Below are 55,453 nucleotides of genomic sequence, written 5' to 3' on the forward strand. Positions count from 1 at the left end.
ATTTTCTAGTAGAACCTTAATTACATCCTGCAGTGTCTCGTCCTCAGCAAACCACCAGCAATAAAATTCTGCATTTCATTTTAAAACCGACAAGGCTGGGTTTTTCTATTTTGTTTTCCCCAATTGACATATCCATAATCTAGCTTGGGACTTTGTTCCACAGAATTTTTGTCAAAGGCTCTAGAGAGTGTGCCTGCAACTACTAAATCTTTCTCAGGTTCGCATTCAATTTGCAAGTTATACAACTGTAGCTAAAGAAAGAGACGTACTGTTTGCAGAAAGGTGTTTGCCAGATCCCCAGTGACAATGGCAAAAAGTGATTTATGATCAGTTGTAGTTAACATGGCCTCTCAAACAGATTTTTAGAAGTCTTTACAGCCATGGCCTAATGCCAATATTTTTTCTATAGAATGTGCTCAATTTCAGCTTGTGGTGATGTCCTGTGACTCAAATGCAAAAGCAAATGGGTACAAATATTGAATACATCCTCTTGATGAGACAAATGGCTTTTTACTTTCCAAATATCCCCCCATGCTCCACTATTACAAATTTGCCTTTCCCAGTTTTTGGTTTGTGCAGGGGTGCTGGTGACTTTAGTCCCTCAGTTCACAAGATGCTCACAATTACAGTTCCATGCTTTGATAATTTAACAACTCCAGTGACTTGATGTTTATGGGGTCACAAACATCTAGGAATTCTCCAGTGATGGTGGCCTTCAGGAAAAATAGTAGCTGCAGCAATGACAGAGGTAGTGACAAGTGCTGTGTCTTTAGGAGGAACCAGAACTCAGTTCATCCTTCTGTGCAGGAGTCCTAGGTTTCCTTAACTTCTCCAAGAAAGATAGATTTATCTGTACTGTTTTTAAGGGGTACAAATAAAAAGCCTTAGATATATTTCTGGCCCAATGTTTATAAGTGTATTTACATACTCAATTCACACTAAATAGGTGTTTTTCTTTCTCTTTGGGGCTGCCAATATGAAAAAAAAAATTAAGACACTGTCATGAGCACTGGAATCCTCTGACACATACAAATCCCTCAAGGGATGAAACCAGTGCAGTTCTTGCATCTTCTCCCAAGCACCAGATGTAGTTGGTTTGTGTTGCTCACACACAGCATGCACAACTACTTAAACTGTGACCTTGAGCTTGAGCTACAGATGCCTTTCCCACTGTTTCTTGGAAGCTCCATTGTTTCCTTTGCCTTGACAAATCCTCAGGCTGGGTTGAGGGCTGGGTTACTGATTTCCTTCACTGGTACATTCTGATGGGATTTCGTCAAAACTCAACTCTGCGGTCTCCAGCATTGTTTTGCCCAGTCCAAACCCAAGGTTCTGCAGACCCTGCAGAGTCTTAGTCTGAGCCTTCATTCATAACCCCAACCCTTACTGGGTGTCCTGTTCTGGCACTACACTTCTCTGCCATGCTCCAGTTGCTGTAATGCTTTTATAATTCCCCTCCTTTGCATAAAATAATTGAATATTCAATACCAAACATCCCCAAGCCATGTACTGCAGCTGTGGCCAGCCCTGAATCCTGACAGCCACAGTCCAACACCTCCACAGGAATGCATGTTATGAGACACAGTTCAGAGCCAGGGGAAAAGAAGCTGCACAAGGATCTCACCAACAGGAAACAATATTGACTCTCCAGAAGCTGTGTGGCTTCTTATGAGAAAGACTGGACCCATCCCCAGAAGCCTTGGTAATGTCAATCACAGGTTTTGAAGCTCAACAGCCTGTACATTTTCCTTATTCCCTCTGCTGAGATGGCCATTCTCCACAGGAAATATTCCCCATTATTTGAGGAATTCAAGAAGCATAGGACTTCCATTTGTCTCAAAAGGATGAATTAAAGGGGAGCAGCCCCCACTGCCACTCCTGCTCAAGCAGATAGCAGCAAAGAAAAGCCAGACCACAGCTCTGAGAGAAACTCAACATGTAGGAAGAATGTTTTCTTCAACTCAATCTTAAAAGCAGCTTGGAGAACCAAAGTCTTTCCTGAGCACTCTTCTAACCTATGTTGAATATGTAAAGCAAGGACAACAGATTTACAGTGAAGAGATTTTCCACTCCGGGCACATGGAACAGGATGAAAGTAAATTTGTGGGTGTTTATGCTTGATTTGGCAGAGAAAAAAAAATGAGGGAGGGGCTGTGTTTGAGGGAGGGTATCAAAGATCAGAGCCAGATGCTCCTGCACGGAGCTCTGGATTTACAGGAAATTAAGAAGGTAGAGAAGGTGAGGCAAAGGCTGTGTTTGAAGTGAGAGTCAAGGGGTTCTGAGGCTTACAACCATCCAAGGTGCTTGGGGGGAACTACAGCACATGCCAAAACCACACCACAGTGGCCTGGGGTGCTTTCATTATACAAAGCCTGGGAGAGCAGAGCCCGTAAATGTAGCTTCAAAAGAAGCTTCATCTTAAAGTCTTAGCTCTCAGGGTCTATTAAACATTTATGCTGACTACCACTCCTACTATTTGCTTCAGAGAAAGTACCCGAAATAACCTTTGCTACAGAGTGAACTACTACAGCTCTACTGGCTGAGTAGGAGACTTAGCAGAGAGCTGTGAGAAACAAACAGAAATGGTGTTGGAAGAGTGTGCTGATGTCTCTATTCAGTCAGCCAGGAAAGCAGCAGGAAAATATGGTCTGGAACCTGAGAGGGAAGACAGAAAACTTTGCTAGAACTAATGGGTGGAATGTAGAAATGTAGAAATGGCTAAGGCTGAGTGAGGCCAGTGGAGGCAAATATAGATATTTAAAAGTGTTGGCAATTTTTTGTTTTTACCTTACTAAGGTTGACACTTCTGGGGGAGTCTTCAGACCAGCCTCTAGTTGGGTCTGTGGCCACTGCAGTTCTAAGAACTATAGAAGAGAAGAAAGAAAGCAGACCCCTATGCAGGAATCAAAAGGAAGACAGAGGATCTTGAGGAGAAGATGAAAAGAAGGGATTAATTTTCCTGATTTGCTTAAAAAATGTTTGGCCATGCAACAAGGATTTAGGATGAGACAGCCAGAAGTACTCAAGGCTTTCACTCTAGGAAGTTGTTACTATTAATAGCAGATAATACACAAAGATTCACTTATTCCCTCACAGGGACAACCCTGGTAGAGGGCTGTGCTGGCACTAGCACCTTCCAAGCAGGTGTTCAGCAAGTCCCTCAAAGTGACTTATTTCAATGGGTGCACACAGGATCCCGCAGACTTTGCCTGTAGCAGCTGCTGCCCTCCGGTCACACAGGCAGGGCTTGATCCCAGTATTCACTTGGGGCCTTGCACAGAGTGAGCAGACTTGGTGCCTGGATTTTATCAGCTCTTGCAAATTCAGTAGAACTACTGGTCTCTGGAATTTAGCAGTCCTTGAGAAACCTTCACTCTCCTTGTCAGCACATGTTTTTCCTCTTTGGTCTATTTTCTGGTAATCATTTCTCCACCCAAACCTACAAATACTTACAGGACCAACTCAGTTTCACACAAAAGAGGCCTTTATGACTTTGGAGTTGGAGTCTGTTGTGGCTAGAGTTCACTCTATAGAAACTTAGTGTAAACGTGGCTCCTTCCTATTAATGAGCAACCACAGCTCTTCTTCCTGAAATCCAAACCCATCAAGCCAGGAAAAATGAATGTTTAGTGTTCACATTTGAATATTGACTGGTCTGGATTCATGTTTGGATGGTATCTGCTTATCCCCAACCCCTCTGACCTACGTTCATTTGGGTGGCTTATCAGCCTGGGTATTGCATCTAGCACCCAGCTGATAAGCCTGTTTCTTGAAGGATGGCCAAATATGACCGAGCTGACCTAAACTCAACTACCAGACACTAAGAAGAGGGTAGCTTTGAATACTGCATTCTTACAAACCATTTTGCAAAGTAAAAGTCCTATGCATTATGTTGATGGTGCTCAACCACCGATTCTCAGTTCTCTTCTTTCATAGAGCCATGAAATAGCTTGAGTTGGAAGGGATCTTTAAAGATCATCTCAGCCTTGAAGGACATCAACGTGTTGCAATGAGTCCAAAGGAGGGCCACCAAGATGACTATGGGGATGGAGTAGCTCCCCTACAAGGAAAGGCTGAGAGAATTTGGTTTGTCCAGCCTGGAAAAAAAACAGCTTAGGTGTGACCTAATTGCAGCCCTCCAGTACCTGAAGATGGAGGGGGACTTTTTACAAGAACATGTAGAGACAGGACAAGGAGGAATGGATTAAAACCAAAAGAGCATGGGTTTAGATTAGCTATTAGGTAAAAAATTCTTTACTATGAGGGTGGTGAGCCACTGGTACAAATTGCCTAAAGTTGTGGATGCCCCATCCCTGGAAGTGTTCAAGGCCAGGTTGGATGGAGCTCTGAGCAGCCTGGTCTAGTGAAAAACATCAGGAACTAAACAACGCTTAAAGTCCCTTTCAACCCAAACCATCCGATGATTCCATGACTCCTTGCAGTCCACAGCCCTAAGTTGCAAGGAAATGTATACAAATCAGTCTGAACCTTTACATAGTAACGATGAGATTTGTGACTTTACTCTAGATGTTCAAATTGAATCAGGCCTTGGCAACAGCGAGTGGCGGGCCAGGAGAAAGAGCCTCTTACAGGCTGGGCCGGCTGCGTGACGAATCCGGGCGCTCTGGGGCAATTCTCCCCCAAAAACGCCCGAAGGCAGCGAGGGCCGGCAGCCAGAGCCGTGCGGGGCTGGCGGGACTCCTGAGGGCGGAGCTCGGAGGACGCTTGGAGGGGCCATCCCAGCTGCACACCCAGAGCTCCTCTGGGCAGCGGCTGCCTGTGCGGCACTGCCCCATCTGACCCCGCCATCGCGGCGCGGCGATGCCCGCCCGCCCGCCGGCACTCCGCCATCGCTGCGCGGCGATGCCCGCCCGCCCGCCGGCACTCCGCCATCGCGGCGCGGCGATGCCCGCCCGCCCGCCGGCACTCCGCCATCGCTGCGCGGCGATGCCCGCCCGCCCGCCGGCACTCCGCCATCGCGGCGCGGCGATGCCCGCCCGCCCGCCGGCACTCCGCCATCGCTGCGCGGCGATGCCCGCCCGCCCGCCGGCACTCCGCCATCGCGGCGCGGCGATGCTCGCCCGCCCGCCCCTCAGCGCTCGGGCGGGAACTACAGCTCCCGTGGCCGCGCGGGGCGGGCGCGCCGCCATCTTGGGCCGGGCGGCGGCGGCCATGGCCGCGGGGCGGGCGGCGCTGGCGCTGTGGGCCGTGGCGGCCGCGCTGTGCCGCCCGCAGCCCGCCCTGGCGGCAGGTGAGCGGCGGCCCGGGGCCGGGGCCGGGGCCGGGGCCGGGGCCGGGGCCGGGGCCGGGGCCGGCGGGCCGGGCGGCTCCCGCAGTGCCCCGCGGCGGAACGCGCGCTGGAAGGCGCGCCCGACCCGCTGCCCGTGCCCGCCTCCCCAGCGCGCCGCTTGTTCTGCTGGCGGATGGAGCGAACCTTTGGCTTTTCCTCCCCGTGTGTTTTAGATGCCAAGTGGAAAACGATAGCTGGCCAAATTAAGAGAGCTGTGGAAGCCTATGAGCCGTGTGTAAAGGAAAATTGCAGCTGCCACCAAAGGTGAGACTAGTTTCCTTTCGACTGCGCAGGTGTCCGGACATAGGAGGGGATGCTTTTGGCATCGGAGTGGGATAAGCCAGGGAATATTTTGGCCCAGAGGTGTCACAGCTGCAGCTCTGGGCTGGGCCGCACACCTTGTTACCCTCTGCAGCTGAGCACACTGTGTGGTGGCGTTTCATGCATGACCACACAGTAAAGCATACACATAGCTGGTGACACTTCTCTTAACAACCCACTTCTGCCCTCTCACTCAGTAGGGCTGGGGAGGGTTGATACGTTTAATCAGCATTTTTATTTAAAGGAGGAAAACGAATTTAGAAGTTACCGTATCCTTCTGCCTTTAGGATTAGGATTTCAGATGCAGAAACAGAGATGCCCAACTTCAAGCCTCCTATTTAAAAGTATCAGATGTGCTCACTCATTTTGGGGTTTGAGTGCTATATTGACTTTTAAAATCAGATGAGTCATATTGAGCTACTGTTTGTACACTCTGTTTGGAGTTTTTGATACTCATTCCTCTTGAAATATTGATGAGGGAAAGTCTCTTCTAGCTGAGCTTTCCAGTCTTTCCTAAGTTCCAATCCAGATACAACCTAAAGACATATCCTAATCTTTAAACACACCAGCTCCTGCCCACCTTTAGGCCAGACACTTTCCCAAGTGATTACAACCTCCAAAAATCTGCTGCAGATCATGACAGGCAATAGTAACATGAAGTTAGGCTGTGAATGTGCCATGGCACTGCATCTCTCTTCCTGTCCTCAAGCTCATCCTGTTTGCATCCCTACCACACTGCTCATGCTGTTGTTGTCAGACTGTCTCCACAATGGCAATTCCTGACATAGTTTTACTGCTCTCTATCCAATTAAGAAATAACAGAATTCTGGAGGTTGAAGGGGACCTCTTGAGATCATCAAGTCCAACCGCTCTGCTCAAGTAGGGTTGCCAGGACTGTGACTGGTCAGGTTTTGAATAGCTCAACATTAATATACCAAAGAAACTCTACAGCCTCTCTCTGCAGCCTGTACCAGTGTTTGGCCACTCACACAATGGGATCACCCTGACAGTGTTTTCTTAAACTGAAACATTGATGAAATGTCTACCTAAAAGCAAAGAATGTTTCCTTGGCTGTTACAGTCTGACACTGTTTAACATGCTCCAAGCAGTTAGATCACAGGACTTTTAGACTAATTTTATATAAGTTGCATCTTCCTCCTGTGTTTTCTTATATTTATTAGGTTTGTGCTTCCATGCTGTATTCCTGGAGCTCGCTGGTGGTGTGCAGAAGTCACAGGACGTGCTGCATAGGCCTGTCCTCCTGTGTCAGCTTTCACTCAGCCAGTGTTCCTGGGTGATGGTATTTCATGCAACTAGACTGTTACCTACATTTAATATCTACATGGCATGACATTGTGTGAGGAATTTAGTCTTGGTGTGCCCCATCATTTTTGGAGAGCCAGAGCACAAGGGTGAAGTGAGCTGGTGGGTTTTACCCAAAACATGGCAGGGTAGGTCAGGTACTTTTGTGAGAGAGCGACTAGAGTTGTCCTATGCTGAGCTTTGTGTTCAGGCAAACGGCACCTAGGTAAAAGTGTGAAACTTGGACCTATGAGTCTCTGAGTAACTTCCAAGTGACTTAAAGTGTCACACCAGAGCTCCTAGAAGCTATATGGAGCTTCTTTTAGCTAGAAGTTTGTTCTGCACACTGCAGTATTTAATGCACAGTATCCTCCCTGTGGTACATAATAATGGCTGATGGTTTTGTTTCAGTGTCTGGAAGCAGGACCTGGCTCCTTTTCGAGGTGGCATTTCCAAGGAGACAATGTCAGACGTGGTGAGCCGGAAGCTCGGGACCCACTACCAAATAATTAAAAACAAACTGTATCGTGAGCAGGACTGCATGTTCCCTGCAAGGTAAGAGCTGTGCAGAGGATCTGCTCTCCCTAACTGGGACAGAAGAGTACTTCCAACACTGCCAAGTTGGCAGTTATTGGGTACAATGATATTTCAGAGGTCTGAATTCCTCATCAGAGCAGGAGCCTGGGAAATAAACTACTAGGCTTATATGCATCAGTGGGAAAGTGTCACTGTTGCACTACACAGTGCACAAAGGGTTGGTTGGTTGTGGAATCCCAGAGAAATTCAGATCAGGCCAGATTTAATAGGATGTGTTGCCTCACTGGTGCCCATACTGCAGTGGGACTTGGAGGCTGCTGTAGGCAGTTCCCAGTTTGCACCATAGTATGGCTTAGGCTTGCCATCTCTTCTGCCTCTGTGCAGAGGAAGGCCTACAAGAGACTGCAGGAATCTGCCTCCTTATAGCTCATTTGACATGTGTTATTTCTCCACAGATGCAGTGGAGTTGAGCACTTCATTCTGGGGATCATCCACCGCCTCCCTGACATGGAAATGGTAATCAATGTGCGAGACTACCCTCAGGTTCCCAAGTGGATGAAACCCATTATCCCAGTCTTCTCCTTTAGCAAGGTAAACACACTTATAAAAGCCAAGCATTTCCAAGATGTGCATGTCCTTTTTTATCTTGGGAACATATTTTTGAGGATAGTTCTCTGCAGATTTTGTGTGCATCAAAATTGCTTGCTCTTTCTTGCCCTTTGTTTCCTTTTGCTTCCAGTTTTCTGACAGACAGACTTACAAATCAATTTGATAGATCAGCTTTTCCCCTCTTCCAGGTCAAAAAGTGTACCTCTGCTGCAGTGGAATGATACACATCTGGGTGGGATATGTGCCAGCATCCCTCCCATTTGCTACAATACCTCTGTTAAAATTGTAGCCATAGTTTATCAGCAATATTAAGGATTTTTGATCATGTCAGTGGTCATACAGTTATCTCATTTAATGTGAATATATTAGTCCTTTTTATGTGGTGCCACAGATGGGTGTTTTTATAATCTTGTCACCTTCTGTGAACCCTTTTCTCCTGGATTCCCTTTTCCACCTGCAAATGTGCACACATATGCAGAGGTGCACACATGCATGGAGACAATCATTCTTTGCTTCTCCATTCCCAGACTCAAGAGCCCTCCTCCATGTTTTCCTACCTTTCCCGCTCTTAAACCTGACTGTAGCACAGGGCCTCATCCTTTTCAACAAAATGTTCTTACACCTCAGGATTTGGCTAATCTTGCTTTGCCTTAGGATATCCCTGTATGCTCAAATCCTGCACTTCCATGACTATTTCCTATTCTTGGCTGAAGTCCAGCAGACAATAAGATGCAAGGAGAAGCAATGAACTCTTTGGTGTTGCTAGTTCAAACCCAGCTCTGTTTCTGCTAACTTGCAGCATCTTACTCTGAACATCTTCAGCTCATGCAATCTGAACCATAATATGATTCATAACTATTGCCTACTCTACAGCAATCCTAAAATTCTCTCTAGATTTTCAGTACAGGCAGTAACCATGTTCACTGCTGGATGCAGCAGCAAAGCCAAACTGTCTTGCTCCTTGACCACTGAACAACCTTAACTCTAGCCAGCAGAACACAAGTTTTTGCAAAGCAGGTTGCAGGAGTTTAATCTTCGCAGCTGTGTTCATCATTCTGCCCCTGAGTGCCTTGCTAGAAACTGAGCTCTGCACTCACTGTTGTCCAGTACATGAACTGTAACCTCATCCCTATCTTAACTGAAACCCAGTGACCCAGGCACAGCTCACATTTCAGCAGCCAGTGTCAGGAAGACTTCAGGGTGCTGATCCCACGAGCTTTCTAAACCTGAAAGTATAAGGGATTGAAGTATTGTCCTGTTCTGCATCTCAGAAAGCTGATCATGGAGCTGTCATGGTCTCTAACCAGTGCCTGGTAGCAGGACTGGGAAGGTAGAGAAGCACACACTCATTCAAGTTGGAAGGGACCACACATGGTCACCCAGTCTAGCACCTTTGCTCAGAGTAGAACAGCTCTGGGCTGCATCCTGTTCAGATCTGAGCATCCCTGGGGACAGGGCATTCACAGACTTTGACCTGTTGTCAGAATGAAAATGCACTTCCCACTATTTAACTGGAATTTCTCCTCTTGTAATCAAAGCCTGCTGCCATTCATTCTGGCTCTGCACTACAGAAAAGTGTGCCTCCTCCTGAACTCTCCCATTAGGCAGTAGGGGATGGCATTTACATTCACCCAAGCCCCTTCTTCCTGTGCATGGACGAACCCATTCCTCAGCCCCTGTTCATAAGTCATGTGCACTAACTTCCTAACTACCTCAGTGGCCTTGGACTCTCCAGTATCTCCAGGTGACAGATAGATGGATAATTATTTAGGAAGTTTACTACTAGGGCAAGGAAGTTGCCTAAAGTCTGATTTCATGGAAGGGTTTAGTCTTTAAGTGCTGGTCTTCCCTCTGATAATATATGGGGACTTAAGCAACCAGACAGGAGTGAAGAACTGGAATTCTTACATGACCTGGATATTTGTTACAGTGAATTGTTAAGTGATCTCTGGGAAGTCTGGAATGAAATGAAGTGTTGGAAACCTTAATGTGAAAGTGTCTCTAAGTGCCTCTATCTCTGAGGAGGTAATAATGCCTCTTGACTTATCATCAGAAGAAAATATTTGTAGCTACACATAGGCACAAGCCTTTAGAAAGGTGAGTTGAGCTCAGGTCTTCTGCTATTTACTAATCAACTGCATCATGGATCTCTTTTGCTGTTTTCTACATAAAAGTCCTGTGTCATCACACAGCAAGACAAAGCCTTTTTAAAGTCATTGAAGCATTTCAGCATCAAGCTGTCTTCATATGAGCCCTGCCCAGGGAGGTTGTGGAGCCTCCCTGTCTGGAGACATTCTGAACCCCCCCTGGACGTGTTTCTGTGTAACCTGCTCCAGGTGACCTGCCATGGCAGGGGGGTTGGACTGACTGATCTCCACAGGTCCCTTCCAACCCTAATAATTCTGTGATTCTGTAAGCCCAGCAAATGGTGTCTCCAAAGCTCTTTTGACCTCTTTTGGACACATAATGGAGAAAGCTAACAGAACTCCCAGAAGGAACATTTACTGGTGGGCTCAGTTAGTAAACCAAAGTAGATATTACTCTCATTCTTGCATAACTCTGCTTTTTCTCAAGACTTCTGAATACAATGATATCATGTATCCTGCCTGGACATTTTGGGAAGGAGGACCAGCTGTTTGGCCAATTTACCCAACAGGTTTAGGGCGCTGGGACCTCATGAGAGAGGACCTCAGAAGGTATGTTTTGGAAATGGTTATGTGTGGGGGGAGGTGTCATGGAAGACAAAATTCCATCTTGCACTGGGCCACTGTTGATGTCTAAGACCATAAGTCTGTTGGGCTGTGATCTGTCCTGCTGCCTCACATTAACTACCTACAGCCTAACTGCTGTATGGGAATTCTCCATGGAAACCTTGCATGATGTCACTGGAAGTTATAATTAGCTCCTCTGTTTGCAACCCTTTAGTAAGGAATGCAGAGGACAAACTGTGCACATCCTTCATGCTGTCAGGGCCAGATTACTATCAGGTTTGGGGAGAGCAGGTTTGTCAATAAAGTAGCAGTTATCTTTTGCCTGCAGAAATCTCCCCTGACATACAGAAATATTTTTCTTTCTTTTCAACTACTTCTCTAGGAGCTGTGGTTTTTTTACTGCAGGGATGATCCAGGATGTTTGTATAAGCTATTGGAAGGCTAAAGGAAAGCCTTCTTTAGATCTGCTTTTACTTTAGTGTCATTGTGCAATACAAAAACCCGGAATCATTCCTAGGAATCAAAAGTCACCACTGGGCTAAACAGAAGACATATCTGGCTGGAGGTCTTCCTTTTGGCAGGATGTTTTGATTTATTAGCAGAGTAAGGGGCTGATTCCCATGGAAAGTGACAAAGCAAGTATGCAACAGTGAGTGAACACAGAAACAAAATATCAATAAAATACTTCTATGTAATTGACGTCCAAATGCAAGGTTGAATCTTTCATTCTTCAAAATCTGAAGATCCACATGATTATTCATAGCTAAAGCTTAATGTGTTGTAGTGTAATGGAGGTGCAAAGCTTGTGTTTTCACTATAAGGAAAAGCAAAACTTGACCTGCACAGGCAGATCAGCTTGAGGGTAAGGACCTGCATGTTCCACCAGGTGCAGTAGAAAAATATGGCAGAGTTCCCCTGAGAAGTGGTGAGGCAGGTGACTGCACTGGCAGAAAAAAACCCTAGGTGAACAGCTATCTTGAAGGACTTGATTTGATTTAAAATGAAAGTGAATAATAAAAACAATGAACTCTTGTGCTTTAAGTGCAAAACACTACGTGTGTTTTTTGTTTCTTGATTGGTAGTTTTTGTTTTGTAGTGGGAAATGACTGATTAGAAACTCTGTAGTCATTTTTTCACTATCCATATTCAGTGAACTATAGCAAAATAAAGCCACAGCACAAGAAGTGGATTAGGTAAACTTTTAATACTCTTCAAGGTTTGGTAGGGAGCTGTGTGTAATACATTGTTTTGCCTGAAAGGTGTTCTGGAAAGTAGTCTGTATTAGGTTGCCTGAAACACAATATTTACAGGAAAACCTGTTTCATTGGACCTGGCTGAGAGTTTTTGTGTGCTATAATGAAGAAAGTTATTTCCATCAAAAATGAAGAATAGAAGAAGACATCATGCTGTGAAAGCTGATGAGAGTGTTGTTTCATGGTTATATTAAATAATTTATTACCATGTATAAAAAATATTTTCAGATCTGCAGAAAAATGGCCATGGAAGAAAAAAATCTCTAAGGGATATTTCCGAGGATCCAGGTGAGCATTTTTTTCCTGCAACAGAAGATTCTACCAACAGGGGCTGTGACAGCTCTCTATATGTAGAAATTTCCATGTCTCCTAGACCTAAACTCTAATTAAGTGCACCTCACAGTGTATTTTCCAAAAGTAAGGAAAGTGAGACATGTTATACAGTATTGCACTATTAGTTATTCTCCAGAAGAACTGCCATTTGCAACTAGTTTATTTTAATCACCTAATACTGGAAACAGAAGTTGTGATAGATTTGCCACATTATTTCTTAATGACTAAAACTGTCACCTCAGGAGCCCACTTGTTTTGTTCTGTGAAGGGAACTGCAGGTGCTTGATACAAATTTAAAGATTTAGTATTGCTATTCATGCATCCTGCCAATATGAATGCTTTATTTGCTCTGCCAGTGCTCCACACTGAATGAAAAGTATTCTGGCCCTAAGTTACCCAAGTAGTGGGAGATAAGAGAATATTTTTTTTGACCTTTCTCCAGTGGTAGTTTGAAACAATGCTAAGCTCCACACTTTGTTTCTTCCCCTTCCCCAATAGGGAAGGATTTGGTGGCTTTCCAGGTAGGCTCAGCAGGTGATGGGGAATGTCTCACAAGGATGTAATAACCTTGTTTATCAGCAGTGTTTTAAAGTCCTGTTAGAGGGATCACTGCTGAAGATACTGAGCATCTCTTAACTCTCTCTGACTTAGGTGGGAGTCAGAGTATTTGGCACCCTTCAGGATAAAGGAAGCAGGATTTGTCTTGGGAATTGTTTAAATAATACTGTTAAATATGTAGTCAGTCAAATACTTCTGGTACCCATAACTCATTTTCTTCTGTTAATATACCCTTGGGCAGAAATACACTGTGGTACACACTTCATAGTGTTTTGGGGGCACACAGGGAGGTCAGCCTCAGAAAGAAGCAGTGCCTCAAGTCCTGTAGTCTGTTAGCTGTGTTGAGTCATGGGGATTAGCAAGTAGTGATAACGTTTCTTTTTCAGAACAAGCCCTGAGAGAGATCCCCTCATCCTGCTGTCCCGAGAAAACCCAGAACTTGTTGATGCTGAGTACACTAAAAACCAGGCTTGGAAATCTGAAAAGGTGTGTGGGTGTTAGTCTGTCTTCTGAGTGTGAAGGCCAGAAAAGGTGGCATTGCAAGATGGCTTTGATGGGAGACAAACATCTTGTTGGAGAGTTGTGGGTGATCCTTTAGAGTGGGGGAGGTTTGTAGTTCCTTGATGGCTGCACCTCTAACAGATGAAAGAAAAGAGTCTCTAGAGCCTGGCAGGCCAAACACTTCCTTCCATGCTTGTTGTTCAAGGAAAGGAAAACACATAAGAAAATGAATCTCTGCCAATCTCCTCCTCTCCCACAACAACAAAATTGGCCAACCCTTCCCCTTCTGTCTCTGAGCCGCCTCTCTGGTGTTGTCAGTCTTCAAGCCTTTTTCTGTTTTCTCCATTTCTTGATCTCATTGTGGATAACTTTGTGATAACTGTTGCTGATAACTTTTTCGTTTCTTACTTAGTCTACAGTCCAGCTCTCTCCAGACAGTCTTGGCTAATCCAGTTACACTTGGCTTCACACAGTTCATTGTCCCAAGCTGTTTTCCACTCTGTAGCTGCCAACAAAACATTATCATTTAATGTGTTTGTGCTGGCATTCACTTACAGGCAGTGTGTAATTTACTGAGCTTTTTTTCATGTTTGAAGGGCTGGGAATTCTTTATAATCCTTCTAACAGCCCACCAGAGAAGGTTTTCTCAGAAGTGGGAATGGAAGGTTTTGACACATCACCTTTGTTTCTAACTGAGAAGGAAAACAAGTTAAATCATTATTTGAAGCTTACTGTTTTGTTTTGGTTTTAATTTCTCTTTATTTTAAGGATACCTTAGGAAAGCCTCCTGCAAAGGAAATTCCACTGGTTGATCACTGCAAATACAAGTAAGAGTTTTGATTAGTAAAGCTTTTCAAGGGCTGTGGGTTAGTCTTTCCTTGCATGGTATAGGGTCTCATTTTATTTTAAGGTCTAATTCAACAACCAGCTTCATGTAGATATGAAAGCTTGTGAGCAGATATAAGACAGTTGAAAATTTGTGAGTTTAGCATGACAAGTGCTGCCACTGGGTGTATATAGTAAAAGAGAGAACCTGAAATCTGATTGAGCACACCTAGTATTAATTCATACTTTTTATGTTGTTTAGGAGAATGTGGTTTTGATTTACAAAGGTTTTTATTCTTTAACTACTTAATGAGGGTTTTTTGGTGTAACACTTACAGGTTTCCATTTACAATATAAACTCTTAGTGTGTGTGCACTTGTGTATAAGATGTTTTGCTTTTTCTTCTGCTAGTTGTCATTCAGCCAGCCAGGATCTGCTGATATAAGAGCTCAGTCATTTGGCTGAATCTGTGTTTTTGTGCAAATGTGATTGACTTGTCTTATTTTGTATTTCACTAGACTGTAGCACAGATTTCTCCCTTCTGTTACACGTACACCGCCCAACTCTGTCGCTCCCCAGCCCATCATATGGTGTAGGCTGAGACCTTCTCACACACTTTTGTTGTAGCTCAGGGAGGTAGGGTCAACACCAACTTTTGTCTGCTGCTTTCAGTGTAGGTGTTACAGCAGGCTGGCTTGGCTGAGGTCATGGATGGTGGGAGCTGTGTCTGGAATTGGGCAAAGGTAATTGCTTGCTTCCAGGCCATCATTCTTGTTGCATCTCTACATGTATTTGTTGAGTTCCTAATACAGTGTGCTCCTTGTCCTTGTTTTGAAATCCTAGGTAGTACAAAGGATGCAAAGTAATTTCAGATTTACTCCTTGTTATTTACTGCTGTGCTAAGTTTAGCTGTAATTCCCATCTTGCCCTAAATATATCTAATATATAAGCTCCACCCAAAATAGCTTCATTAAAGGAAGAACTCTCTTCCCCCGGCTCAAAATGTTTAACTTCAAAGATCAGTATATGTTCTGGGGAGGTTTACCCGTAGGAAAAACAGCTTTCTATATAATAGAAGAAATGTGGGTTTGATCAAGAAAACAAGTAAGCAAAGAAACATCCCTATGAGATACAGTTTGCTAAGAGAAATACCCCCTTGCCACAGTCAAGCCCACTTTTCTAACTTGGCAGAAAATACTGAAAACAAACTTTTGGATTCTTCGTTATCTGCAAAGTCCATCTGTTGTATGCTGGCCCATTTAACCTCCTATGGTTGCATTCCCAAGTTACTATGAAACAATTACATTCAGATTAAAGCAGAATCCCAGAGGAAAAAATAACCTGAGATAGATGTGGCAAAGCACAATGATGAACAGAAAAACTTCACTGAAAGGCAAGAGAGAATTGGAAAGAATTTCCTTGTGGTTGATAAAGCCTCTGAGTGACCCCATAGGGTCACGGAATCCATATTGTGATCTTCCATGCTTTGCTGGCAATTGTCCACAAGGCCTCATTGGTTTGTCACAGACAGTGCCTTTATCAGAGGTAAAGCCTCACACCTTGAATTTCTCAGTGAGTTTTGACAGCAGAAACTCACCCAGCACACCCTTAACTTCAGCTCACCTTTCCTGTGAGCAGCTTCAAATAAATGCCTTTCCTCTGTTTTAGTGACTGGTGTGCTGCTCAGCTGCTGCCTGTCAGGGAAGGTTCACCGCTCCTTGGAGACCAGCACACCTTAGTGCATTTCCTCACACAGGATGTGTGATCAGGTCCCTCTCTTTGCTCTTCCTTTCAAAGGTACCTGTTTAATTTCCGGGGAGTGGCGGCCAGTTTCCGCTTGAAGCACCTTTTCCTGTGCGGCTCACTCGTCTTCCATGTCGGAGAGGAGTGGTTGGAGTTCTTCTACCCCCAGCTGAAGCCTTGGCTCCACTACATCCCGGTGCGGTCAGACCTCTCTGACGTCAGGTGTGGGGCCTGAGGCCACTGCATGGAGCATTGCATACCATGGGGAAGCCTTTGGGAAGGTGGGATGGTTTGTGTTAGGCCATGAAGTGCCTCCACTCTGAGGCATCAGGCAAAGATTTTTGGAGGTCATGGTCTTTTCATCACTACCCCCAGAGAATCCTTTGCTGATTTGGGGAGTGCAGTTACACTGGAGTAAGATTCTCACTCTCACTGAAATCAGCAGGCACTAGACACTTAAATTTGCAAGTGGGCAACAGTGATAAGGGGGGAGAAGAACTTAACCAGTGGGCCAAAAATGTGTTAGCTCCCAGATTTCAGGAAGTTGTCCAGAAGTGATGTGAAACAATCAAGCAGAGAAGTTGCTTCTGTGCTGAGGTGAGCAGCTCTTTCACTCACTTGTAGACTCTTAACCTCACCCTCCCCAACAATTTAGCTAAGGGATTATGTTCTCCACTGAGCCAGTTGTTTCATAGCTTTTTTTTTTTTTTCTGTGTATGTGTCTTCATTTTAGGGAGCTCTTGCAGTTTGTAAAGGAAAACGATGCCATAGCACAAGAAATTTCAGAGAGGTAAGCAGTATGTGCTTCCTGGCTATTAGGCAGTCTTCTTCTAAAACATTGTCTTACACTGCTTTTGAAGGGGTTGCCCATCAAAGACAACCAGTATTAGTAGGGTGCAGTATAACTGATCTTCTGCAATAAGAGTAGGAGGGCTGGAGCAGTGATAGCAAGCAGAGGGAAGCAGAGAGCAGGATGCTGTGCTTAGCTCTTCAGTTCACATGTGACCCATGTCAGGAACCCCATGGAAAGCTGGCAGAGGTTGGGAGCTTTCATCTCAGTATGACACAAGCTGGCTCCTGGGAGCTGTGTCTGCGCTGTAAACATTATCTATCCAGGCTGCTCTGAAGCAGCATGCATCAGGGCTGCTCTAGTTGCATGTGATAAGTGGAATCTGATATTTATTATCCCAGATAGCAAATACCGTCCTGAGGATAGCAAAAGCACTGCAGCCGTCAGAGCTGTGAGCATGAATGAAAATTGTAAAATTAAAACAGACAGTACAGAGCAGTGTGTGTTGTTTCTCATTTGAAACAAGGAAATGCGAAAGTTGATATACATCCAAACCAAAACTAATGACTCTTGTAGGAACTGGAAAACAGTCCTGACTGTGACTTGTGTGTCTCTAGGGGACGTCAGTTCATCACTGAGCACTTGGAGATGGAGGACATCTCTTGCTACTGGGAGCATCTGCTGTCTGAATATTCCCAGATCTTGACTTACAAAGTGAAAAGGAGGAAAAGCTACAGCGAGATCACTTCTGGACAGCTGAAAACAGAACTGTAGAGACTTCTCTGTTTTTCTCTCTGGCTCAAACTGGTCACTGTGGAAATCTGAAGATCAGTATTATTTCTTGCTCTCTCAGACTTACCTTTCACAGTAGAACTGCACTGGGACCTGGTTATATTGTCACCTCAAGAATGTTAAGCAGCATATTGGATTAAGACTAATGGGGTGGTCAGTCATGCCTAGAGGAGGGATGTTAGCATTTAGGACTTAGTTACTACCTGTCTCAAAATGATCCTAAATCCCATTCAGTCGATGAGAAGCCTTAGTGGACTTATTACCAAAGGTCATGGCAAAGGACACAGGCTGAGCTGCACTCAGCTAGTAAATACTTGCCCCTTTGTTTGGCAAATGTTTTCTCAGCTGGGTGATAGCACTTGGGGTATTAGGTGTTCTCTGACAAACGCAGGTACTGGGATTTGGGGCTATATAACTTTCTGGGTAGCTTAGGGTTTATGTTGGGTTTTAGAGGTCGATGGTAAGGTTTTGACATGCCCTTGGAGGATAACTGATCCTTGCAGAGTTACCCTACCTACCTCACAGGGGATCAGCATACGGTGGTGATGGGGCCATCACCAGTGATGTGCTTGGCAACTGAGACAGAGATTCTTCCTCCAGCAGATGAGCTGGGTGCCTGCACAGCCCTGCACAACTGAGCCCCTGTTAATTATCTCTCACCAGCTGCCTGGCCAGACATCCTGGGATGTCATCCTTAGGAACCCAGAGAAAGTATTCACTGAGGTAGATTCAGCACTTCCTTTTTCCAGAAGTGCAGAGTCTGCTCTGATCCCCTTCTGTAATCTTTCCAGGATTATTTTAAGTGTTTGTTTTTTTTTTTTTGGTTTGGTTTTTTTTTTTTGTTTTTGTTTTTTTTTTGGGGGGGGGGTGGCCTTTTTTTTTTTGAGACTGGTAATACATCTGCTCACTTTACTACTTGCTTTTCTTCCCCACATCTGTGCCACTTCTTTTTTCATCTCCTTCAGCCTGGTTGAGGGAATGTCTTCAGTCACACAGTAGCAGCTACTGCTCACATTACCCATTTTGAGTTGCTCACAGGCTGATTGTGCTCGCTGTGTTTATGCCCACCACAGCCTCTTGGCTAAGGACTGCAATTCCTGAAATGCTCTGTGCCCCCTAAGATAAGAGGCTGGAGGCAGCAGCATCTTCTCTGGCACCCAGACAGGAAGAGTGTGGGGTGCCAGGAGGGACACAGGAGCCTCCCAGGGGAGCCTCCTTGTTGGTAAAGCAGCCTCAAGGCTGAGAGAGCAGCACATTATAATGGAAGAGGATGATAGCAACAGCTCTCAGGCCCTCTGCAGTCAGTGTGTATCAGGGAAGAAGGAAATTGCATGGAACAATAACATTTAATGTGTGCCCTCGCAGAGGCCTTGCAGCCCTGGCACAGGGACATAGCAGCTGCACTATTGATCAAGTGCTGGTTGCTGGGGCAGTGTGTTGGTTTTGGGACCAGTGCTGGGGTTATTTCATCCAGCAAAGGAAACAGAATGGGGCATTAACCTGGTTTCCCAGGAAAGTTGTGCCAGAGTGGAAGGGGTTTTCTGGTTTTCTATTTTTAGCCAACAGAGAGACAGCACTCCAAGAAACCGAACATCTCTGTATGATATTTTAAAACCATTTGTAATGAAGGGCTTTTTGGAATAAAACAAAAAATGAAGTTTTGTTGGATGCATTTTCTTCATCAGAAGAGTGATAGGAGGTCTGCAGAGCCCCAGCTTTTCCACCCATAGATCTTGCGATGACACTTGATTGTTGCAGCTTAGGTGGCCCTTGGCCAAAGTGATGATTCTTCAGGAGTGGGGGAAGAATCCCGGGAATTCAAGAATCATGGGTTAAAATATGCACAAGCCCGGTGGGAAGGCCCAGGCACCTCTCCTGGTGGGGAGCTTTCACTTCTTTGGTGAAAGGAAGAATTCACAACAGAGGTGTTTCAGGAAAGGCAGTGAGCCCCATGAGTGGCGCCATCTCTCCACGCAGGCTTTGCCCGGGGGTTGCTCCCCCTCTGTCCTATGCAAACCGGGCACCACAGCCCCCAGAACTCAGCTCCTCTCTCGCTGTGGGGAACAAACCCGGCCCTGCACAAAGGGGCAAACACTCGGAGTTGTTCATCAGTGACTAACGCAGAGCCGAGCCGTTCCGAGCGGTCCCGAGCTGTTCCGAGCCGTTCCGAGCGGTTCCGAGCGGTCCCGAGCCGTCCTCGCAGTGCCCCGCCGGGGCGCAGGGGGCGCTGCCGCCGCCGCCGCGGGCTCGGCCATGGCGGATCTGCCCGGAGCCCGGGCGGGCTTCGGCCCCGCGCCGCTGCCGCAGACGGGCTGGGAGCGGCTCCGCGAGCTCTGGCGGCGAGAGTGAGCGCCGGGCCGGGCTCGGGCGGGACGGGGCGGGACGGGCGGGGCTGGGTGGTGGCGGTCCCGCCGTGCCCACCCCGCGCCCATCGCCGCCCTTGCCTTGCAGCGAGCGGCAGCAGTTGCCGGAGGAGACGGTGAACATCGCCAAGGCGGCGTTCACGGCGGGCGTGGTGGGCTGGCTGTACGGGGGGCTGCCCGCCTTCGTCAGCGCCCGCAAGGCCTTCATCGAGAGCAGCCACGGCGAGATGTTCCAGAACCGCGCCGATGCCGTGGTACGGGCCCGGGGCTGCGGCCGGGGCGCACGGCGGTGCCGGGCTCGGGCGGGGCCGGGGCCGGGCTCGGGCCGGGGGGACGCGTGTGCGGGTCTGGCACAGAAAGTTTGCTGGGAGTGTGTGAGTCCGTGCAGGTCATCCGCTGCGGGAATTAGCAGGAATTAGGGTTCCCCGTTAGCCAAATTGCAAATTAGCTTCAGAAAAGCGTCGTTCATCACAGGGAAGGTTGGTAACAAAGTTTACCATTCTCTTAAGTGGCTGATTAATACGTCTCGAAATGGCTTTCTGCTTTTGCGTTTTAGTCTGCTGACAGGAGACTTCACAGTATCAAACTGGGATTGTACTCTTGTCTTATTAATGTGAGTCATTTTTAGACCATTTAAAATTCTTTTAGAAGAACAGCACAACAAAGAACACTTGTGACATTTTGTAGATGTATTTGAACTTCTAGGTGTTTGTTATTCAATTAAAGTGTTGGTTACGTGGAATATGAGGAAGAAAACCTTTTTAAAAATCTGCCTGATGTTAATTTTGTATTACTTACAAAATTTGGCCTCTGATGTGGTGACCTGCAAATTGCCACTGCCTGGCTCCGCTCTGGTGACTGGTATATCTGACCCAGGCTAAGAACCTACACCACAAACACTGGAAGAGAAAATTTATTTACTTTCATGGTATTCAGTGCAACATTTTTAAATTTTATGAAGCCTCTGTTTACCACTTATTTTAAAAAAAACTCTTCTTTCCAAACTTTTAAGTGCCAGTGTTAAACTGCAGAGCTTGATGATACCTTAATATTTAACGCAGATGGTTATTATTTACTTACTACTATTGTAGAAACTACTTTCTATATGAAGTAGTTTCTAGTTTTTCTCTTTCTCCTCTGCTGCTGTCCTGTCCTTGAAGAGCCCTCCCAGTCCACCCAGACGTGTTTCAGCAGCAGGATTAGAAAGACCAGTTGACATTCCAAACTGGAACTGATTCTTGGTTTTCCCGTTGGTGGCTGGGAGCAGCTTTTCCTCCAAAGGTGGCTGACTTGATCGGAGCTGGGGTACCAGCGGCAGGAGACATTGGTCCCCTGGGCTGGCCTGCAGGGTGCTGGCAGGAGGAGGGGCTGTTAGCTGTGACATGTCCTCTCTGTCCCCTCAGCAATCTGCACACCGCGCTGGTCTCCGCAGCTTCATCCGCTACGGCTGGCGCTGGAGCTGGAGGGTCGCGGCTTTCGCCACCATGTTCAAGTGAGTGTTCCCTGATGTGGGGCAGCAGAGCTGCCCTGTGCTGGTGCTTGTCCTTGTCCTTGTCCTTGTCCCTGCCAGCAGTGCCCACAGCTCTGGCCTTTGATTGAGGCTCCTGCTGTTACCTTGACCTGAGTCTGGTTGATCAGGCAGGAGCATGAAGAGAGTTTAACCTTTTAGAATTGCCTCAGAATTCTCATCTTCTAATGAATCAACACAAATCTGAAATGTGGAAAAGCCCTTTTTGTACATCTGTTACTGAGTTGCATGCTTTTCTTTCTTGACAGCTGCTTTCTGCTTTTCCTTCATCTCTTTATGTGCTTTTAATCTGAGGGAGTGTTAAAGTGTGTTGGCAGTTTTTGGAAGTGCTTTCTAACCCACACTGATTTTTGTCCTTCCTACAATGTCTCATTGCTCCTGGTTTGTATACGCTGGTGGTACTCACAATTGTCACTACTACTACTTTGTATACACTGGTGTTACAATTCTTTGTTCTTGTCCTCAGGCATTTGCAGGGGATTGTCTTGTTCTTGAGCAGTTGCTGAATATCAGATCTACTGCTTCTATGTACCTGTTAGGCCTTCAGGATTTTTCTACACACACAAAGCCAATGCAGAGAGTGTTCTGCTTCCCTGATTTTCTTCCTTGGATGTTGCAGTGCATTTCTGGCAGTAGAACATCAAACTAAGTGTCGTCTTCTGAGCAAAGCCCTTTTAAACTAGAAATATCTCCTTCCCTGTTGTTCAGACTACTAAATTTGTAAATTTAAACCTGCATTGACTCTCTCTGCAGATATGTTCTGTTTAAGTTCTCCTTCTGCTTTTAAGATCCCACAATATTGACTGGCATGATTTTATATTTCTATCTCCCTAATTTTTTTTTGTTCCTTTCTGAATTTCTTCCTCACTGTCTCTTGATGTCTGTGGCTCCTTTTAGTTTAGTATCTGTTTTTAGGCTTAGTTAGTGTGCTGTTTGCTTTCTCTCCTGGAGCTCTTGATTTCTTTGGGTTTTCTGGATTTCTTTGGGTTTGACATGTTACCTTGTTGTCTTCCACCAGGTGTCTCCTCTGCAGTCAGATCAGCCCCTTTGGAAAGGTTCTGAACAAAGCTATTTGCTGCTCAGCATCATTTCTGTAAAGCCCAAGTTGCAAATTCCATCCTGCAGTTGTGAAAACTTTAAGTTTCACAATTAAAACCCAAAATGTTTGGGTTTATCTGTGTTGGGAAGGAGAGGAGGATTGCTGCTGGCTTGTCAATGTCACACAGGAGGCTGGGGAGTATGTGGCTGCTGAACTGAGAGCAGACTGTTTTGAGGCTTAGCTGATGTTTAGGAGGAGTTGGTTTACCTACCCCAGAGGGAAATCTGATGCCACAAGAGTAGGTGACCCTGCTGATGTCATGAGTGTGACATAGGCTGTTGTATTGGGGACTGTTTACAGGGCAGGATCTTACTGACACATGGAGCAGCTTCTGGGGTAAATGTCCTACATCAGGACTGGCTGACTGATGGGACCTTTTCATTGCTCAAATTCTTTTCTCCTTGACTGTATTACATGGTCCTAGGCAGTAGAACAGGTAGTTCAGAGAAGCTGTGGATGCCCCATCCCTGGAGGTATTCAAGGCCAGGCTGAATGGAGCTCTGGGCAACCTGCTCCAGGTGGAAGGTGCCCCTGCCTGCAGTGAGGGCTTGGAACTGGATGATCTTTAACATCATGTCCAAACTAAACCATTCTGATTCTTTGATTCTATATGATAGGAAAGAAAAATCTTTGATTAAAAAAAAGAAAGAGTATCTCAGATCCAGTTCAGGAACTCTGATATTCCCTGACCTGTGTCTGTGCAGCTGCCCACAGTAAAGTCAGAGAAGTCATGGCTGGAGTGGGGTGCCCTGAACAGATGGGCAACCTGAGGGCTGGCTTAACGAAATCCAGCTTTATTTCAGGCTGTGTTTTGCTACCTCTCTTTTTCCATGTGCACTGCTGACTTCTGTGCCTTGCCTTTGCAGCGTGGTGAGCACGGGCCTGTCTGCGTACCGCGATAAAACCACCATCAGTAATTTTGCTGCAGCAGGAGGTAAGAGTGCTGTAACCTTGTGTGCTCCTGTTTGTTAGCAAGGGTTGTAGCAGAAAAGCATAAGCAAGTATCCACATCCCTTGGGATTGAGCAGCTTCTGTGCTCTTGGGTTTTGCTGCTTGTTCCACTGACTTTGCTCTGTTGTTTGCCTGCTGCGTGCCTTTATTTGTAACACAGATACCGATGCACTGCTGAAACCATTGGGGAGTTTTGTGGTTCTTAGTTCATCTTCAAGATACTTGCTGGAGTATTTTGGGTGAAAAATGCTTCTGTGGGGTAAAGGCAACACTTGGTGCATAACCTGTTCACATAAGCACCTATTTAACAGGGAAAGCCTTTTTTATTTCCACTCTTGGTAACAATCCAGCACACTGTTTATAGGCTGCCCTTTCTATGCTAAGTTTTGCATGCCCACTTTTGGCAACAGGGTAAGTGATCTGCTTGTTAAGTTTTACAGGCTTTATTGCCTGTACAGCTGGATACACTTTTTACTGATCCTTTCTGCCTTACATGGCAGCTGCTATTATTAGCTGTTGTTGAACAGAAAAAAGGGTGAGGGAGATCATGCTCCAGCCTACAGAGAGCTTGGTTTCACTTTCATAGATACATCTATGATATGGGAAAAAGTTTGGCAGTTTTTCTGAAGCAGAAGGAGCTTTGTGCAGTTTCAGTGCAGAGACCATGGTGACTGTGTGGTGAAGGTCTGTCCCACTGGCCATGGCACTTGGTTTCTGCTCTGTTAAAAGCAGCTGTCAGCTCGTGGAGAAGAGAAATGCAACAAAGCAACTTCCTATGTTGGTTTGAATGTCTGTGGCAAGGCTGTTTCTAGTTTCAGTGGGTTTGTTCTTCTTTTAGGCTTCACAGGAGCCCTGTTCAGGATGCACTTGGGCCTGCAGGGCCTGGTGGGTGGCATCGTGTTTGGAACAGCATTTGGGTGAGTTGTGACTGCTGCACACACTGAGCCTGGAGTCACAGAGGGGCTACAGGAGCTTCCCTTCTTCTCTTGCCTTGAGGGATTTTCTGTATCCCTCATGGTGATCACTTTTCTCCCAACCTTTTAATTGTTCTTCTTTTCTTCTATGTTTCTTGTTTTGTGTTTTGCTGCTCTCTCAGTAGTGAGAGCTCAGTCCTTTCAGCAGACCATCTTATTTGCTGCTGTTTGCTTATTAGAGGGAACAACATAAGCTCCACCAAAGCTCAAATGGGAAGTAGCAGCCATTAGGAAACAGGGAGTAGGGATGGAGTAGATGCATGGCTGGGCTGTAAGGTGACACGTGTCTCTGTGTGTGTCTTCATGTGTGTCTTGCAGTCATGAATCTCCTGAAGTTCCTGGGGCATGGAGGATCCCAAGGTTCTGTTTCAGAGGCTCTGTGCTTCTAGACCTCTAACTCAGAAGAAATCTGACTTTTCAAGCAGGACTGGGATTTCTTCTCAAAGTTCTGACCTGTAAATATCCTCACAAGTAAATCTGAGGATCCTACCTGAAAAAGAGAATGAGTTATTTGTGCTGCTTGGCACCATCAGGATGGTGTCAGCTGTGAGCATGCCAGAAAGCAGCCTAGGGAGCTTTACCAGTGAGAACACAAGTACTTCCAGAACTGGATGGAAGCTGAGCAGGGGTGTCACTGTCTGAGATATGGTTTAGGTGTTCTACAGGGTCTGCACTGGGAACCATAAATCCTTCCACTCCTTTGTCCTGTGTGTGCCTGTCAATGAGTAAATTCAAAATATGCTATCAGCAGGGCTCTGGTGGGTCACAGCTGAAGAAAGGCTGTTCTTGGTGGGTGACAGGAGAACAGGAGTACCTTAGTTTGTGGTGTGATGTGAGTTTTAGGCCCCTGCTTGCTCTTTCTGCTGATGCCAGTAAGTTATTGCTGTTGTGTGTCCCCTGGGTGACTGGTGATTTCTCTGCTTCCTCCTTCAGGGTTCCTGCAGGAGGCCTCCTCATGGCCATGTATGGCTTGGCTGGTGAGACCTTGCAGGAGAAGAGGAGTCGTGAGCGCAGGGAGCTGCATGAGCAGAAGCTGGCAGAGTGGTGAGGAGCAGCTCTGTCCCTTCAGTCGTGGACTGCGAGGGTATCTGGGCCTGTGGGTTCAAACATTTAGAGAAACCATGACACACTAGGTTTTCTAAACCTCAGTTCTTCTCTTGGTTGTTGGTGTTGTTCACATACCAGTCTTAGAAATGCTGATTTAGTCTTCCCGGTCTTTTCCTTTATTGCTGCCTTCTTTCCATCCCTATTAAAGTGAGGAAAGGAGGATAGCTGAAGGCTTGTGGGAAAAAAGGTCATGACACTGGTCATGTGAATTACTGAAACTCACTAGTTCTAGAAGAAATTTTCAAGAGCTTGGATTCTGCACTCATGTCTCTGTCAGGAGAATGCAGGCATTAAATTGCTTTTCACTCTCTCTTCTCTCCTTAGGCAATCCAGGCTCAGTATGACTGAAATCTTAGGCCAAACAGAAAGCAATGCCCAGGGAAGACCAGAGATGGAGAGAGCAAGAGAATTGAAGAGCTACTGAGTCTTCCCCAGATTTCAGTTGTAAGAAGTTACGTAGAATTTTGATCCAGCTTGTAAAAGCCTTCAGTTGAGGGATCATGGGAGTTGTCTGTGGATGCAGTGAAAACGTGTTTGGCTGAAAACATTGTTCAGGGGTGGGTATCACTGCACAAAGAGCTTGGAAGGGCCAAACCTGTTCCACCTGAGAAGATGGAAATGCAAACTTTACAGACCAGGAAGTGTCATGTAGCTTTGGGAAGATGTGAGGGTTCCAGAGCCTCATCTAGAACCCATTTCACTGCTGAAAATGTCCAAACCACCAGTGATGTAGAAATATTCGAGGTAAAGGAGCCTACCAATGGTTTGTGTGCTAAAGGTGCCCTGAATCCAAAAGTTCATTATGCCCTGGTGAAAGCTGCTCTTCAGACAGTGCCTGAAGAACTTGCTGATGGTGGTTTCTTACTTGGCTCCTACAGTACTTGGGGTATTTTGCAGTCAGTGTGGAAGAAGGGTGGAGGAGTTGGGAATTACATGGAAATACCCTGAAAAAGGCATGTTTTGGGTTCTTCAATAGAGGCCTGAGGGTGCCACAGGAAACATGGCTTATTTCTGGTGGTGACAGTGGAAGCCTTGGTGCTGTGGACAGTTTTAACAAGAAGAAGGCCTCTAATTCCATTTGCAAGTTGGATATCAGGGGATGACCTCTGGGGGAAATGTAGTTCAAGACACTCAATAAAGACATTTAGCAGTGGTGACTGTGTCCATAAGCTCTTTGTGCCAGTACAGCTGGTACTTTATGCTTGTACAGTGCTGGTACTAGAAAAGCATCCCTGAGTGGTATTCCTTGAGAAGAGCTCTAAGATGCCACCAGACAGTCCTGTACCCAGGCATTAACAAAGGCAAGAGCCACGAGAGTGCCAGTTCTATTATTTTGTTCCAGAGATGAACTGTTCAGTCAGAGGTGTTACCTGTGGGTGGTGCTGGAGTTACTGTAAAATGGTCTGTACTCAGAAGGGTGAGGTGGCCCATCACTGTTCCCCCAAAGGAGGTCAGAATTCCTGTTCCCTTTCTTTGTTCTCCTACTAAAAGGGATTACATCCCGGCAGGATTTTCGGGTGTTCTTCTCATAAGAAAAGAATTGTTCTGGTTGAATGCTTTTCCAGATAATTAGTGTTGATTGAAATATGAACAGTCGATCCCACGGAGTGTATTCCACCCACCCAAAGCAGATTTTTGGCACAGTTTGCTTTCAAGAAGGTGTTGTGTTTTCTGACTCCTGAAGTGAGCATTTAATTTTCTAAACACTCCAGTGTAGCTCATTTTTTTCCACTGAAGAAACATGTATTTCAGGGTTGTCATCAACCAGCTCTGATTTTCCTTTTCTTTGTATATGTGAAGGATCTGCATAAGCAGAGGTATGGATATATCTTTCTCTGTTCCTGTTTTAAGCTGTATGTGCTGGTGACAGTAATGGTCCTTTGCCCACCCCACCCCCCCAAAAAAAAAAAAAAAAAGAAAAGAGTCCCTTTTCTAAGTCACATTATTGCCATCGTGCATACACAGCGAAGTCTTATCTTCATCTTTTTTATCTTCTTTATTCTTGCTATTACATCCCCTCCCAATATCCCACAGTCTTATCTGTACAGCAGCTCTGATGACATTTAGCTGTGTCATTGCTCTCTCTATTCCCGTTTGGTGGTATTTGATGTGATGCCTAAAGAATACTGATTTTCCTGTGCCTGACCATTGATGCAGGGATGTTCTCCATGAGAGGGAAGGCTGTGAGCCAAGGTGTAGCAGTTGTGTGGATTTTCTCTCTGTGCAAGGGAGGGCTGCTACATGTTCTTAAGGGGAAGCAGAGACTTCCAGCTACACTCAAGATTAGCAGCCATTTGTTTCTCAGTTTTCTGCTGAATTTAGTTCCCTGCACTTCCTTATTTCTTAGACTCCCAAATGGGGAGTGAAGAATTGGTTCAGAGTTTGTTTCTTACATACCTGTAAAGGAATCTTCACATCCTCACTCCCTCCACCCCCAGCAAAAGCACAGCACTGAAATTATTGACCCTCCACTTTCAGAGTAGGTAACCCAAGTAATGGGTACAGTGAGAACACTTTACTCTGGGTTTTGCTTTTGCAGAGAACCTCTTTGGAGGGAGAAGGATGATCTGTGGCTACACTGCTCAGCTAACCCCTGGCAAACTGAGAGATGTCAGGGGTGTAGAAGTCACAAGTTGTTACCTGAGTGTCATTTTGTCATTGCTGTCAGCACACTGGACAGAGCTGTAGCTTGATGCCAGCTGTACCTGGTACAGTTTTGTCAACACCTGCATCACCTACCTGGATGCTGTGAGATGGTGACTAACATGAACAACAGAAAGGTTCTACACAGTGCATAGACAGACATCTTTTATTACTAATGAAAGGAAACTAAATTTAAAACTTATTTTTAATACAATTGAAGGAGGAACCCCACTAAACAACATTATATACAAAACACCCATGGTAAACAGAGCAGCTCACTTGCTACAATGACACAGATATAAAGCTGAGAAGGTCTCACAGAAACCATTTGTGTACAATTCACTGAATACAGCATAAGGCAATAAAAAACATGATCCAGAGTATTAGTGCTTAATGAAAAATGAACCAAATAACCTGATGCTAGAAATATTTATCAGTGAAAGTTTTGGATTCCTTTAGAAGGAGTTACTGGAAGTGTTACTGGAGTCTGCGGTGATGTGGAAAGGTTTAGCGCAGAGCAAAAGAAAAACCCTTCACCAGGAGGCTGCACAATGACTGGTCAGGAGCAGAAGAAGAGAGCATGGGATAGTGAGAGGGAAAACATGCTGCTACAACTGGCAGAGCTGTGGTGTGGCTGGCAAGGTGCAGCTGCAGTGTGGTTACAGGGAAGAACACTGTTGGAAATCAGCAAAGTTGGAAGTGAATGCCAAGAGAGGGTGGTCAGCCTGCAAGGAGCTGGTGGTTTGTGCTGGAGCAAGCATAGGCTGAAAGAACAGGAAATCTGAAAAGTGTGGGACACATCACTCATGCACCAAGTCCTGCAATAGGGTCAGGCAGCCTTTTGAAAACACCCTGATTTCTATCACTTGTGTTCTGTTTGCAGCCAGAACACACAAGTGCAATTGCTTCCTTAACCCCCAGTTTACCTCCTTTTCTCTGTCAAAAACTCCTCTGTAAGAATGTCCTGAAGTTCCCATTACACTTGCTACAATGGGAAAGCAGTAAAAAGGTGATGGCACAGCGTGACTCTGCAGGAGTAGGAAGGAAGCATTGTCTTATTTTTTACTTAATCCCAGAGCTCAGTATCCTATAAACCACTTTTAATCCCCCTATTTTCTCTAGCAGTTTCTCAATATGTACCAACTGGAAAAAAAGTGAAATGGATGGACTATGTCTTTGCTGTGTCCTAGGAAGATAAGCGGCTCAAATAACATCTCACAGAGAGGATGGCACTGTGCTTTCAGACTGGTTTGCCTTGATAACGTGGATAGAACAGCGAGGAATAGGTACAGCTTGCAGAGCAAAAGGGAAAAATGTTCCAGTCAAATTCAGGGCAGAGTTGCTTAGGAAGCTTATTGGGGGTTGGGGCATTTTCCTCCTTTCCCCTCAAAATGAGAAGCCATTTTTTTCCTACACAGTAGGCAAGAATGTCACCTGGATCAGACGAGTCCTGTTCAAAGTTATCATCTGGTAGAGAAATTCCTTCTAGTCCTGGGTGTGTGGAGAGAACACTGGCAGAAAGCGGCGATGTTCGGTGCAAAGTAAATATCCTTGTGCTGCTGTGAGAAACTCCCAAAAATCTGCAGAGCTTTCCCTAACAAGTATCCCATGGCAGTTTACACACAGAAGCAGACCCATGTTTATGAAGCAAGGCCCCGAGTTACATTTGATTACAGTAGATAACACGAGATCACCACTGGCTGTCACACAAGTTCCAATGGGGCTTTACAGGTGTGGCTGGGAAGGAATTGGCCACGTGTGTGCACAGGTGGTGTGCCCTCACACAGCAGCTGAATGGAGGAGCTGTACCTCGGTGCTGGGGTTGGTAAGGCTGTCCTTTCAGGAGAGAAAGGGTACGAGAACTTGTGCCACTGCAGTATATAAGCAATATTAATTAGCTCTTAGGAGTGCTGTCAGTGTGTACCATTCCCTAAAAAGTTCTCATAGCGCTGCAAATAAGCATGAGGCACACAGACTCACTTCCAAGGTGTCTTTTTTTCATGAAAAATGTGTCCACTATTTCCTTTTCAGGGGAGAAGGGATGCGTATCTGTAACAGTTGAGTCCAAATCCAAAGTCCTCCAGCAGGAAGTTCAGATATTTGCGTGAGGCTGAATATAAAATAAGTTTTGGCTGCTCCCACTCACGGCATGGAGGCACAAACGGACAAGACTGCACGTCAGGATTTGGGGTGTCCCGAAGGGCAGCTCCGTGTTACTGAAGGGGTAGGTGGGCATGGGCTCCCTGCTAGGGCTCTGCCTGATTCTCACAGAGGCAGCATCAAAGCCAGAGGTTGCTGAAGCCTTGACCTGGTGTGGCACTGATGACACGCTTCAGCCCCGCTGCAGGAACACGGAGGGTCCTCTCGGCTGGAATCCCAGCGACCTCTTGTAACGAGGCCGCCGCACAGCTTCCACCGTGGGCGGGGGCTGCGCTGGTCCGCAGGAGGTTGTGTTTGAGCCGTGGTGAGCGGAGTTTGCTGCTGCCGCCACCCCCTTGCAGAGAGCCAAAGGGTCCATGCAGCAAGCATCACTGTACAGCCAGCATGGAGTCTGCAGTGCGGGATGCACAGCGTGAAGAACCTGAGGGACCCGAGGAAAAGATTTCACCGACTTTTTGTTTTTCACGCCTTACATGTACCCCGGTAATGCTGCGGAGCCGACCAACAGGTATCACCTGTGAGAGCCCTCCACAAGAGGGCTCCTGGTCCCTAAACTCGGAGCTGTTCTGAGCGGGCAGGGCAGCCTGGCCCTCGCTCCCTGCAAAACCCTTGGGAACAGAGTGAGGATGATTAATGAACGTGCTTCCCTGCTTAAGCAGCAGCAGGACATGGCTCAGTGCATCACGAGATGGCAGCCAGCCACCAAGGAAGCCCAGCTTCCATCCACAGACTGCAGCTGTCCCAGGCGCTGGAGCTGGGAAGCACCAGCCACCTACAGGAAAATCCTGACAAACTTTTACAACAAAAGAGAATGGGTTTATTTTGTAGGTGAACTCCTGCCACTCGCATCACAAAACTCCCCAGAATTCATGCTAATTCATTCTAGTATCTGTTCCAGACAGGGCCTTCCCCAGAGGAAAACATGAGTGGGTGGTCAGGTTTGGAAATGAGACAAGTGGCCTGAATGAGAGTTTCCCCTCCTTTCCGGCTCCAAACTATTAAACTTTTAGATTCTGCAGTGGACAACCTGACAAAGTTGTGACTTCCAGGTCCCCACAGCTGCTGCTCTGGGGCATTACCCTGGCAATTCTGCAGGCATTACCCTGGCAATACTGCATGCAGTGGCGAGAGCAGAAATGCAGTCACCTGGATAATGATATGAATAAGAACAGTTAACTGCTAATCTTCACTTAAGTGTCTTTTTGGAGGACACAGCCCTGAAAACTGCTGAGCTTTCAAACCAAAGCAAATATAATCTTTTGTAATCATAAAACCTTGGCAAGTCAGACTTTCCTAGCCCATCTTTTCTAACACCCCATTATCAAAAGTAACTCCTTTTAAAATAGGAATGCTTTCTGGGCAAGTTTGAGGAAGGAAACTTTCCCTTCTCTGTTCCTCCAGCTGCTGAAGGGAATGGACATATCTCACAAGTGGACTGGCGTGTCTCATCATACTGGGAAAACTGGAGTTGTTCTTTTGTTCCCCCTCCCTTACCACCATTTGGTCAATCCTCAGTTTCTATCATCAGTGATGTTCCCACGTTGAGGCATCAGATCAGGCTCACAGGGAATCAGCCGGAACCTCTAGGGGTAAAGCCACACGTGGCACCTGAGGTAGGGATGAGGAACTCACAAATGAGCCCAACAGGACAGGCACTAAAAGACAGCCCAGTGTTTAGTTGGGAGGCCCATAAAATGAGCACAGGGGCAATGGCAGGGGATGTCACTGCAGATCCTGACAGCTGGGTGACACGTGGTGTTTTGAGCTAACATTGCAGAAGCATGTAATGGTATTTGAGAAACTGTTTTGCCAAGAGAAGAGTGAAGAAAATTACCTGCAAATGCTATCTGGTCATACAGATGATGTTTCAGCTGTCACTTTAGAGCTCATGGGTGCCTTTGTATATTCTTTCACAGTCTCTTCCACTGAATCCTGGCGCTTACAACAGTGAGAACAAACTGAAAAGAAGATCCCTTGTTAGTATATGAATATGGTCATAGTCTGATCTGAGAGACAGCTCTGTTACAAATAAATACGATCTATATAGTGTCATATGGATAAAGCTGCTCTCATTAGCACAGGGCTAGAACCTTAGCCTGGCACAAGAACAAGTTGCTACATGCTGAGATAAGGTCAGAAGGGAAATAATGATGGAAGTTACATGTCACTAATTGCAATTTACCTATTGAGTGAAAGAATGCCTGTTTTAAAACCAACAAACTCAGTGCTTTAAGAGGATCTCATATTAAGCAAATCCCCTTAATATCTCACCATCTATGACTGAATTTTAGTAGTTCAAGTTGAATCTTGTTCAATTGTGCTAGCACAAATTATGCAATGTGAATCCTAAACTATTCTTTAATCTTGGTCACCTCTAATCTTCGTGCTTTGTGTTTTCATTCTTAAATTACTGCCAAGTAGGCTGAGCTCCTCCGAGTAGGTGGTTGTGAACCTCAACACAGCACCTGATTGTTTTGGCCACCACAACAATCATGTATCTGAGAACTCTTCCGTTTTCTTTTGCTCTGCCTTTCTATTCTTTCCTCCCACACTTCAGCTCTTTGAAGCATGGCTTTTTGAGAAACCACTCTTAGCAACTCCTGACTCAGCTTTCCATGGCTCAGAACAACAGAGGTACTCTCAGACCTATTCTGAGCTCCCATGAGAGCTCTTGAGAGGTGACCTGCAGCAGCAGCCACAGGAAGCATCTTAGGGCAGATACTTCCCTTCCCAGACAGGTGGCCATGCACTGCAGCACTGAAATGGGACAGCTACACAAACTGAAAAGCTGGATGGAAGCTCTGGCTTCAGTTTCTTACACTTCTTACAGTTTCTTTTACAGTTTCTTCCATGCCTGGTCTGGAAATTGGCTGAACCAAATAGCACCACCTGACTCAGCAAATCTACACCCTGTGCATATTATGGAAGTGGGACTAAAAGGGAAATTCCAGTTAATCTGGCCGTGTGCCACGCTGTTTGCAGGTGATTGCATTCTACCACATGGGTATGCTTTTTACATCTGCTTAAAAGCAACTCAGTTCCTATATAAAAGGCTATTTCAGAGTGCTCCAGGATCTTGCTAATTTAATGGTAAGGAACCTTTTAATTTCCAGCCTATAATTGTTGAGAGCCAAACCTTCCGATTCCAGTTCATTTTCTCCTATAATTAGAAGTTCATTATACATGCAGCTAACAGCTCTGATCAACTGTGATTTTCTTGGTTTCAGCCTGCTTGTTGCTTTCCTGTTGATACAGCCCCAGGGAACAGCAGGGGAGAAGAACTGGCACTGGTGTCATAAGGGCACAGAGGTGGAAAATGAGGAGGTGCACAGGAGGACCCAGACTCACTGCCTTCCAGAAGCTTCCTTTCTTTGTGATAAAACACTAAAAGGAAATTAGCCCAGCTTGACTCAATGGTCACGTTGGTTTTTGAAGGGATGTGGTTGATGTGGAGGGGAAAAGAAAAATAGTAGAGTGCTCCACACATCTGACTGGGGAGTGAATTTGTCTAAAATTGAAGTAGAGGTTTCAGAAGACACAAGCAAGGCAAACTTACAGGTGGCTGTAAGTGGGCTGAGTCCTTGCTGCCCAGAAAATGACCTTTTCCAAAGGGCAGTACCACAGGCAGGTGGTGTAAGTGGCCTGAACATAGAGCCCTCAGTGTGAGATTCTTGTCCCCAGATGTGGCTCCCCCAGTGACCTGACAGACATCAGCTGGGTGTTATTTATCCTCATGTGTTGTAAGGCCTGCTGTCATTTTCCAGGACTGCTCTACAAAGCTGCTCACAGGATGTGGATGAGGCACCTACTGCTGTTGACTTTCAATCCTACCTGCCTTCATGAATCTATTAAATGCCTGCCCACATCTTTTGGGGACTTTCTGGCAAGGTCAGCTTAGACATGATTAGGAGCAACAGCTGACAGATAGGATTTTTCTGAGGATAAAAAAGTAAATTACTCAGCTGTCCACTAACCCTGAGATATTTGAGGTCCCCTTTGCCACTGAAAAACTCTTGGAGACTTCTCTGGAGTTACTGAAGACTTCATAAGATGGGACCAGACACTTTACCTGTGCCATTTTTGGCCATACAAAGAATACAAATCTAAGTCTCCTGGTTGGTGTTCTCATAAAAGTAGGACATTGCTCTGCTGAAGTCTTTCCTGTGGCTCTAACACTAGGTGTTTTTGTTACTTTGGCTCAGTGACTTTCTGAGGAATTAAGTAGGGTGTGGAGCAATATCCAATTTTGAAGCTCTCATTGCTCAGCTTGTGTCTATCATGATCACCAAGATTCTTGGCATCTTAAAGCATCTTAATACATAAAAATGAACCTTTGTGAACTTCTTCATTATCCCTGATTTTGGAAATATTTTGATCTGCTGTCAAAACTCCCTGTCACCTCTTCACTCTCAAACCTGAACTCAAATGTTGCCTGCACACAAAATGTAGGAAAATCATAAGCTAGACTTAGATTTTGTGACAGTGGATGCTAAAAGGAAAAAAAAAAAGAAAATTAGAAAAACGAGAAGGTGATACAGAAATACCTAGTGTGACAGTAAAGTTTCTATAAATGTGTATCTTACATAGAAACTCCATGAGCACTAGCAGACACCTTGAAAAAGAAGCTGCACTTACCATGCCTTGGGAGGTATCTTGCTGCCAGGGTGATAGCCACAATGAAGATGATAACGATGATAATTGAAGCAGTAATGACATTATAAGATGGATGTACAGGAGGAACAATGCAGTTGTTTGTTTTTTCTGAGACAGGAGAAATAAAACATAAATAAATGGCCCAACAGGATATTGGCATTTTCATGTAAAAGCAGGTATGTGAATTTTGGGGTTCTGGCCAACTTCTAACTCGCTATTCAGCCTGAAAATGAACTTAATCAATATACAAGCAAACAAAGCTGAAATTTCACCTAAATTTCTGCCATTCACCCACAATTGCTAGGGGCTGAAATTTTTAACACATCCACAGAACGTAAAAAGCTGGGTCTTCATCCAGAACAGGACTGAGACAAGAAATATTTAAAAACACATGAGCTGTTTCAGGGAAAATAGCTAGGCTTGGTGGAAAAGTCTAAGTTCACAGTTAGAAAATTTCTGCTCTCAAAAGTACTCTGCAGTTTTCTTTGCTGTTTTCATCAGATTTATGACTATTTTTTTTGCCTTTGGATTCACAGGTGAAGGAGGAGGATGCATTTAACAGTCTAGACTTTTTTCTGCATGGCAGGAACAGTGTTGTGGCAGAATTCAGTTTTAGTGTGTCTGGAGCCCTTGGCTTTTCACCATTGGAGACGGTGGAAAATCCCATTCTACCACTGGGATTTTAGAGTAAATACTGAGCCATTCTTGTATAGGACAGGACTTGCTGCATGTCCATAGGTCTGCAGACCTATCTGCACAGATCTTCAGTTCTTCCACCATCTGCATCTGGCACAGGTAAGCATTGTTCCCCTCCTAAGGCATTAATTAGCCTGATCTGCTGTTCAGTCTTCCCCTCAGGAGGGGATGCAAACCTCCAAATCTGCAGGGGTTGCCTTCTACATTTACCAGAGGCTCTGTTCTGTCTGTAACTCAGTGTTCATGAAAGGATTGTTTGGAGGACCATTTACACCATACCAAAATGGTAGTGGTTCCACATCCTATTAGTCAAAAAAATGGGGGGTTTGTGACTGCTGTGGCTGTGTCACTGTTGACTGCACTCTCCTCTGATTACGGATTTTTTTTTTTTTTCTTGTTCTCTGTTTCTGTGTATCGAGCTATTCATAACCTTATTCTCCCTTCATTAGGGACATTATGTTCTATATCCAGCAATAGCCAATATTCATAAAGCACCAGTTCCTGGCATTTGTTCTGAAGCTGAATGGCACCTCTCCCTACAAGCCCCTTTGATTTCAGTAAGATAGATGAATAAGCTACCTTGATGAATAAAGTACAACTCCCTAGGAAAAATACTGCTTCTCTATCTTCCCTTGAAGGTGCCCTTATCTCCACAGTAAAAACATCAGGCCCAGAGACATTTCAGAATACTTTTTTGGTAACAAGATGGGAAAAAAAAATCCTTTTGGTTTTACAAATTTTCTTGCAAATCCCCTTCTACTGCAAAACATCTGGAATGTAGTGTGCTGCCTTCACTCATGCTGTTTCCACTTGTGCCTCAAGCTTTTCAAAGCACAGACTTATCTATTATGCCATCACTTCTAAGCCATGCTTAGATGGAAGTGATGGAATTCTTTTCGTATGAGTTAACCCTATATTACATTTGAAAGCAGAATTTTGTCTAGACCCCAGCTGACAGTTTCTTTCACTGAAGCAGGGACAAACATGCTTGTTAAATGAGGAAATTCTTTTAAAGTGCAGCCTGTGGCTTTTAGAGCAGACACATTTCTCTGGTCCCCCCGTTCAAATACCAGGTCTGTGTCACACAGCGGGCAGCAGGACCATGCTGGTATGGAGTGGCACTGGATGGTGGCAGCCACAGCCTGTGGGAGCCACCAAACGTGACATTACCAGATCACAACAGGACCCAGTTCAGCTCTCAGTCCAGCTGTAGTAGAGCTGCAGGAAGACAGAGCTGCTTCTGCTTGTTAGTCACTGTTGTAACTCTCCCTTTCCTACCACGGCTATCTTCCAGCCTCTAAAATATTTTGGTGCGTTGTTCACAAGCGGGATCATTGGGTAATCCTTGCATGAACACTTGCACAAAATCTGCTGCATTCTTAGAGAGGCAACTCAGCAGATTCAACCAAATGGTTCTGTTACAAAAACATTAATAAAACATACTCAGAGGCAAACTGGTAGACTTGGCAAAGCCACTGTATTCAACGGAGCAAGTGATGTTGATGTCTTTGGTCACGTTGAGCACCAGTTTTCCGGTGACATTGTATGGGCTGAGGCTGGACTCGGACACCCAGCTGGCATTCCACTCCACGGACACATTGTTGAGGGCTCCAGAGATTTTGGGCTTGGGGAAACCCCCGTGAGAAGAACATGTTATCACCATCTCAGTCGACTCGCACGAATCGGCGGACACCTCTGCCGTTATGTTGGGCTTGCTGAAGTCAGCTGAAGCAAGAGGGATTTGGTTACCATCCTGTCAGGCCACAGCCAGGTTTGCAGCCCCCAAAACCCACGGTCAAAGCAAAGACTACCCCACAGGGCATTCACCACGGGAAGTTTTTTCTGCCTATGGGCTAAAATACCAAGCAACCAGTCACTAGTGAAAGAAACTTGCTCAACACTGTGTGGCTGAGCAGTGGCAAGCAAGGAGAGACAGTTTTCCTTCCAGGCCCGCTCTCTGTTGAGCAATACCGCACTGCCATCCAGCCCGGAAAATCTCTTCAGACATCCCAGCCTGATTCCAGCATTTCCCTTTCCTGATCTCCACAATAACTTGATCCCACTTCACCAAAGGGAGCAGAAGTCTAGCATAATTATTTCAGCTGGCCTGTAAAGACAGCAAGGGGATTTCTGGCTGGAAAGAAACTGGAGTATTTGTGGACAGGAAAAAAGATCCGTAGTTTTTTATGCAGTTAACTTCTCAACCCTCATAGTTAAAAAAGGGTGCTGGCAGTACACTTCCCTTTTTTCATGCCAGTTCCCAGAAAGGTCACTAAATTTGTCTCCTTGCACATATGCCCTCAGACCAGCAGGAAATGGTCAAACCTCAGGAGCTCGTCTTATTTTGTTGCCAAATCTCCTTCCAGATGAGGAATGCTCCTTCACTGACTTGTCTGGAACATTCATGTAACTCTCTGCTGTTAAAGGTATTCAAATATATATTTATATATGTCACCAGTGTCTCTGTCTTTGGTTGAGATCAACTGCCACAAAAACACTGGTGGAAATGGAAAATGTCAGTGGAACTTTTTGTGGCCTCTAAGAAAATATTCAGATTCATTTTGAACAAAGGAATTCTGTTTCTTTAATGTAAAAAGCCTCAAAGGTCCATGATGAATTCAGCCTTTGGCTGTGGAGCTGCAGTGCAGCTAGTTGCACAGGGGTTTGGATGCAGGGCTGGGATGCTGCCATGGCCACCCTATTTCTCTTTCACTTTGGTCTTGCTAAGGGCAAGACTAAGGGCTTGGTCTTGCTTTGCCCCAAAGACAGCAGAGGCTTCCTCAGGTAGGAGGAAGTCACCAGTGGTACCTGGGGAGGGCCCCAGGAGGGATCCTTTCACAAGAGGAAGACATCAAGGGGAGGAGGTTGGGTTGGTGGTGGGAAAAAAATTTCTGTACCTGGGGTAGCTTTAGAAAGGTAAGAAGTGAGGCTGCTGGAATGGAAGCAGTTAACACATCTTCCAGCACTCTTTCAGGCTTCCTGATGGAAGTCTATCTGCTACAGTATGAATAAGGCTGGAAGAGCATCCTTCACCCCCAGAAGCTGGCACTGGAGTGCCTCAGATGTCAGGAGGCACCCCACCTACCTGTCACAAAGAGGATGACAGACTCTCTACACACGAGAACAGAATTGCGCTGAACTACACACTGGTAAGAGCCATTGTCCAGGATTTCCATGGGGGAGATCCACAGGGTGAGGTTCCAGGGGTCCATCTCTGTCCGGTTCTGGTACCGCTCGTGCTGGAATATCATATTCTCCTCTGGGTAGGCCAGCACCACATCCGTAATGTTCTTCTGCCAGTAGACACGGTAATTTTGTAGGCTTTCTGAGCTGGGAATTTCATGACAACAAGGCAGGCTGACCTTTTCCCCCACTTTGCTTTTGACTACTTTGTTCTCCAGTGCTTGGCCTGCAGGTGAGGGACAAACAAAAGTCAGTGAGTCAGTGGTACAGCCTTGTGCCAGGACCTGTTGCCTAAAGTTCACCCTTTTTGGCTCTGATTCCTCACATCCCTCATCACCCACAGAGCTGTTTTACAGCTTCAGCTCTGCACTGAGGGGAGCCATCCTTGGGCATTGCCTTGTACATCTTGCTCCAGTCCTACTCAGGATCATGACCAATCCACAAGGATTGCTGCATGGATTGCTGAAGGCAAAGGTAGAAGAGGTGCTTGCCTGAACAGAAATTTTGCTAGCCCCTTTAAAAACAGGGATAGAAACACACATGCACAAACTTCTGTCTCCTCTGCGCTCCCTTTTCAGAGCCTGGTGTTTGGAAAATCTGCGTAACTCTCCACTGGGTTCTCTGCATGACTAACAGCACCACAGTGGACTATTTGTTCAGGGGGGCTGGGGGATTTTTGGTAGTTGTTTTTTTTTGTCAAATTAAAAAACCCAAAACTTCCAAGATCCCAGAAACTAGAATCAACCATACAATGATACACAAAGGTTGCAGCCACACTGTTATCAGTCTTCCAGCATTAACAACTGAAAAATTTTGCCTAGTCTAGCTAGAATGAATTTATCTTTATGAAAGCTCATGGGATGACTTGGAACCAGTACAGATGTTCCCCAACTCCTGGCCAGTGACTGTGCTGGTGCCATACCTGGAGTACATGGGCTGACAACAGTAAGCTGAGACCCTTGCAGGGTGAAATTAGGTACAACTCTGTGAGCAGTAATTCCCCTACTAAGCACCCCGCTCTCATGATCCGCCTTGCTTTCCCACTCCTTCCTCTTTCCAGTGGGTAAAGGTTCACAGGCCTGACATCCGAGGGAGCAGCTCAGCAAGGAGTTCCTGCTGCTGCTGAAAGGTGACCCAGCATGAACACACAGCCCTGTGCTGCACCACAGGGCATATGGCTGGGCTTTCACCCAAGTCAGTGCAAGCCTGGGGATGATGTGCTTCATCATCATCATTGTAACCCGCCTTTGTTAGTCCAGAAGATCAGGTTGCTCTCTGTCCTGCTGCCTTAGCACTCATCTCCAGTGGTGGAAGTGGGATATCAATCTGTTACACTCCACTGACTGAGAGCAGAAAAACAAGCAAATAGCTTTCTTCAGGACAGAAAATATTCAGATTCCCTCTTATTTCCCTGCAGAACAGCGCAGCATCGCCCATCAGTGTAGGGGAGGGCCCACAAGCAAAGCCTCTGCCTGAAGTGTGAGCTGAGCACTGCACAAAGCTGAGCTTCAGAACTGCCAGCACCCCAGCAAAGTCAGGCTGATGCTGGCTCACTCTTGCTAGTCCCAGCCTAACTGCAGCCACGCTGTCCAGAGGCAGAGCGCAGCACTCGGGCTGGACCGGGGGATGCTGCACATTCACATTCAGCCGGTGCCCAAGGCAGCCACAAGCTGCTTCCCTGCCAGGCCTCATTTGCTTACCAGTGACTCACAGACCCTGGGGTGACTCACAGACCCTGGGGCCACTGTCACAGCAAGACCCCTGTGGCACAGCCCGGTGACTTGCTGACAATCCTACAGCTGCCAGTGCTGGAGGGAGACAAGCAGATGCTCAGCCAGTGCCTCCCCACAGCTGGATCTTGGGGCTGCCTGCTGGAGTAAAGCCCAGACACAAAGCCTGGGACAGAACATTTAACAGACATGTAGAGGTGGCACTTAGGGACATGGTTTGTTGATGGACTTGGCAAGGCTGAGTTAAAGGTTGGGCTCAAAGATCTTAAAGGTCTTTTCCAACCTAAATGATTCTGTGATTCTGTGAAATAAATTTCTCTCCCCTCCCCTGTTTCACTTGCATACTTGACATTAAATCTAGAAAACACACCAAAATACTGTGGAGGTCCTGGCAACACTACAGAATGTTTTAATATTAGTTGAATAAAATAGAATATGTAATTAAATTAGCAATTTCTTATTTAACTGGTTTCCCTCTACTCAGCCACTCCACTGGTCTTCCAAAGGGAAAGTTTCATTATTTTCCCCACACTGCCTGTACTTTCCCTTCTAAAGCATTGCAGATCCTGAGCAACCAAGCTGGGGCAGGCCAGGAGCTGCTCAGCAGACTGACCTCTGTCAGCCCTCAACTGGTAGCAAAATGAGAGAAAAATGAATTCTTCCACACAGGAGAAAATCTCCTTTGTCTTGCCAACCTTTGCAGCCTGAAATTTGGGATTTTTTGACATCAGCATTTAAATTGCTACTACTAGACCTACCTTGCAGGAAGAGTTCTTGCCCTTTCAGGAATGCCCTTTCAGCAATGCCCTTTCAGGAATGCACATATATTTTTGGCATTCACAACATCCTCTGGCAATGACTTGTGCAGTTTGATTACATGCTGTGTGAGAAAGAATTTCCTTCTGTTCACCTTAAAAGCAACCCACTTCAGGCTGTGATTGTTGAAGTTGCTTCTCCTGCACCTCTGTGTGTGTGTGTGTTTTTATCTTTGGCCACATCTTCACTTGTTCTCACAGTGCAGCTCTTACTATTATTGGAGAGACTCAAAAGAGCAGCCAGTCAAACATCCAGTCAAACTTTGGGATTGATAAAGATAATTTTCAATTTCCTTTTGCAGCAATAGGGGAAGAGTAGGTGTACAGTAAATGTCAGGGTGACATCACATCATGAGTTCTATGAGGTTCTCCCTACCTTGCCCCTCAGAGTCTCCTTTGCAACCAAAAGGAGAACAAAAACTTTCTCGGGAGTACATGTGCAGGGGCTGGAAACTCCTGCTGATGTCATGACAACCCTTAAAAGGCTCTGCACCCTCGAAACTGCAACCTGAATGCTGCTAGCCTGAAGGAACCAAAGTCCATGAAGAGTCATTCAGCCCTACAAAAGTCCCCTTTCACTTTAGAGGTGAACTGCAAAGCAAAAATGAAAATCCAGTTTTGTGCCATTTCTGTGCTTAACTCTGCAGCCATGCTGTGGGAAAGGTATTCACCATGGAAATAATTTTTAATGACTTTTCTAAAAACAGATCCCTCTGAAGCCCACCCCTCTGAAACCCACCCACTTTCTTGCTGTGCACACATATCACTCCATCATTGGAGGCTGGTGGCATGTGGCAATGCTGAACTGATGGAAGAGCTAACTTTCTCTTCCCTGGGCAGAAAATCTTGCTTCATTCAAAGCACGCCTGTGCTGCAGATGCCCCATACAGCAGGACTAACTGGAACAGAAAGGAGTATAGAGGAGAATTGTTCTTTCTTGTCCTGCTCCGAGAGTCAGGAGAGCTGTTGAGCCTGTATCCTTATTTTCTGCACTCTTTGCCCAAGCCTTGACTCAGAGAGCTTTGTTATCCTGACCACACAGGCAGTCAGACAGCACGTAAGAGCAGACTTCCTCTGGCACAGAAGTCTTGCAGAGACATTTGACAGTAAAAGACAGCTAAAGACCTAGCAATGCCCTGGAGAAGCAGCCTCAGACTGTTGGAAACCTCCAAATAAGTCCTGGTGAACAGAAGCTCCAAAGCCATTCTCTTTCCCCCCTGCATTCCCCATTTCTCTGCCCTTCTGTGCCTTGCTTTGCTTTTTTCCCTTCCAGTTCCTTATTTATTTTTGCAACAGCAGCTGGTATCTCTACTCGTAAATTAATGGCATCACTGACTTTGCCTAGGACCATGAACGTGGGATTCCCACTCTGCAGGTAATTCTGCAGCTCAAATCCCCCATTCTCTGTGAATAGCACATTCACCCCAAACTTGCATGATTTATCTTTGAGGTCAATGCAGTATTTTACAGGGATTTCCAAGTAAAACAAACAACGAGTCAAAAAATCAAGACATTTTGAAAAGCTGAATCTTTACAGGACTAGACACTCCCCCTCGATCTTGTCTTTATCCCAGGTGATTTTACCAATGAGGAATGAGATTCTCCCCAGGCTTTTCACAGAGCCAAAAGCCAACAAATGTCCTGTGCTACACGTAAAATGCTTTGTGTTTAAATCAGTGACTCCTGTGAATACACTGATGACAGAAAGACCCTGCTAGATGGCCAGATAACCTCTATGTGGAGACACTGGCTCAGAAGTGCATAAAAACAGTGCCTTCCTCTGTGTTTCATTGAAAAGACCGTGTGCACTAAGAAAGATGGATAAAACAGAGAAAAGTGGATGCTCTAAGGCCCTGCTGCCTGTCCTCTTTAAGGAGTCTGTGATTGCTGATTAACCCAGGCACAAGTGCTTGATGAGCCTCTGAGGTTCCTTCTTCACAGACTCCACTGCAGCAAGTCCAGGCATGCAAAGAGGACATGGCAGACCTGAAAAGGAGTGACCCTGTAACCTTGCACAACCCCAAACCCAACCTCTTATCACAAACCACGAGCCTGCTGCTGCTCTGGGCTGCTTTGGTGAAGCAAAGCAGCTGCAAATCCAGATGCTTTGCTCAGGTCAAGTTCCCTTACTCATCCCAAATGTGGTTAGAGAGGGGAGCAGAAAAAGAAAGCATCCCAAATAAAACCAGTGATGGACTTTGTTTACAGTGATTCCCCTCAGTTCCTTGTACCCTCTCACACGACTCAAGTGTGCCTGCAGCAGTTAAGTGAGAGGATTAATCCTAGTGCATGATGATGGCATGGCAGCTCTGAGGTAGGGAAATGGTCTGAACAGGTTTTTCTAAAAGTAGATCCCTGCTTGCTTCTGTGCTGTAACCTCAGGGTACCCCATACATGGTTTTATGCACTTCCCATCTTTATGCTGCATTCCTTCTAAACAAAAGAGTAACCCTGGTTTGCCCAGATCTATACTGTTGATTTGGCAATTATTATAACACTCCCAGGGTGTTTTGTTGTCCCCACTCCACCAGCTGCCTCCATTTCATTGTAATGCTGTTTTATTTTGTGCGTGTTTGCACATCTTCACCTTTAGTGAAGAAATTCTTGGAGCCATGAAGTGGCTGTGAAAACCAGAGGGTGATCTGCAATTAGCATCTGAGAAGACAAAATGGAATCTGAAATACTTTGGCAGAGGGGCTCACTGCAGCGCTGGGGCTGCTCCAGCCAGCTGACAGCTCTTGCTCCAGCTCAGGTTTCAATACTTGTGGAGATAAAAATCTCCTGCTTTCTGAGTCAGCCTGGGACAAGCCCGCTGCCCGGGTATGTCCAGTCTGCTGTGTTTGCTACCTGAGTAAAATCGCGACTCTGCACAAATCACTGGCAATTTTCTCATCTTGGCACCAGGCAGGAGGTCCGATCCAAGCACGGAGCTGGATATGGAGCCAGAGCTACTTGGAGATGGGGACTAGATCATGTCTTTCCCCCCACTGCAGAGTGCACCACATGGGCTCTGCTCAGGCAGGAGAGGCTGGAGAGCTCACTTTGTCCCCTGCCAACCAGCGGGGACACACGGCCGTGGGGACAGAAGGACGTCTTTGACTTGGAGAAACAAGCAAAAGAAGAGACTTCTGAACCTTCTCCCTTTCTCCATTCCCAGCCCATGTGACCGTGCTAGAATAAAAAAGGGCTGGGAGGGCCCCTAAATCTGGATGTCCTCAGAAAATTTGCATATTTTAGTTCCTTTAGAGATCAAATTCCTACATCTTGCTCAGCATTCTTTTGATTTCCCAGTTTGGGAGCAGAAACTAGATGTGGCATTTGTGTAAGAGGGGCTGGTGGGGGAGATTTGCCACAAAGACAGACAAAAATAAATTTGTTAATTTTTTCCCCTGCAGTCTCTGTCTCTTGCTGACAGGATCACTTTGTACTTCCTCTATATTTATCTTCCAGCTGAAGATGTTCTCAGATAATCTTCCTAATTCCTGCAGTACCACTGCCATGCATGCTACTGTCCTCACAGCAGTTTCTGAAATTGAGGTCCTCCCCACTGCTTAAGGCTGTAGTTTTCTTCAGTGCTTACTAAATCTCTGTCTCACATGCTCCCTAAGCAGCCAGCCCTCCCTTGAAACTGATAGAAGGTGAAAGTAGCCAGTAACTAAGAAAATCAAGTATGATACCTCTCACATAAGCCACTTCAAAGTCGAAAAATTACAAATTTTAATTTTTTTTTTTTTCCTGCTGAAGTACTTGCCCACAGCCATAGCAACACTAACCAGTGCAGCTAACAAGGCTGCAGGCCTGCCAGCCATTATCTTGTTAGAAAAACTGGTCTGCGCTCAGGCTCTGCCTCACGGGTGATGCTCTGCAGACAGCCCCAGCAGTCACCCCGCGGCGGGAGGAGAGATTACACAGGCCTGGATAACAGCACGGCAGGGAGAATGGTGATTAACCGGAGAACCCCCGGGAAAGCTGAGCAGAGCAGCCCAGAGGGGTCTGCAAGCTCCAGAAGCTGCAGAGGGAGTGGAAGGAGAGGCTTGGGCAGGTGCTGCTGCAGCACTGAGGGCAGGGCAGGGCTCTCTCGGCTTTTGGGAACCGATGTCGGACAGCGAGCTCCGCTCCCTCTGAAGCACTCCCACAGGGACCAAATCCCCATCTTAGGGCATTTAGAACAACTCAAGAGGGTACCTGCAAAGGAGAGAGCAGCGATGTGCAGAGAGACTTCCTTCAGTCGTCTTTTCTAACAATTTTTATGTGATTGATAGCAACTGGAGCTCGCCAAAAGGTGGATGTCCATTTAGCTCAGAGTAGGTAGAAATGCCACCATTAGCCATCAGTCAGCACTTTCTTTTCAGTCAGGGAGTCCCCTGGGACCAATGGTATTTTAAAAGCATAACAGTGAAAAAGCAGAAGCAAAGCCTGTGGCATTTCCGAGTTGGGAAAGATTTACATACTCTCAAATGAACTCCTGAGACTCCCAATGGTGATGCCCATCCAAAGGGGACAGAACAGCTTCAATTAAACATAAAAGTTAATCTATTTTGAAACCAAACTGACCTCTTTCTGCCAAGTGAACAGACTTCACTGCATCCAGCACACCTGCCTTGCCACCCTATAGAAGACACCACATCCACATGAGCACAGCATTTATACTGGGAAACACATCCTTAAAAGGAAGGAGAAGCCTTCAGCCTGGAGAAGAGAAGGTTCCAGTGAGACCTTAGAACAGCCTTCCTAGAGAATGCTTAAAAGGAGCCTTAAGGAAGACTGGAGAGGGACTTTTCAGAAGGGCATGTAGCAGTAGGACAAGGGACAATGGCCTCAAGGTGAAGGAGGGAAGGTTTAGATCAGATATTGAAAGAAAGGATTTATCGTGGTGGGGGTGAGGTGCTGGCTCAGGTTGCCCAGGGGAGTTGTGGATGTCCCAGCCCTGAAGGTGTTCAAGGCCAGTTTGGGTAAGACTCTGAGCCACCTGGTCTAGTGGAAGTGTCCATGGAAGGGAGGCTAAAACAAATTAAGCTTTAAGATCCTTTCCAAAACAAACTCTGTGATTCTGTGAGAATTTCTCTGAACATGGGAATTCTCCCCCAAACTGGCATGACCTTGGGATGCAGCCAGACAAATAACTCATAATGATCTCATGCCTTCCCCATGCAAGCAGAGGGGATCTGGTTCCCCTTTCCCTTCCAATCCCACATGTTCTGCCTTGCAGGGCTCTCCAGAGTCTGGTTCAATATACCAGTCTTAAAAAAAAAAGAAAAAAAGGAAACTTTCTGCTAAGCTGGAAGGTGAAGTAGATAATCCAGGGATCAGACATGTACAAGGAAGAGGAGGATCACAAAGCCAGAGAGGAGCAGAATTGCATCTCTTGGTGGCAATGACTTGTTTGTACCCCTCAGCTGTGACTCCTGTTTGCATCTGTCCCCCTCCAGGGTGCACAGCATAGATGTAAAAGCAAACTGGCTCTGGAAAAAACTAAGTCACAAGAGAGGCAGCGGGATAGCATCAGTCATTTATATGAGATTAATTACCCCCATTAAACCACATTTGGAACTCAGAATCAAGGCAGTGATGAGCAGGAAAGGTGTGAGGGCGTAAGGATGGCATCTTCTGCTGGTAATCTACCACAATTAATAAAAGTGTCCACCCCAAACTTTGCATGTTTAAATGCAGGAATGTCCAACATGCACACGGCAAAAAGGATACAAATGTCTCAGTGATCCAAGAAATGCAAAAAAGCTGTTACAGTCAGAGCAACATGAGGTCACCGGAGCTATCTGGGTTCATTCCGATCTAACTGGAAAAAGGAAATTATGTGGGTGAAAGGAACATTTGACCCATAGCCTTACAAACTTGGCATTTAACTCTAGCTCTAACTTAACTTTTAATTCTATTTTGTGTGTAAAAATGTGGCTTATCTAAGTTTAATCTTCTGTGTTTTCTTTTTTCCTAAAGAATTCTTTAATTTAAGAAGCACTCAACAGAAGAAGTAGAAGTCTCTATAAGCAGAAAGCAATAGGCTTTAGCTGGGTTTCTGTTTCTCCAGACAAGTTCTTACAGCAGGTTTCACTCTGGATAGACTGACAAATAAAAAAAGGAGTTCCTTAGATACGCTGCCCTTGGTTTCAAAAGAGTTTTTTCCCACATGTCTGGAACAGGAGAGAGAAACTCATCCGAAAAAAGAAATTAAAACAACAGATGAAGGCATGAAGAGGAATAAGTCAGAAACTCAATTTGCATCCACTGATCAAGTGGGCAAATCCAGTATGTAAAGAAAAATTTCTGCCATCTCCACCGTGAAATCTGCCCAGCTCAACCCATACCAGAGCTGGCACAGAAATCAGACATCAAGCATCTAAAGCTCATTGATAGACACTTCAATATTTAAGGGTGGCCACAAAACAGGGAATTTTTCTCAGCCCTCATGGTCCCTTTCTGAAACCCAGCTCCACTCTGAGCTCTTTACTGGGAGTAACACCAGGGAAGGGGATTCCCGGAATGAGTTACTTGTGAGCCACTGCTCGCTGACAGAAGCAGATATTCCCCCTCCCTTCCCAACTCTCCAGTCACCTAGAAAAGCTGTAGGGAATTTTCTTCAAAACTTCTCAAAAAATTTCACTCCTGGGAAGAAACCAAGAGCTAAGTGGTCCCCAGCTGGAAGAAAAGACTCCAGGGAAGTTTAAAAATACTCCATGGGCATAAAGTTGGGTTTGCTGGGTCCCTGAAGTCAGTGCCTATGCTTTGTTTGCATACAGGGCAGGGAAAGGTCATACTGAGGGACTCCAAGCTATAGGATAACAAACTGGGACTGAGAACATCCTACAATTTGTAGGTAGGTGTGAAGGTGCAATGGCAGGACAAAACCAAGCCTATGGGGATACCAGCAGTGTATTCAGATAATAAATAAAAAAGTTTGTGCTGTTAACCAAAGCTGTTCTGCCACTTTCTGCTGAGACAAGGGAGTGTTGTTCATGGACACCAGTGTCTCCAGCAGCAGATGACATCCCAGAAGCAGCTCTAAATTACGCTGTCATTTCAGGTGAACATCAGAGTAGCAAAATTCAACTTGAAGGAAAATAAATGGATCTACACAGCTTGCACATGCATGAAATTCCTATGAAAGACAACCTTCAAATCAACCTTCAACCTTTCCTATGAAAGACAACCTTCAAATCCCTGTTAATTATGCCTCCCATTAATGTCTTCCACTGCTACGACATGAAAATTCAGCCTGGCATCCTCTCTGTTACTGTTTAATCCACATGGGCTTTACAGAGGGCAACTCTTTCCATCCTAGGATGCTACCTGACCTTCTGTAGTGCTACATCAGGGAGATGTGCCAGCATCAGGACACCTGGGCCAAACCAAGGACACGGGTGCTGGGAGCCAGCCCTGGCTGTGCCTTGATGTGGTCATGAGCAGTCCCATGTGGGTCAGTCCTGTAAATGTGGTGACTCACTCAGCAGTGCACAGAAAGTCACTGCCAGGGTGATGGCAGACACCCGGGGATCCACTATTTTGCCACAACAAGGTGAGAACTGGGACCTTGTGATCCCTGTGGGCAACCTTGAGAAGGCATTACCCACATGCACCAGTAAAGCTTTTAAAACCCAGTCCTTTGTGGGTACCGCACCAGTATTTTCCAGGAGCACTGATGTAGGAATGCTGATCTTCGGAGAGAAAGAATTCAGAGTGTGTGTGAGTGCATACAGAGAGAAAAATAAGTGCATCAGCTGTCCTGCTGTTATCAGTCTGCCAAGCACCTGCTCCTGAGGCACCAGGACTTCCATTGACTTGTTGCTTGAGAAGCATCTAAAAATTGTGCCCCAAAAGTAAAACTAGAGGAACACTTAGTTTTCTTATCAAACTCCTATTTCTAGTAGTGGATATTAGCATGCATCAAACTATACATCCAACTATACATCCTTTAGCCAAGGAACCAGAATTGTTTTCAGAGAAATTACATGTCTGGCAAATTACCGTATTATCGTAATTACATTATTAACATATCACAAGCTCTTAAAGATCTGAGACAGAAACAGTTCTGCTCATGACAGATTGTCTGCCTGATGCAAATACAAGCAAAATATATTTGTGCTTGACAGATGCTTTGCGAGCACAGAGGTAGGGGAAGGAGTGAGGGGAAGACAGAAGAGCAGAGATCCCAGAGAGACACTTGAGGTCATTGCTTTCTTTGAAAGTGAGCTCTGCAATTCACTCCCTACTAAATTCTAAATTCTCCAAGTTTTATCTTAAAATTCTGAGACTGAAACTCAAAATGAAACCCAGAATCAAATACCTCCGAGTTTCACAATAACAGCCCGAAAAGCTCCTAATTTTGCTTTGCTCGATTTTTAATGAGCACCTTAGTTCAGCCCAGCTTTGCTCTAGAGTATTGTTAGCTGCAATGAAACATGAAAATGCCAATAAGCACAACTTATTTTGCATCCACAACGAACTCCAGCTCAGAAGTGAATTTTGTGTGGTTTCCAGGTTAACATTTCACACATCTGAAAAGCCTCATCCCAACCCTGTTGAGACGAGGCGAGATTTGTGTGAACTTTGTGACAAGTCCTCAGAAAAGGACAGGGGACAGCCCAGGCAGGACTTCAATGGGGATTTGTGTTGTTGGAGAAAGAACTCTGCTGAGTTGTGCTGAGCTGCCCAGGAGGTGCAGAGCACTCCGAGCTGCCACCTTTGCCAATCTTTTCCACCACACACCCACTTTTAACCCAAAAAGCTGCAGAAGCCACTGAAACCTAAGCCCAAAGCGCTGTGCCGTGTGCTCCCCACAGACATCAGCTGACCAAAATCACTGTTATTTCTCTCACCCTGGCGGGGATGGGAGATCACCGCGCCTCTCTGGGAGCCAGCAACCTGGCGCGGCGGGAAGCCGAGAGCTGAGGGCTCCTCCGTGAAGTGCCAGCTACCCCAAACCCTGGGCTCGGCCCTGGCAGAAGGCACCAGGAGTGTCCTGAGGGCCACCATCCCCTGCTGGCCATGTGCTGCTGCTGGCTCCCAGCCCCTTCCCACACCCCCACCCTGGCTCCCGCTTACCCATCCCAAGGCAGAGCAGCACGCAGAGCCCGAGCCCCAGGCACGTCCTCGGCGCCGGCGGGCAGGCGGGCAGCCGCATCATCTTCCCGCAGCCCCTGGGCTGGCAGGAGAGGGGAGAGGTGCGGGGGCCGGAGCCTGAGGAGCCGCGGTGTCCCGTGTCCTTCGCGCCGTCCGCCGCCGCCCGAGCCCCGCGCTCCCTGCCCGGCACCCGCCGCTCCCGGGGCAGCGCCCAGGCCGGCCCGAGGCTCGGGGGCTGAGGGGGCTCAGTGCCGGGCCATGGGGCCCGGCTGCTGCCACCGCCTGCGGAAACACGCCCTGGCAGGCTGCAGGGGGAAGTCGCGGCGCCGGGAGGCCGCTCAGCCTCATAAGCCACCTCACACCGCCCACGGCTTCCTCGCGGGGCGTGTGCCAGGATGCGGAGCCCGCCGCCCCCGCGGGCACGGGGCTGCCTGCATCCCTCGGGGATGCTCTGGCGGTCCTCCAGCCAGGAGGGTGCCAGACAGAAGGGCCCTGCCTGGGAATGTCAGTGGCGGGCAGCGCTGGGGGCTTTGGGGGTGAAAATGCAGCTAAGTGAAACCCTGATGCTGCTCTGGGAATAGCTGTATAAAATTATGTTTGAAATTAAACACAATGCCTGCGCCACCATTTCAAGCTCAGCGGGATGTAATCCATCAGGAAATGGATTTTCCAAAGAAAATTTAAGAAGGATTGCTTAGGCTGCATGTGATGGATGTCATGGCTGAGCCCCTGGAGAGGGAGTAGGATGTGACGGCTGGGCCAAATGTGGATGGTTGTGGTGTCACCAGAGAGCATCCACCAGCCCTGTGGAAGTGGAGGGAGCACTTGCCTCCCCAGCATCGTGTCCTGCCTTCCCCAGAAGGTGCCCACTGCTCACCCAAGGCTACAAGGGGAGAGGCATGAACAATCCTTGTAGGCAATCCCTCCTTTGAATCCTGGGAGGGCAGAGACATCACTAACCCAAGCCAGTCCAGAGCAAATCCTGGGCAGAAAAAAAACCCCAACAAAACACTTACTAAATAAGAGCCCAAGGGAGTAAATGCACGCTAAGTGATGCAAATTTGTACAGATACTGCACACCATCCTGCAAAATAAAATAAGCCCTGGTATAGTGTAAGCAGTTACAGTGTAAGGGGTTTTATTTAGCTGTTATAATCACGACAAGAGGGTTGCACACTAATGAAAACTGGGTATTCTTCAAGGAGAAAAAAAGGGCAAATACAAATCAAGAGTAAAACAACTTATTTAAATGCAGACTTCTGGTTTGCTGATTTAAATTATTTTGATTTAAATGAAATGCATCCTTTTTATCAGAAATTATTTGCTGCTACATTGCTCCAGTTTTTTTTTTTTTTTTTCAGTACAGGTTCCTTGAATTAGATAGATTAGATGGACTGGGTTGAATTACAAATCAGAATTTTATTTTGACATAATTAAAATGTGGTACTCCTTAGAGAAATCAAATACAGGTTATAACATTTCTGTAGAGAGAAAATCATTGTATATGAAATGGATGAGAGGAGTCTGTTATTGAGTCAGACTGGCACTTTCTCCACTGCAGTGCTTTGAGTGTCTGTGTTTTGTATTTTGGGCTATGATCTAAATCCTGTACATTTGTACTCTGTCCATGCATTTTCCATCAGCATGGCTTGCACATGCAGATGACAGCAGCACCATGTGTTTACGTAGAAGTGTTTCCATGGTGCTCAGAGGAGAAGAAAGTATCATTAATACAGCCAGCCATACACAGCTTCCCTAAGTCACAGCCCCAGCTCCCAGGCAGGGACTGCCTCTCTGGGAGTCAGATGGAATAAACTTTCCCACTAGCCTAATCACAAATCCTTATCATTACAGAGTTACTGGCAACCCTGCTACAGCTGTATGGTTCATTACCTCACTTTCATTTTAATTCAAGCCTTTTTAAAATACAGATTTCAGCCATTAGCATATTACAACTAGAAGAACTCCAGCCTGTTACGTTTGCATCTGCATTTCTTTCTCGGGACTTAACCCTGCTTTTGGATGAGCAGTCCCAGGGAAAGTAACTGAGCTCATCAGCTGCCAGACTGTAGAAAGGAAATACCACAACTCCTTATTACACACGGAAGAACCTGGACCAGCAAAGGCTGCCTAAATTTTAGCTAGACATCTGAACTCATGGGTGTTATTCTCACTCAGGGCTCCTTCTCTTTTCCTAGGTATTACAGTTCTTGGTACCTTCTCCTCTGGAGATCTCTCTGATTGCAAGGAGACTAAAGTAACAGAGAGAGAGGAGCAGCCAAGTGCTTTGTTCTGCTTTGATGAGGGGCAGAAGTCATAATTTTTCCATCACTTAAAGCTTTCCTAAGCACATATCATATCCTTGATTAATGGAATCCATCAGTTCAAGGGAAGAGGTGTTATGCATCTTTAGGATGTTAACAAAGTTGAAGGACTCAAACATAAGGAAGTGACAGTAGAGAAGACACTGATTTTTTGAGCATTGCAGAGAATAATATGAGCCCACCAATTCATAGCAAAATCCCCACAGAAATAAGGTTTATTGTGCACCTGATTAGGCTTTCAGCATTTCACTTCTATGTGCTCCAGAAACAGCTTTAAATAGGTAGAAGTATTGCAGAAGAGAAGCTAAGATTTAATATGAAAGGATGGTTAAATTCTGCTAAAAACATTTACTGCAGAAAAGGGGAAGATGTGAAAGCATCACACAACTACATCGTTCCATTGCTTTCACAGAAAACCATTAGGGAAAAAGCAGAAAAGACAAGTGAAATCTTGCAGCATATGTGTTGTGTAGGGGAAATTAATTTCAGTAATCAGCACTTGTGGTAGAAATCCTTTGCACTCAAAAGGAAGTATTTTCAAATATATTGCTGCTAGCGTTCTACTTTAGACCCACTGACATCACCAACTTTTTCCACCTCTGCAGAAATGCACTTCCAGTGCAGTCGAACATCATTACTTTGAACATTTATTGATTGTCAAGAACATACAAAAAACCCCCAGCCTTCCTCTCTTTCTTAATTGACATCTCAGAGAACTTTCATAAAGGTCAGAACTAGGTAAATACTAAACCAAAACACAGCACCTACTCTCCACTGAGGATTCGTAACCACATTCCCTCCTACAGGACCGGGATACCTTTCAATGTTTTCAAGGTGAACAGCCATTTCAATCTGTGTTAATCTGAACTAAAAGCACATCTGCCTGCTTTTAATACCAAAATTTCCAAGTTGAATGGGAAGTGCCCAAGATATGTTTCCAGAGATGTACATCACCAAAAGATGGTTGTGCAAATGCCCTAAAAACATCTTTGTCAGAGAAACGATCCCATTACAAAGCAGAAAAACATTTTCAGGGATTTTTTTTTTCATAAAATCATAGAATTAGGTTGGAAAAGACACTTTTAAGATCAATTAGTTCAATTGTTAACCCACCACTGCTTGGTTTAGTCCACCACTAAACCATGTCTACATGTCTTTTAAATACCTCCAGGGATGGAGACTCATACTCTGGGCAGGCTGTTCCAGGTCTGGATAACCCTTTTGGTGAAGAATTTTTTTTCTGATATTCAATCTAAACCTCCCTTGGCACCACTTGAGGCCATTTCCTCTTGTCCTGTCAGCATTTGATGGTTCCAATACCAGCACATGGACTACAGGGTATGTGGAGAATGAACTGAATTCAGCTGGTAACACTCATCTGTTTCTCAGTGGAATTATATGACAACTTTTTTTATTTTCCTGTAAGAGAAGGAAATAAAGCAACCTTACCAAAGTGGTCCCAGCATCCTGAGAATTTAGGCCTTTCACACAAAGACTGATGGTCTCCCAGACAGTATCAATAACAAAATAAAATAACATTATGAACTAAGGAAAAAACCCAATGGTTTCAGGTTACAGAAAATCCCTTTCATCTTACAAAGGAAAAATAACAATAACAAAATTCCTACAGCTTCAGAGACTTCTTGTTCTTGTTTTCCCCCTAGCTGTCCCCAACCTTCAGACTCTAAAACTGACAGGATTTGAAGAAGGAAATTTGTTGTCTTGGCACAGAGTGGAACACAAGTATCATCTGGTTTACAGGTTAAAAAAAAAGGAAGGGAAGGGAAGGGAAGGGAAGGGAAGGGAAGGGAAGGGAAGGGAAGGGAAGGGAAGGGAAGGGAAGGGAAGGGAAGGGAAGGGAAGGGAAGGGAAGGGAAGGGAAGGGAAGGGAAGGGAAGGGAAGGGAAGGGAAGGGAAGGGAAGGGAAGGGAAGGGAAGAGAGAAAGAGGAAAGAAAGAAAAGAAAGAAAGAAAAGAAAGAGAGAGAGAAAGAAAGAAAGAAAGAAAGAAAGAAAGAAAGAAAGAAAGAAAGAAAGAAAGAAAGAAAGAAAGAAAGAAAGAAAGAAAGAAAGAAAGAAAGAAAGAAAGAAAGAAAGAAAGAAAAAGAAAGAAAGAAAGAAAGAAAATGAACAGATAGTGTGCTTTGGTGACATGGTACATTTGAAATCACAGGTAGCATGTCTGGTGTGCTATGATAAATCAGGAGTGACCAATAAAGTTTAAAAAAATTTTCTGAACTCATAAACAGATAGGGGGAAAATGTGGGAAATGAATTCCAGCAATGCAAATGCAAAATGCACCAACATTGTTTGACAAGTTTAACTTTGACCTGATTACTGCATGGGTGGATATTTGATTTTTACTGCACAAAGCACCAGGGCTTCTTGACAAAATTCCTTAATAATCTGGGATTAACCTTCCTCAATTACCTCCCAGCAAACTATTGTAAGGAACCCACTGGATTGCTGTCCTTTGGTGTAGTGATACATCCCTGCTTGTGCAAGCACCGTGCTCACACAGTCCATGCAGGAAAGAGTGGCAGGTCTGTGCATGCAGGCTGGCACTCACAGCTGCCCTCATCCACTCCTTGC

General features: G+C 45.8%; 3 protein-coding genes across 5 annotated transcripts; 2 read left to right on the top strand and 1 right to left on the bottom strand.

The window, feature by feature from the left end:
• Nucleotides 1-5,153: 5,153 nt before the first annotated feature.
• On the top strand, nt 5,154-19,222 carry POGLUT1 (protein O-glucosyltransferase 1). 3 transcript variants are annotated; one of them, XM_085561530.1, is made up of 12 exons: nt 5,154-5,251; nt 5,464-5,554; nt 7,325-7,468; nt 7,906-8,041; nt 10,634-10,755; nt 12,252-12,311; nt 13,301-13,400; nt 14,184-14,242; nt 14,918-14,983; nt 16,038-16,205; nt 16,717-16,773; nt 17,391-19,222. In XM_085561530.1, the coding sequence occupies exons 1-12, from the start codon at nt 5,173-5,175 to the stop codon at nt 17,545-17,547; spliced, it is 1,239 nt and encodes a 412-aa protein (XP_085417656.1). In that variant the 5' UTR covers nt 5,154-5,172; the 3' UTR covers nt 17,548-19,222. The 3 variants fall into 3 exon arrangements, with proteins under 3 accessions (XP_085417656.1, XP_021397201.1, XP_085417791.1); XM_021541526.3 differs by lacking the exon at nt 14,918-14,983; XM_085561665.1 differs by lacking the exons at nt 5,154-5,251; nt 5,464-5,554 and adding an exon at nt 6,793-6,911.
• Nucleotides 19,223-19,803: 581 nt separating this feature from the next.
• Nucleotides 19,804-26,741, top strand: TIMMDC1 (translocase of inner mitochondrial membrane domain containing 1). The gene is made up of 7 exons (XM_021541570.3): nt 19,804-19,910; nt 20,017-20,182; nt 21,332-21,420; nt 23,422-23,489; nt 24,345-24,423; nt 25,414-25,524; nt 25,912-26,741. The coding sequence occupies exons 1-7, from the start codon at nt 19,819-19,821 to the stop codon at nt 26,009-26,011; spliced, it is 705 nt and encodes a 234-aa protein (XP_021397245.1). The 5' UTR covers nt 19,804-19,818; the 3' UTR covers nt 26,012-26,741.
• A 1,637-nt stretch (nt 26,742-28,378) lies between these two features.
• CD80 (CD80 molecule) lies at nt 28,379-53,709 on the bottom strand. The gene is made up of 7 exons (XM_031505872.2): nt 53,632-53,709; nt 50,522-51,035; nt 38,825-39,148; nt 37,183-37,464; nt 35,026-35,151; nt 32,225-32,348; nt 28,379-30,811 (listed from the first exon to the last, which is right to left on the bottom strand). Exons 1-6 carry the CDS (start codon nt 53,707-53,709, stop codon nt 32,242-32,244), a joined length of 1,431 nt encoding a protein of 476 aa, XP_031361732.2. The 3' UTR covers nt 28,379-30,811; nt 32,225-32,241.
• Between the last annotated feature and the right edge of the window lie 1,744 nt (nt 53,710-55,453).

The sequence above is a fragment of the Lonchura striata genome, chromosome 1 (assembly GCF_050655825.1).
Source record: "Lonchura striata isolate lonStrDom1 chromosome 1, ASM5065582v1, whole genome shotgun sequence".
In the NCBI taxonomy this organism is placed as follows: Eukaryota; Metazoa; Chordata; class Aves; order Passeriformes; family Estrildidae; genus Lonchura; species Lonchura striata.

Bases quoted from the DNA above. Each gene is read 5' to 3' on its own strand.
- POGLUT1 (XM_085561530.1), top strand. From the start codon at position 5,173: ATGGCCGCGGGGCGGGCGGCGCTGGCGCTGTGGGCCGTGGCGGCCGCG. The intron at 7,469-7,905 runs GTAAGAGCTGTG...ATTTCTCCACAG, and splicing joins GACTGCATGTTCCCTGCAAG to ATGCAGTGGAGTTGAGCACT. The intron at 13,401-14,183 runs GTGTGTGGGTGT...CTTTATTTTAAG, and splicing joins AGGCTTGGAAATCTGAAAAG to GATACCTTAGGAAAGCCTCC.
- TIMMDC1 (XM_021541570.3), top strand. From the start codon at position 19,819: ATGGCGGATCTGCCCGGAGCCCGGGCGGGCTTCGGCCCCGCGCCGCTG. The intron at 23,490-24,344 runs GTAAGAGTGCTG...TTCTTCTTTTAG, and splicing joins TAATTTTGCTGCAGCAGGAG to GCTTCACAGGAGCCCTGTTC. The intron at 24,424-25,413 runs GTGAGTTGTGAC...TTCCTCCTTCAG, and splicing joins GTGTTTGGAACAGCATTTGG to GGTTCCTGCAGGAGGCCTCC.
- CD80 (XM_031505872.2), bottom strand. From the start codon at position 53,709: ATGGCTGTTCACCTTGAAAACATTGAAAGGTATCCCGGTCCTGTAGGA. The intron at 51,036-53,631 runs GTAGGTGCTGTG...TGACATTCCCAG, and splicing joins TTACGAATCCTCAGTGGAGA to GCAGGGCCCTTCTGTCTGGC. The intron at 35,152-37,182 runs GTATGTTTTATT...CTCCTGTCTCAG, and splicing joins GTCTACCAGTTTGCCTCTGA to AAAAAACAAACAACTGCATT.